We start from the raw sequence: 72,089 nt of genomic DNA, 5'->3' as shown, positions 1-72,089 counted from the left end.
TACTTTGAAATACATTGATAATAAACCACATAATTTCTTTGAACCAAGTTCTTCTTATTTTAAGTTTTATTAATTTATCAGCAGCGCATCTACTTTTCCTTTTTCCCTGATTTCAACATTGGTCACTCCAGCCAGGGGAACAGCAGTAGCTAGATATACCATTAGAGACCTACTAAAGCCTGCTTTAGACGCTGCAATGTATCTTACAATGTGTCGGCGGGGTCATGTCGTAAGTGACGCACATCCGGCATTGTAAGGTACATTGCAGTGTGTGACAGGTACGTGCGATTGCGATTGAACGTTAAAACGTTCATCGCATACACATCGCACCTTTCTCTAGAATTGCACATCAGATTGTTCATCGTACCCGGGGTAGCATACATTGCAGTGTGTGACACCCCGGGAACGATGAACAGATATTACCTACGTCCTGCGGCTCCTGGCCCACAATGCGGAAGGAAGGAGGTGGGCGGGATGTTTACGTCCCGCTCAGCTCCACCCCTCCACTTCTATTGGCCGGCTGCCGCGTGACGTCGATGTGACGCCGAACGTCCCTCCCACTCCAGGAAGTGGACGTTCGCCGCCCACATCGAGGTCGTATGGATGGTAAGTACGTGTGATGGGAGTTAATCATTTGTGCGGCACGTTCAACAAATTGAACGTGCCACACATACGATGGGGGCGTTGCAAATCGCATACGATATTGTTTGCGAAATTGCAATGTGTAAAGCATGCTTTAGAGCTGTGCTTTCTCACAATAGACCAGGTGAGCATTTGCTGCACTACAATATATTTTTATCTGCAGAACACCTTGTTTCTGATTTTTTTTTTCTTTTTGCTCCTTTTAGCTTCTCTTCAAAAATGATATTGACATAATTTTTGCTACCTTTTTGGCTTAATTTATAATGACATTTTTGGGTGCAATTGAGGAATTCCTATCTTTTCTGGGCACAAATAATTTTTCAAAAGTGTGTCAGACCTCCTCCGATCTCATATTGATGATCTATCCTATATATATAGGTCAATTATACGCTGTGGCCAGACAACTATCTTTTAGGTTTTTTTACATATTGTTATGAACATATAACACTTACACACAAGTAATGGAAAGGGGAAGATGTGGTTGCACCTAACTGGTCTTTCTAAAAACTATAAGACCCAAGCCACACAACTAGCAAAACCTACTCAAACCTGGCTCCCTGAATAGCAGTTGAGGGGAGCCTTGTGCCTCCTGAGGTATTAGAGAAGAAGCAAAGACACTGCTGAGAGACCTAGTGCAGTTGGGTCTGAGGGTTCAGAGGCTCCTTGTAGAAGGAGGGGTTCTCACATGCGATGTTCAGTTCCAGACTCATTGGGTTTCATAGCGGCATCAGGCTGTATTCACACAGCAGAGCCTGACAGGCAACCTGATGTCTCACAGCTGTTCAGCCAGAGCTGGGTGTTGACTGTTTCATGCGTGCTGGTAATAACACCGGCAGGAGTTAATTCCTGGTGACCTGGGGAACTCTGCTTGGAGCTCAGGTTGCTAATTGCTAGCCACATCAGTCTCATTCCTATATAAGATTCTGGATCCTGCTACTCAATCCCGATGATAGCTCCAGCTTGTGCAATTCTATCTATTGTGTGATCCAATTTTGGTGATCTGTGGTGTGCTTATTATGCAGTGTGGAAGTTTCCCAGTTGTCTGTTTACTTCCTCCCTTTTATGTTTTTCCCTGTGCACATACAGTTACTTCTTTGTGTTTAATTACCGTGTTTACAAGTTTGGTTTTTCCCTTGTCCATGTTTATTTGTAGAGTTTATGGCTATGGTCCCAGCGTACACTTTCGGTGGAGGAGCAGGAGGGGAGTTACACCAAGGCTTGGACAGGACTTATGGTCACGCTGGTAAGTCAGACATTGCTACCATCAAGCGTACCACTGAGCTAAGGGACAGCGCAGGGTTCCCAGTCTGAGGGTCAGCCAAGGTGTTCCTTTCCAGTCATCTCATCCTCATGACAATAATTATCTTTGTAAGAATGTATATAAATTATTATAGTAGCGTGATATCATATTGTCTTTATATACCCCTATCCCTTATGTTTTAATTTCTTTCTGTTCTCCCTCTATTTATTTTATTTTAATTATATTTCCATAACTAGTTAGATATTGACTCTATAGTTATTAAAAATTGATCATTAATTCTTGGCCCTCTGTGTGGGGATCAATAATACTAAGATTACATGTATGTTGCTTTTGTTGCATGTCATTTACAATAACATTTTATTGAAACTAAAAGCAAGACGGTGTGTTGTATTTGTAGAAACTAATTATATGAAATTTGTCAACGTATTTAAATTGTTCTTATTTGATTAGTTTATTGCAAACAGCAGAAAGTTTGCAAATTTTACTAATTTGCAATGTGAGCTGACTAATTTTGACTGCAACTATAATAATAACCTGGGTGACTTTATTAAATAAATAAGTTGCTTCCATTCTCTTTATATTATGCAATAGATGAAATGAACCATGCACTATATAGGAGGGCTCACTTCTAAATGTGCTCCACTGAATGAGAGTTTATACCTGAATCTAATAGAATAACAATTACAGAATTATTATTATTTTTATTAAACACGCTATAGGTTGTAATAAAATATATTAAAAAAAATCATGTTTTCTGGCTGTTTTGTAAGTTCTTCATAAAGTATTCAGGGGCGATTTACTCCAATCTTATAAAGTAGTTGGTTGCATAGACCATAGCTGAGACCATAGCAATCCCTTAAATAAAACAGTAGAGACAATCAGCCAAAAGTTCTTGCTTTTGAGTAAAAGTAAGTAGTATTCCATATTGACACAATCCACACAATTAAAACACAATAGCAAATGACATATCCATAGTATAGAACATAATTTCAATGTGATAACGAACCACACCAAATCATAAATCATATTACGTACATAAACTCATATTTATTCTTTATCTAAAACTAAAACACAAAAAAATAAAAAAAAATAATAGAAACAAAACTACATAAAATGGTGGTAGACATACTAGCTGTCATTTTATGTGCTTTCATATGCAACAAACAATAACATAAAAAATTCAGCAAAAATGTATAATTTAGATGATCATTATAAATTGAAAGAAGCACTTGATTTATGAAGAATTTCTGTAACTATAATGGCCAGTGCTATAAAGTGTTTGGATGCTAAAAAATTATTTCTTATATGCAAAAAGCAGAAAATAATGTTTAGAAAGAAACCCTGTATAGATTTGCTATCTCAATTTAAGCAGTCAATAATATATAGAGAACACATTTGATTTCCAAATCTTTTCCCAAAGGCAATCTATTTAACTGCCCAGTCTTTTAATACAGAATGGTTTTAAGGCTATGTTCACACATTGCATTTTTGAAGCATTTTTTTTTAACAGCCTCTTTAAATGCAAATGAAAAGCTACTTTTTACAGCAGCAAGAAAAGCTATGAAGTTTTAAAATTTCTTACACAAGCTCATTCATTTTTTTCTGACTGTATTGGAAAACTGCTGTGTTTTTGAAAACTGCGGCATATTAATTATTTCAGGGTTTTTTAAGCTTTTTTAACCCATTTTAAGCAATAAGTGTAAATGCGAAAATGCAACAAAAATGTTGCTATGAGTTATTGAATCATTTTTGGTGAAAAAAAACACAGGTACAGAAAAATGTGAAATTCATTTTTTGTGATTTTCTCAATAATAAACGATTATGTCTCGGTATCCTCATATGAGCATGGATGTTAATATTTTTTATTGTAATGTAATTTGCACTTTATTTTTTCCCAGCAATCTTTTCATTTCTCCTGACTCCAAGTACAGTTTAATTAAATTTGTGATAGCTAAATTAGAGATATGTGTTAAAGGACCGCTCCAGCGGTTTTTGTTTTTTTTTCTGTTCCCTGTAATATGCTGCCCATCTGGTGCTTTGACCTCTTACCTACACCGCTCTCCTGGGGTGCCATTTTGTGACAGTAACTTTTTACGGTCCAGAAATCAGAAGTTATGTCACAAAGTCTCAATGCATCTCTATGAGAGCCAGAATAAGGCCGAAATGAGGCTTCCGTAGAAATGCATTGAAACATGACCTTTATCGCCCTCCAAGAAATACTGAAGCGCGCTTGCAGTTCATGAATTTCCAGAGCCCAATGGAGAAGCAACGACAGAGAGTGAAGTCGCCCAAAGGTGAGTATATGACAGAATCAGGGGTTCAGATAAGTGGACCTGTTAAAGTTTGGATTTTGCAGATTCAGACAAATCTAATATAGAAAGATGAAACGAAATTTTGCACAGACACCTCATTTGACTCCCCGATTTGATTTAACCCCACACTTTACAGTTCGCCAATAGCCTGCTTAAAAGTCAATGGAGCTTGGAGCTACAGGTCATTAATAGGAGGTCTGATTGGTTGCTATAGGCAATAAAGGACATTCATAGCATAGACAGCTTATGTGTCAGTTAATATGATTTTGGTGAAGAGACAGAGAGAGAGATAGAGTTAGACGGACGCAGAGGGGCAGACAGTGAGAGAGATAAAAAGAGACAGAGGGTTAGAGACAGGAGACAGAGAGAGAGATAGAGACAGACAGAGAGACATATACTGAGAGAGGCAGAGAGAAAGAGAGACAGACAGAGAGAAACAGACAGTCAGACAGAGAGAAACAGAGAGACAGACAGAGAAAAAGACACTGAGAGAGAGATAGACAAAGTGGGAGAGAGGGAGAGTGGAGATAGACAGAGAGACACTTAAAAGCAAAATAAAGGCTCACCATGTAACTCTATTAAATTAGCAGGAGGAAATGTCCCAATCTGGTGCCGGTACCAGCTAGTGGACACTGTGATTCCAATGCAGAGTACAAAGGCAAATTCCAGCACAATCCATACAGTAAAAAAAATCTAAAGTTTATTCCAGGTATTAAAATTAAAACAGAATGCATTTTAAAGCTAACATGTTTTGGGCAAGGTGTGCACCTACTCATCGCATAAACATAAAATGAACATACACAAACCAATCATTGCATAGGATAAATTAACCAATTGCACACATTCACTATTACATAGGGTTAATCAAACAGGTGTGTTGGAAGCTATTTATATCAAACTCCTATTGTATAAAAAAGGGATCATTTAATGTTATATACATAATGCACAGTAGCTTATTTGTACAAACATTATTTGTACAGTTCAGATGTTTCATCATGTAACACACATTAAAGATGGATGCCATTTCCTGTTCTCCTCACTGTGTTTTTATATGCAAAGAATGTCCAGATAGAAAAAGAATCACCATATAAAGGAAAAGATTCACTGGCCAACCTAGAGGTCCACCCCACTGATGATCTTATGGGTCAAAACCCACTGATCAGGCCATTGTCTAGCCTATTGACCAACCCACCAGCCAATGGGCATATCCGAACATGCCTACTACAGAGCTAACCACACCCATTAATCTAGTTAATATAAGTTGCAGCTCTGAAATACAAAGCTCTCTTGGTGCCAATCTCTGATCAAGGAGAGCTTACATCCCAGTGTGTTCACCCTAAAATATATATATATATATATATATATATATATATATATATATATATATATATAATATACAGTTCAATTCAACCCCCACCATTAGGGAGTTATATGACCCAAAAAATTACAATACCACCACAATCAATATAATTACTCCAAAGCCGTTAATTAATTCATTGTAATTTTATTTAGAAAAATACAAAAACAATTTATTATGGTAAAAATTATCACAATGTGGGGGTTAGGATTTAAACACACAAGTCACAAAATTCAATTCAGTCCATAGAACGATAAGACAAAGGGAGGACAACAATTACAGCCCTATAAAAAGGACTACACCTTGATATCCGAGCCTGCACACGCACAACATCATGTACATATGGATAAAGGGTAAATATATACATGAATCTCGCTGGAGCATAAGTGGTTAAAAAGATGATATTTGCAGAATAACCACAAACAGTCACTAGGTGGCGCTCAAGTAGCATGCTAGAACCTATTCACTTTAGGCCTGTTTCACATGTCAGTGATTCAGGTAAGTTTGTGCTTTTTTTTATTTGTACCAGAATCACTAACATACGCAGACCCATTATAATCAATGGGTCTGCTCACACATCAGTGATTTTTCACTCGCAAACGTATCTCCGTGCAGCGTGCACCCTTGGCCGTGATTCTGCACGGAGACATGTCAGTTTTTGTCTGGCATCACTGATGACCCACGGACAACACTATGGTGTGATCCGTGTGTGATCAGTGAAACACGTACAAGAAAATCACGGACATATTAAATATTAAAAATTTTCAACTTACCTTGCCTGCGATTCGCTGAGCCTGCTCCGCTCTCGGCAGCTCCTGCCTGGCTCATGAATATTCATGAAAGCAGGAACTGCCGACCAGGAAGTAGCTGCTGAGAGCGGTGGACGGACGCTGCAGAGCCGAGGAGTTCAGCACCATGGACAGCAGCAGTGAAGGCAGGTGAGCAATGTCCATGTGCAATCACGGATCACGGATTGCACATGGACAACCCACGTGTGCCGTGAATCACGGAACACGGAGGGACATGTGCATGTTTTACACATCAGTGAAGAACGTCTGTGTTTTTCACTGGTGTGTGAAACGGGCCTTAATGTGTGACACTGTGTTTACTGCACTACAACCACCATCCTCCAAACTTACCCATATTATATGAGTGTGCCACACAAAAGCCGGGGTGCCTCCCAATCCCAACGCGTTTTGAAATATTCTTCCTCGGGGGCCCACTCTAGTTTATAAAAAGTTTCAGCTCTGAAATACAAAGCTCTCTTGGTGCCAATCTCTGATCAAGAAGAGCTTACATCTGACCCTTTGTCTGATGTAATTCTTTCAAGCATGCACTTGATCCACATTAATAAGGTCAGTAGCAGGCAACTTGTGAACATCCCAGAGTGTTCACCCTAACATATATAGATATTTATATATATATATATATATATATATATATAAACACAGTATATATCAGGTCATTTATGAGATTAAATCCCCTTGGCACTTTGGTATCTAATGTGAAAATCCGAAAAGCCTCTCTCAATAATAATGCCTTTTTCCAACTACCACCTCTAGCAGGATTAGAGACTTTTTCTATCGTATAAAAAACACCTGACAGGTTTGCACTGTGCGCTCCAGAATATGAACTGTTCCTATTATTTATTTTGGCTATATGTTCCGCTATTCACTTTTTAATTTTTCGAATAGTACATCTAATATATCATTTTTGGCAAATGTTACATTCAATGGAATAAATAGCGTGATGTGAGTCACAGTTTATGAAATCCTTTACTGTTACACCTCGTGGCTCTCCTGTTGCAAGAAATTACATGGTCTCCCATTCCTTGCCTGCCACGAGCCCTCCTGCTCAGCAGCACCAAAGGTCTGGGAGACTACGCAATATGCAGGAGATGCCTGCTCAGAGAGGCAGGAGGAGTGTGGCACCTTGTGGTTCTCCTGTTGCAAGGAATGAGGCAGTCTCCCATTCCTTGCCTGCTGCGGGTCCTCCTGCTCAGCAGCGCTGAATGTCCGAGAGACTACACAATGTGCAGAGATTAGCTGCTCAGGGAAGCAGCAAGACTTCCCTTATCTCTGCACATTGTGAAACCGAGAGGCGGGAAGATGAACATGTGCAGTATGTGGCATGTCCTGATTCGCCCACTGACATCACACGGCTTGATGACGAGGCTGGTGATGTGGTAAACCCTAGCTGGCCGGGCTGGGACATCGTGGATCCTGATTGGGTCAAGTCCGTCATCTCCGCCTCGTGCCCGCCCTTGGGTGGAGCTGCGCCTCCTTAAAAGCTCCTCCTGCCAATATGGCGGCACGCGACCGTCACTTATTGTTGGATGATTGGCAGCGTGCTGCTACGCTGCTGTGCAGTCATTTTGTATACTTGTGAGCTTTGCCCTTGCTGCCCCGGCAGTGGCTTGTTTGCAGGCCATGTTCCTGCCCTTGCTGCTCCAGCAGAATCTTGTTTCCAGGCCGTGTCCCTGCCCTGGGTGAGCTCCTTGAGACTCCTTCGGACTCACCTGGTTCTTGAAGCACACGTGCGTGGGCACCGTTGTGCTACCCTCGTTCCACAATTCTGTGACTTTACTCTGGCACACGTGCGTGGGCACCACTGTGCTTCCTCATGCAACAGGTACACCGAGCCGTGAGCCCGAGGCTATACAACCCTCACGGGTTAGGGCGGGCCGGTGTACGCAGATCGTCTGTGACGTAACAGACGATCGCCGGCAGCAACCCGCTCACTCTTCATCAACCATAGCAGCGGTTCCCTACACCGCACAGTGGACCTTGACCGGCGGAAGCTGTCATATACCATCTTGGCACGCTTCCCCGGGTCCCCCTCGTAACACTTTATATCCTAAATAGTGCCTTGAAATGATGAAAAATCCAACTTGTGGTACATTGTATATTTACATACATTACACCTGCAACCAGCGCATTTATGAAACCCTTTACTGAAGAGCCAAGTGGATTTACTAGAGGGGAACTGAAAAATACTAGGAGATAAAATGTTTCCCAAGGATCTACCCCCGCCTAGCAACATACAGTGGGGAAAAAAGCATTTAGTCAGCCACCAATTGTGCACATTCTCCCACTTCAAAAGATGAGAGAGGCCTGTAATTTAAATCATAGGTAGACCACAACTATGAGAGAGAAAATGAGAAAACAATTCCATAAAATTACCTTGTCTGATTGGGCAAGAGTTTTTTTGAAAATTATGGTGGAAAATAAATATTTAGTCACCTGAAAACATGCAGGATTTCTGGCTCTCACAGACCTGTAACTTCTTCTTTTAGTGGCTTCTCTGTCTTTCACTCATTACCTGTGGTAATGGCACCTGTTTTAACTTGTTATCAGTATAAAAGACCCCTGTCAACAATCTCAAACAGTCACACTTTAAACTCAAGTATGGTGAAGACCAAAGAGCTGTTGAAAAACTCCAGAAACAAAATTGTAGCCCTGCACCAGGCTGGGAAGACTGAATCTGCAATAGGCAAGCAGCTTGGTGTGATTAAATCAACTGTGAGAGCAATAATAAGAAAATGGAGGACATACAAGACCACTGATAATCTCCCTCAATTGAGGCTCCATGCAAGATGTCATCCTATTTGGTCAAAATAATCACAAGAACGGTGAGCAAAATCCCAAGGGGACCTAGAGAATGACCTGCATAAACCTGGGACCACCATAACCAAGGCTACAATCAGTAACACATTACAACGCCAGGGACACAGATCCTGCAGTGTTAGACATGTTCCCTTGCATAAGCCACTACATGTCTGGGCCCGTCTGAAGTTTGCTAGAGAGCATTTGGATTATGCAGAATAGTATTGGGAGAATGTCATATGGTTTATATTTAAGACCCTTTGTGTAAAAAGTGTGGTTTTGCATTAAACACACAGACACCTGTTTTCTCTTTCCTTTCTATAGAGACTAAAATCAGTGGGCCAAAACTGGAAAATGTAGGAGATTTTGAGTTTTAATGTTTGCAGTAATTTTAGCCTGGTATTAGCGACAGACCGTGCAAAATTCCACTCAAATCGGGAGAATACTTTAGTTTTGTATTCAACGGGCTAACGCACAGATATTCTGTGGTGATGAGCAAGCATACTTGGCATTGCTTGTTATCCGATCGAGCATCGGGCTTCTTTGAATGCTCGATACTTGACCAAATATAGGTAGTTGTTTAAGTGGAATGCCCTAGTCTCCGACTCCCTTGTTTTGTGTCTTTTTTAGCCACTAAACATGCATGTATTGCCTGCTAATCCTGGTAATGCCGTAGGCATGTTGGCTACTGGTATTATTGTTAGTGGCCAGCAGCATGCTCGTAGAAGGGATAATGTTAGAGTGATCATTGTGTTACATTTTTGCTGCTGCTCCGTTAACCTTAAAATGCTTTTCAGGGCTAATTCACAGATTTTTTAATTCTCTAATAATACTGCACTTAGCTGCAAATAGTGTAGGGAGAGAAGTTTGAGAAGATATAGTGATTTAGAGGCATTTAGGCAGGTATTATAGCCTTATATTACTTGCTGCTGCTACACAATCCCAAAATTTTTTTTTCAAGGCAAATTCAAATCTATTCTATTTTCTCATAATACTGATATTAGCTGTAAATATTGTAGGGAGAGGTGGTAGATAAGGGATAGTATATCCAGGCAGTAATTATAGCCTTACATTCCTTGCTGCTGCTATGTTAGCCTAAAAGTAATTTTCAGGGCTATTTGAAATTAATTTATTCTTTAGTAATACTACTCTTGCCTGCAGTTAGTCTGGGGTTACCTGCTATAGAAGGGATATTGTATTATAGGCTTCTAGACAGTGATTACTGCCTTACAGGTTTTGCTGTTGGGAGATTAACTGTATAGTTATTTTCAGGGCTAGTTTAAATTTCTTCTATTCTGTAATATTAACGCTCTTAGCTGCTACTAGTGTAGGGAGCATTCCGGAGAGGGGATAGTGAATTAGAAGCCTCCAGGAAGGGATTAACTCCTTAAAGTCCTAGCTGCTGCTACATTAACCCAAAAGTCATTTTCAAGGGCTAATTCAAATATGTTATACTCTGTACTAATACCGGTCCTAGCTGCAATTGCTGTAGGGAGAGAAGCTGTAGAAGGAATAGTGTATTGAGGCATCCAGAAAGGAATTATTGTCTTTCAGTCTTTGCTGCTGCTACATTATCCCAAAAGTTCTTTTCAATAGCTAAGTCAAATATATTTTATTCTCTAATAGTACAACTCTTAGCTGCAATTAGTGTAGGGAGAGCTGCTTGGATTGTGTTTTAGAGACATATAGGCAGGGTTCTAGCGTTATAGACCTTGTCACTAGAGATGAGCGAACCGGTCCCGGTTCGGCTCGAGGCGGTTCGCCGAACGGGGGGTCTGGCTCGAGTTCGGCTCGTCGAACGTTCGACGAACCGAACTCGAGCCCATAGGAAACAATGGCAGGCAATCACAAACACAGTAAAACACCTAGAAAACACCCTCAAAGGTGTCCAAAAGGTGACAAACAACTCACAACACAACACAAACACATGGGAAAGTGACAAGGACATGTACTCATGCGAAAACAAAACAGCTGGACAAGGAAAAAGAGGAGGACACACAGATATAGGCATGGCACGCCCTTCTAAAGTCATGTAAAACACCGCAAGGTGACTCCAAGCGGAGTCTCCCTTTTTTCCAAAAATTGGGCCCCACACACCCACCCCTTCAGTGGCAGCAGTTGTGCCCCAGTTGTACACTTCACAGCTAGATTTGCATCAAGCACATTCAAAAATACGCCATTCTTATCCGTCCCCAGGATGACACCGGGGTAGGTAGCAAAGTCTTTCCTGATCCCAGCTCTGTTCATCTTGGCTTCTTTTAAAAACACAGCAAGCAAGGGTTACTCCAAGCGGAGTCTCCCTTTTTTCCAAAAATTGGGCCCCACACACACCCACCCCTTCAGTGGCAGCAGTTGTGCCCCAGTTGTACACTTCACAGCTAGATTTGCATCAAGCACATTCAAAAATACGCTATTCTTAACCGTCAACAGGATGACACCGGGGTAGGTAGCAAAGTCTTTCCTGATCCCAGCTCTGTTCATCTTGGCTTCTTTTAAAAACACAGCAAGCAAGGGTTACTCCAAGCGGAGTCTCCCTTTTTTCCAAAAATTGGGCCACACAGACACCCACCCCATCAGTGGCAGCACTTGGGCCCTAGTTGCAAACAGGATGTTTTGATTTGCATCAAGCACATTCAAAAATACGCTATTCTTAGCCGTCCCCAGGATGACACCGGGGTAGGTAGCAAAGTCTTTCCTGATCCCAGCTCTGTTCATCTTGGCTTCTTTTAAAAACACAGCAAGCAAGGGTTACTCCAAGCGGAGTCTCCCTTTTTTCCAAAAATTGGGCCACACAGACACCCACCCCATCAGTGGCAGCACTTGGGCCCTAGTTGCAAACAGGATGTTTTGATTTGCATCAAGCACATTCAAAAATACGCTATTCTTAGCCGTCCCCAGGATGACACTGGGGTAGGTAGCAAAGTCTTTGCTGACCCATGACTTGTTCATCTTGGCTTCTTTTAAAAACAATGTAAGCAAGGGTTACTCCAAGCGGAGTCTCCCCTTTTTTCCAAAAATTGGGCCCCACACACACCCACCCATTCAGTGGCAGCAGTTGTGCCCCAGTTGTACACTTCACAGCTAGATTTGCATCAAGCACATTCAAAAATACGCCATTCTTATCCGTCCCCAGGATGACACCGGGGTAGGTAGCAAAGTCTTTCCTGATCCCAGCTCTGTTCATCTTGGCTTCTTTTAAAAACACAGCAAGCAAGGGTTACTCCAAGCGGAGTCTCCCTTTTTTCCAAAAATTGGGCCACACAGACACCCACCACATCAGTGGCAGCACTTGGGCCCTAGTTGCAAACAGGATGTTTTGATTTGCATCAAGCACATTCAAAAATACGCTATTCTTAGCCGTCCCCAGGATGACACCGGGGTAGGTAGCAAAGTCTTTGCTGACCCATGACTTGTTCATCTTGGCTTCTTTTAAAAACAATGTAAGCAAGGGTTACTCCAAGCGGAGTCTCCCTTTTTTCCAAAAATTGGGCCACACAGACACCCACCCCATCAGTGGCAGCACTTGGGCCCTAGTTGCAAACAGGATGTTTTGATTTGCATCAAGCACATTCAAAAATACGCTATTCTTAGCCGTCCCCAGGATGACACCGGGGTAGGTAGCAAAGTCTTTCCTGATCCCAGCTCTGTTCATCTTGGCTTCTTTTAAAAACACAGCAAGCAAGGGTTACTCCAAGCGGAGTCTCCCTTTTTTCCAAAAATTGGGCCACACAGACACCCACCCCATCAGTGGCAGCACTTGGGCCCTAGTTGCAAACAGGATGTTTTGATTTGCATCAAGCACATTCAAAAATACGCTATTCTTAGCCGTCCCCAGGATGACACCGGGGTAGGTAGCAAAGTCTTTCCTGATCCCAGCTCTGTTCATCTTGGCTTCTTTTAAAAACACAGCAAGCAAGGGTTACTCCAAGCGGAGTCTCCCTTTTTTCCAAAAATTGGGCCACACAGACACCCACCCCATCAGTGGCAGCACTTGGGCCCTAGTTGCAAACAGGATGTTTTGATTTGCATCAAGCACATTCAAAAATACGCTATTCTTAGCCGTCCCCAGGATGACACCGGGGTAGGTAGCAAAGTCTTTCCTGATCCCAGCTCTGTTCATCTTGGCTTCTTTTAAAAACACAGCAAGCAAGGGTTACTCCAAGCGGAGTCTCCCTTTTTTCCAAAAATTGGGCCACACAGACACCCACCCCATCAGTGGCAGCACTTGGGCCCTAGTTGCAAACAGGATGTTTTGATTTGCATCAAGCACATTCAAAAATACGCTATTCTTAGCCGTCCACAGGATGACACCGGGGTAGGTAGCAAAGTCTTTCCTGATCCCAGCTCTGTTCATCTTGGCTTCTTTTAAAAACACAGCAAGCAAGGGTTACTCCAAGCGGAGTCTCCCTTTTTTCCAAAAATTGGGCCACACAGACACCCACCCCATCAGTGGCAGCACTTGGGCCCTAGTTGCAAACAGGATGTTTTGATTTGCATCAAGCACATTCAAAAATACGCTATTCTTAGCCGTCCCCAGGATGACACCGGGGTAGGTAGCAAAGTCTTTCCTGATCCCAGCTCTGTTCATCTTGGCTTCTTTTAAAAACACAGCAAGCAAGGGTTACTCCAAGCGGAGTCTCCCTTTTTTCCAAAAATTGGGCCACACAGACACCCACCCCATCAGTGGCAGCACTTGGGCCCTAGTTGCAAACAGGATGTTTTGATTTGCATCAAGCACATTCAAAAATACGCTATTCTTAGCCGTCCCCAGGATGACACCGGGGTAGGTAGCAAAGTCTTTCCTGATCCCAGCTCTGTTCATCTTGGCTTCTTTTAAAAACACAGCAAGCAAGGGTTACTCCAAGCGGAGTCTCCCTTTTTTCCAAAAATTGGGCCACACAGACACCCACCCCATCAGTGGCAGCACTTGGGCCCTAGTTGCAAACAGGATGTTTTGATTTGCATCAAGCACATTCAAAAATACGCTATTCTTAGCCGTCCCCAGGATGACACCGGGGTAGGTAGCAAAGTCTTTCCTGATCCCAGCTCTGTTCATCTTGGCTTCTTTTAAAAACACAGCAAGCAAGGGTTACTCCAAGCGGAGTCTCCCTTTTTTCCAAAAATTGGGCCACACAGACACCCACCCCATCAGTGGCAGCACTTGGGCCCTAGTTGCAAACAGGATGTTTTGATTTGCATCAAGCACATTCAAAAATACGCTATTCTTAGCCGTCCACAGGATGACACCGGGGTAGGTAGCAAAGTCTTTCCTGATCCCAGCTCTGTTCATCTTGGCTTCTTTTAAAAACACAGCAAGCAAGGGTTACTCCAAGCGGAGTCTCCCTTTTTTCCAAAAATTGGGCCACACAGACACCCACCCCATCAGTGGCAGCACTTGGGCCCTAGTTGCAAACAGGATGTTTTGATTTGCATCAAGCACATTCAAAAATACGCTATTCTTAGCCGTCCACAGGATGACACCGGGGTAGGTAGCAAAGTCTTTCCTGATCCCAGCTCTGTTCATCTTGGCTTCTTTTAAAAACACAGCAAGCAAGGGTTACTCCAAGCGGAGTCTCCCTTTTTTCCAAAAATTGGGCCACACAGACACCCACCCCATCAGTGGCAGCACTTGGGCCCTAGTTGCAAACAGGATGTTTTGATTTGCATCAAGCACATTCAAAAATACGCTATTCTTAGCCGTCCACAGGATGACACCGGGGTAGGTAGCAAAGTCTTTCCTGATCCCAGCTCTGTTCATCTTGGCTTCTTTTAAAAACACAGCAAGCAAGGGTTACTCCAAGCGGAGTCTCCCTTTTTTCCAAAAATTGGGCCACACAGACACCCACCCCATCAGTGGCAGCACTTGGGCCCTAGTTGCAAACAGGATGTTTTGATTTGCATCAAGCACATTCAAAAATACGCTATTCTTAGCCGTCCCCAGGATGACACCGGGGTAGGTAGCAAAGTCTTTGCTGACCCATGACTTGTTCATCTTGGCTTCTTTTAAAAACAATGTAAGCAAGGGTTACTCCAAGCGGAGTCTCCCTTTTTTCCAAAAATTGGGCCACACAGACACCCACCCCATCAGTGGCAGCACTTGGGCCCTAGTTGCAAACAGGATGTTTTGATTTGCATCAAGCACATTCAAAAATACGCTATTCTTAGCCGTCCCCAGGATGACACCGGGGTAGGTAGCAAAGTCTTTCCTGATCCCAGCTCTGTTCATCTTGGCTTCTTTTAAAAACACAGCAAGCAAGGGTTACTCCAAGCGGAGTCTCCCTTTTTTCCAAAAATTGGGCCACACAGACACCCACCCCATCAGTGGCAGCACTTGGGCCCTAGTTGCAAACAGGATGTTTTGATTTGCATCAAGCACATTCCAAATCCACAAGCATTTACTCTCCCCAGGATGACACAGGGGTAGTAAATTCCTTCTGGATCCATGACTTGTTCATTTTGATGAACGTCAGTCTGTCCACATTGTCACTGGACAGACGCGTGCGCTTATCTGTCAGCACACACCCAGCAGCACTGAATACACGTTCAGAGACAACGCTGGCAGCTGGACACGACAAAATCTCCAAGGCGTAAGTTGCGAGCTCTGGCCATTTTTGTAGGTTTGAAGCCCAAAAGGAGCAAGGCTCCAGTTGCACAGTCATGGCATCGATGTTCATTTGGAGATACTCCTGTATCATCCTCTCCAGCCGTTGACTATGTGTCAGACTTGTTGTCTCTGGTGGCCTTGCAAAAGAGGGTCTAAAAAAATTATGAAAAGATTCCATAAAATTGCTGTTACCGGCACCAGAAAAGGTCCTACTGGTACGGGTAGACTGTTGAAGATGACGAGACCGTCCCATGTTTGTCAAGTTACAACTGGGAGATTCACTCCCTGCACCTGCACGGTTGTTTGGTGGAAAAGCCGAGCTAAGATCTAGTAACAGCTTCTGCTGATACTCCTGCATACGTGCGTCCCTTTCTATGGCTGGAATTATGTCACAAAATTTGGACTTGTACCGGGGATCTAATAGTGTGGCAATCCAGTAGTCATCATCACTTCTAATTTTGACAATACGACTGTCATGTTGGAGGTAGTGCAACAAAAAGGCACTCATGTGTCTTGCGCAGCCATGCGGACCAAGTCCATGCTGTGTTTGTGGCATAGAGGTGCTACCCGTTCTTTCTTCCTCTGACATCTGACCCCAACCTCTTTCAACTGAAATTTGACCAAGGTCTCCCTCATCCGCTGAGTCTTCCATGTCCATGGACAGTTCGTCCTCCATTTCTTCATGTTCTCCTGCACCTTGCTCAACATTTCGCCTGCTACTATGCGCCCTTGTCGATCCCTGTCCCCCATGGTCCCATGCCTGCTGCGTTGGTGATGATGAACGTCTGGACCTTCGTGATGTTGTTGTCCCTTGCGCATATGAATCCTCCTGTAGTTCCTCCCCTTCATGTTGTCCCACCCCCTGACTCCGAATAGTGTTTAGCGTGTGCTCCAGCATGTAAATGACTGGAATCGTCATGCTGATAATGGCATTGTCAGAGCTAAACATATTCGTCGCCATGTCGAAACTGTGCAGAAGGGTGCATAGGTCCTTGATCTGAGACCACTCCATCAGGGTGATCTGCCCCACCTCTGCATCTCGTTGGCCCAGGCTATACGTCATGACGTATTGCACCAGGGCTCTGCGGTGCTGCCACAGTCGCTGTAACATGTGGAGAGTTGAATTCCAGCGTGTCGCCACATCGCATTTCAGGCGATGAACCGGCAGGCCGAAAGACTTCTGGAGCGATGCAAGTCGCTCTGCTGCGGCGCTTGAACGGCGGAAGTGAGCTGACAGTTTTCGTGCCCTGTTCAGAAGGCCATCTAGGCCGGGATAGTGTGTTAAAAATTGCTGCACGACAAGGTTCAACACGTGAGCCATACAAGGTACGTGTGTCACCTTGCCCAGGCGAAGTGCCGCACCCAGGTTTGCAGCATTGTCGCACACGGCCTTACCAGGCTGCAGTTTGAGTGGAGACAACCATTTATTAAACTCGGACCGCAAAGCTGACCACAACTCCTCAGCTGTGTGACTCTTATTACCAAGACATGTCAAGCTAAAGACCGCCTGATGCCGTTGCGCTCTGCTGCCAGCATAGTAATGAGGGGTGCGTGATTCCTTCTGCGCAGTGAGAACGCTGGTGGCCTGACCAGGCAGGCTTGGGGCGGAGGTGGAGGACCCAGATGAGGTGGAGGATGCAGAAGCAGTGGCGGAACTTGGACAGACAGAGGATTGACACACAAGTCGTGGGGACGGCAAGACTTGTGCAGCAGACCCTTCACCATCTATCACCATAGTTACCCAGTGCCCAGTCAGCGACATGTAACGTCCCTGTCCATGCTTACTGGTCCAAGTATCGGTGGTGAAATGCACCCGTTCACACACAGAGTTTCTCAAGGAAGCGGTGATGTTGTGTGCGACATGCTGGTGTAGCGCGGGCACACCTTTCTTAGAGAAGTAGTGGCGACTAGGCATCTGGTACTGGGGCACAGCGACAGACATAAGGTCTCTAAAATCCTGTGTGTCCACTAGGCGGAAAGGCAGCATTTCGGTAGCCAACAGCTTACAGAGGGATAGAGTCAACCTCTTAGCTTTGTCATGGGTCGGAGGAAGTGGCCTTTTATTTGACCACATCTGAGGGACAGAGATCTGGCTGCTGTGTGTAGACGGTGTTGAGTAGGGTGTCCCTGGAAAAATGCAGGTTTGTGAGGAAAGTGCAGGCGGAGACATGATGTTGCCTTCATCCAACGTTGGTGCTATCGATGTCTGAGAGAGCTGTACACACTCACTTGTTTCCCCTTCCAAACCAACTGACGACCTTACAAGCAAACTGCCTGTTGCGGTTACAGTGGTGGAAGTTTTGCGTGGAAAAACAGGTGTGGCAGCTGTCCCCACAGTCCTAGAAGATGAAGAGCGCGCGGATGCAGTGGAAGGGGCGGGCGGTGGATGGTTCGCTCCGCTAGGCCGCATTGCAGCACGGTGAGCTTCCCACCGGGACTTATGATATTTATTCATGTGACGATTCATGGAAGAAGTTGTCAAACTGCTGAGCTTTTGACCTCTACTAAGAGAATCATGACAAATGTTACATATCACATGAGTTGGGCGATCTTTTTCGATGTGAAAAAAGGACCAGGCTAGGCAAGGCTTAGAGGCCATGCGACCTGTTGATCCACCCCGAATAATGCTCATAGGCAGAGTGGTGGCTGAGGATGCAGTTGTAGACGTGCTACCAGTGCTCCGACTCTGTCCAGGAAGGCGCAAGGTAACTTCGTCGTCGGTTGCATCCTCCTCCACCGCCTCTGTTGACCTCCTCGAGTGCCTGACTGGGGGTTGACAGTAGGTGGGATCTAGAACGTCATCATCAATTGTTGTGTTTGCACTCCCCTCCCCCTCAGACCGAGCCTCTTCTTGCCCTGACGGAATATTTAAGTTGTCATCCCAATCGGGTATCTGCGTCTCATCTTCATCAGTATGTTCCTCATTGTCTATAACCACAGGTGTTACAGTTTGTGACAAAGGGTCAACATTATGCTCAGAAACTTGGTCCTCACGGCCTGAATCTGAGTCACAAAGGTTCTGGGCATCACTGCAGACCATTTCCTGTTCTGTACTCACTGTAGCTTGGGAGCAGACCTCTGATTCCCAGGCTATAGTGTGACTGAACAGCTCTGCAGACTCAGCCATCTCAGTTCCACCATACTGTGCAGGGCTGATGGAGACTTCAGAGCTGGGAGAAATCAAGTGTGATTGGGATGACAACTCAGAGGACTGGTGTTTTTTGGATGCGGTACTTGAAGTGGCTGAGAGGGCACTTGTTGGACCACTTGAGATCCATTCAAGCATTTTCCTTTTTTGCCCATCATCTACCTTTCTTCCTGTTGTTCGTGTCCGTAAAAAAGGGAGCACATCGGATTGTCCACGGTAAGTAGTAGACATCTTACTTTTGCTGGTAGATGGTCTATCTTCAGCAGATGATAATGGAGCTTTGCCACCTTCCCCACGGACAAAACCTTTTTTGCCTTTTCCACCACGCCTCTTCCCCTTTCCACCAGCATCTGTCATTTTGCCACTCATGTTGATTGCGACAAGATTGTGGACTGAAAATGTGGTAGTAAAAATTGAGAGGTGGTGAAGATTGCAGTGGTGGTCTAGCTTTATTAACAGCAGAATAATAAAGAATAAATATCCCTGACAATGCAACTTAGTTATAATTAGTTGGAGTGTGCAACGCAGGCAGACGTGCTGCAAATGTCTTTGCACTAGTGGGACTATAGCAAAGTCCAATAGCCACGTATAGGATGCCACTAGGTACACTGAGTGTTTGCTAGTATAATGGCTTGGTTAGAATGAGTTGTAGTGTGCAACGCAGGCAGACGCGCTCTGCAAATGTCTTTGCACTAGTGGGACTATAGCAAAGTCCAATAGCCACGTATAGGATGCCACTAGGTACACTGAGTGTTTGCTAGTATAATGGCTTGGTTAGAATGAGTTGTAGTGTGCAACGCAGGCAGACGCGCTCTGCAAATGTCTTTGCACTAGTGGGACTATAGCAAAGTCCAATAGCCACGTATAGGATGCCACTAGGTACACTGAGTGTTTGCTAGTATAATGGCTTGGTTAGAATGAGTTGTAGTGTGCAACGCAGGCAGACGCGCTCTGCAAATGTCTTTGCACTAGTGGGACTATAGCAAAGTCCAATAGCCACGTATAGGATGCCACTAGGTACACTGAGTGTTTGCTAGTATAATGGCTTGGTTAGAATGAGTTGTAGTGTGCAACGCAGGCAGACGCGCTCTGCAAATGTCTTTGCACTAGTGGGACTATAGCAAAGTCCAATAGCCACGTATAGGATGCCACTAGGTACACTGAGTGTTTGCTAGTATAATGGCTTGGTTAGAATGAGTTGTAGTGTGCAACGCAGGCAGACGCGCTCTGCAAATGTCTTTGCACTAGTGGGACTATAGCAAAGTCCAATAGCCACGTATAGGATGCCACTAGGTACACTGAGTGTTTGCTAGTATAATGGCTTGGTTAGAATGAGTTGTAGTGTGCAACGCAGGCAGACGCGCTCTGCAAATGTCTTTGCACTAGTGGGACTATAGCAAAGTCCAATAGCCACGTATAGGATGCCACTAGGTACACTGAGTGTTTGCTAGTATAATGGCTTGGTTAGAATGAGTTGTAGTGTGCAATGCAGGCAGACGCGCTCTGCAAATGTCTTTGCACTAGTGGGACTATAGCAAAGTCCAATAGCCACGTATAGGATGCCACTAGGTACACTGAGTGTTTGCTAGTATAATGGCTTAGTTATCAGTTGGAGTGTGCAGAGGACAAGAGGGTACAGTGGCAGGATTGTGGTGCTCTGGGTAGAGGAATGGAAGACTGCCTTTCTATTCCCTCCTAATGGTGAAATGCAGGTAGGAAATCCCTGACCTGGGCTACACAGACGCTGTTGCTGTTTGCAGGACCTGTCACCTATGGCTCTCTGACCCTGCCGGTTGGAGCCCTTAAAAGGACTGCTATAAAGTGCTCTCCCTAAGCTGTCTAACGCTGTGTATGCAGCGCATACAGCTGTATCGGCTATAGGACTCAGGAAGACGGAGCTGCGACAGTGATGTCTGACACCAAAGACGCAGAAGGCAGATAATGGCGTCCGTGAAGAAAATGTCCGGTTTTATAATGCAGGGACATGTGACATGCAGATCCTATCACACATGCCGTTGCTTCTCTGGCTCAAAGTCCACTTAGCTGTGTGTGTGTCTGGGATTGGCTGACATGCTGGCCCGCCCCACAAGACGCGCGCGCTTAGGGAAGGAAGACAAGAAAAAAAAAAAAAAAAAATGGCGATCGCCATTATAGAAACAGCAGTGATCTGAAGGCGCTGTTCACGCACACTATACACTGAAATGTGATAATAGTTTGATTCACAGAGTGACTTACACTATTACAGCAGAAACCAAGCTATGATTTAGCTGTTTTTTGGCTGCTAGAACCGTTCTCGAACGTTTCTAGAACTACCGAGCTTTTGCAAAAAGCTCGAGTTCTAGTTCGATCTAGAACATGCCCCAAAATCACTCGAGCCGCGAACTGGAGAACCACGAACCACGAACCGCGCTCAACTCTACTTGTCACTGCTATGGAAAAAATCTATTATGTTCTATAATAAAACACAAGAAAAGAAAGGGAGTTTTCAATGTGCAAATAATAACTTTTAGTTATGCATTCAGAATAAAAACATAAAAATGGAAATCAGAGATGCATGAGATGGAAAGAACATGCAAACATAATGCCTCAAGCTCACCAAGTAAAGCAAAGCCAAAAATACAGGCTAATTCTGTGCTAACCAAAGAAGCAAGATAAAGTGCAAATGTGCATAAAGTGGTTCTATAAACAAAGTGAGCAGCAATTGCCAATAATCAGAGCATAGGTACAGCACTAAAGATTTTACCAGTAATGGAGGGGTGAGTCAAAGGCACAGTAAGAGACCCAGTGATGAAACCTTGAAATCCGTTTTGTGGGTCAGCAGCCACTTCTTCTTGGAGGAGAGTATCTCCCCTTGCCCTACTATGACCTTTATGATGGTCCTGTATTCCGATCATGTGATCGGAGATATTCACAGAAATACAATACATAGAAGCGGTGCGTATCGCAGATTGCACCCCGAGTCACCATGATAACCCCACATCACCGATTGCTCATGCACAAGAAGGCAGAGGGACACGTCACATTAGCCAAAGCAATGAGTGCTCAAGGGGGTTACCATGGTGATCAGAAGTGATCTTTAGAGTTGGACTTGTGATGGTTAACAATTGCCACTTAGACTGTTTATAGATGCACTTTCTGCACATTCGCACTTTATCTTGCCCCTTTGGTTAGCCCAGAATTATCTTTTATTTACTGGTGGCAACCGGCTGGTATACTTTTATTTCTCCATCTACTATGTTATCTACTGTAGTCATTGTAGACAGGTAAATACAGTGAGAGATTGTGGCTTTTAAGGCTTTGTTCACACCTTGCATGTTTGCTGTGTTTTTTGGACCATTTTTAATGAGTCTTCTGAAAATTAAAAGCTGATTTTACAATACCCGCAAAAGCTATGAGATTTCATAAATCTAATGTACAAATTTGTTTGTTTTCTGACTAAAATAGAAAACTACTTCATTTTTGGAAGCAGCAGCATGTCAATTCTTTAATTGTTTTTGCAGAGTATTTTCAGCTTTTTTCATCTTTCAAAGCAATGAGAATGTGCATAAGCATGAAGTGTGAAAATAGGAAAAGGAGTGGAGCAGTCACGGTTTTTCTTCTTTTTTTCTTATTCCCTATATACAAATAATTATCCTGGAAAGAATATTTTTTAATATTTTTTCCGAGTAAAATCCATTTTAGCTTAGGTTTTGTAGGTTTTACTGTCAGTCTTTTAAAGTGGTGTAATACTTTGACAACATTGTTCAAGCACTGACCTAGGAGTTGGAGATGTGTCAATGACATGTTTCTCCTACTTTTCCAGTGCAATCTTGCAGTCATATGACTGCATGTGTGCACTTGCACTTTGCTTACTTATGTTCACTTCCTGAGTAGTTTAATCTTTCTTCTCCCAATTCACTTCACATTGGAGACGTGTCTAGTCAGCATGTGTCGGCAAGTATGCACATTATGCACAAGTGGTCACATAATTTCCCTCTCACACCATCAGTGTCAGTGAATTTTGTCAGCACTGTGAATACTATCATGATTTGTCAGTTTGCAGTTGGCAGATTTTTGTGCTAAGCTTAGTTAAACATGATACCAGTTAATGTGGTATAACTCAAGTCCACAATCTTCCCTTCATCTGACGTACACCAAGTGCTTTTTTCTAGGCATGAGTAAATTTATTTGAGTAGAATCAAATTCTTCTCGAATTTTAGAAAATTTAGCATATTCTAAAAGATGGATTTCCCGTAATTCCTTCAGTGTGAATTCAGCAAAATTATGTGACTGCCACCCTGGTTAACAGTAAAGGACCAGAAATGTATGATGCATTTTATAGTTATAAATAGGTTGGGTAGTGGAGTTAATGGAAGAAAGATGATGAGTTCAGTTTTTTGGACATTAAGCTTTAGTAAGTGGGAGGAGAAGAAGGAGAATATGTCTAATAGACATTATTCTAGAATTCTTGACAGCAGAGAGGTAACCTCTGGGCTAGAGAGGTAGATCTGATTGTCAGCAGTTTATAAATGGTAATTGAAGCCATTGGACTTTGTGAGTTGTCCCAGGCCAAAGGCGTGGATGGAGAAGAGTAGGGGTCCCAGATTACAGATACATACAAATCTGTTCTACATGCAACTGTTTACTACACTGTGCTGAATTATTAGGCAAGTTGTATTTTAGAGGATTTTTCTTATTATTGATCAACAACTATGTTCTCAATCAACCCAAAAGACTCATAAATATCAAAGGTTAATATTTTTGGAAGTTGGAGTGGGGTTTTTTAGATTTGGCTATCTTAGGAGGATATCTGTTCAGGTAACTATTACTGTGCAAAATTATTAGGCAACTTAATAAAAACCAAATATATTCCCTTCTCACTTGTTTATTTTCACCAGGTAAACTAATATAACTGCACAAAATTTAGAAATAGACATTTCTGACATGCAAAAACAAAACCCCAAAAAAATAATTAGTGACCAATGTAGCCACCTTTCCTTATGATGACAATCTACAGCCTACATCCATAGATTCTGTCAGTTGCTTGATCTGTTTACGATCAACATTGCGTGCAGCAGCCACCACAGCCTCCTAGACACTGTTCTGAGAGGTCTACTGTTTTCCCTCCCTGTAGATCTTACATTTTTTTAGTGACCACAAGTTCTCTATGGGGTTCAGATCAGGTGAACAAGGGGGCCATGTCATTACTTTTTCATCTTTTAGACCTTTACTGGCCAGCCATGCTGTGGAGTAGTTGGATGCATGTGATGGAACATTGTCCTGCATGAAAATCATGTTTTTTTCTTCAACGATATCGACTTCTTCCTTTACCACTGCTTGAAGAAGTTGTCTTCCAGAAACTGGCAGTGGGTCTGAGAGTTGAACTTCCCTCCATCTTCAACCCGAAAAGGTCCCACAAGTTCATCTTTGATGATACCAACCCATACCAGTACCCCACCTACACCTTGCTGGCATTTGAGTCGGAGTGGAGTTCTTTGCCCTTTACTGATCCAGCCTCTGGCCCATCCATCTGGCCCATCAAGAGTAATTCTCATTTCATCAGTCTACAAAACCTTTGAAAAATCAGTCTTAAGATATTTCTTGGCCCAGTCTTGACTTTTTATCTTATGTTTCTTGTTCAAAGGTGGTCGTTTTTCAGCCTTCCTTACCTTGGCCATGTCCCTGAGTATGGCACACCTTGTGCTTTTTGATACTCGAGTAACGTTGCAGCTCTGAAATATGGCCAAACTGGTGTCAAATGGCATCTTGGTAGCTTCATGCTTGATTTTTCTCAATTCATGGGCAGTTATTTTGTGTTTTTCTTCCCCAACATGCTTCTTGCGACCCTGTTGGCTATTTACCATGAAACGTTTGATTGTTCGGTGATCACGCTTCAAAATTTTGGCAATTTTAAGACTGCTGCATCCTTATGCAAGACATCTCAAAATTTTGAACTTTTAAAAGCTCGTCAAATCTCTCTTCTGACCCATTTTACCAAAGGAAAGGAAGTTGCCTAATAATTAAGCACACCTTATATAGGGTGTTGATAGCATTACACCACACCCCTCCTCATTACAGAGATGCACATCACCTGATTTACTTAATTGGTAATTGGCTCTCAAACCTATACAGCTTGGAGTATGACACCATGTATAAAAAAATTATCATGTGATCAAAATACTCATTTGCTTAATAATTCTGCACACAGTGTATTTAAAGTACTACAGCTGTCCAACTACAGTTCAAACCTTAGCCATTTCACTATAAAATATCTATAAGTAGACATAAAATATTCATAAAAATATGCTGAGATGTTTATTGGAGTCTACCAAATAATTATTTGGTATGAGACTAAAGGCCGCGTTATACTCAACGACATCGCTAACGAGATATCGCTGGGGTCACGGAATTCATGATGCACATCCGGCCTCATTAGCAACGTTGTTGCGTGTGACACCGACGGGCGACCGCTAACGATCCGAACAATGACAAAAATAGTTGATTGTGGCACGTCGTTCCTTTCCCAAATATCTTTGCTCATTTTGGACGCAGGTAGTTTGTCGTTCCTGAGGCAGCACACATCGCTACGTGTGACACCCCGGGAACAAAGAACAACAGCGTTCCTGCGTCCTCCAGCAACGAGATGGGAGTGACATTAATGCGGCTGCTCTCCACCCCTCCACTTCTATTGGTGGCCCGCTGTGTGATGTTGCTGTGATGCCGCATGAACCTCCCCCTTTAAAAAAGAGTTTGTTCGCCGGCCACAGCGCCGTCGTTAGGAAGATATGTGCGTGTGACATGTACTAGGAATATTGTTCACCACGTGCAGCGATTTGCCCATGACGCATGCACGACGAGGGCGGGTGCGATCACTAGCGACATTGCTAGTGATATCGCAGTGTTAAAGCGGCCTTAATAAATGGTAGCGTAAGATATAGAATGCATGTATGTGTTTTATAAAAATAACAACAAATTAATGTTTAGATGGCAATTAAAGTATAGTAGGTCAACTTCCTACAATACTAGATGTTATATCCTAATTATTATGATTCATTATTTAAAAAAAATAATGCAGAAAATAAGCTTTTTCCTCAGTTTAACTGTATTTCTGTTTACATGGATTGCGCAAATTTCATTTGTTTATAATCTCTTTTGAAAAAAAAGTGTAAATATTTAGTTTTAACTAAAAAAAATGCCAACTAAAATGCAAATATGTTTTGATATGCTGTAATAAAATGAAGCAGTTTCATTTAAAATCATACTTCTAAACTTCTATAATAAATGAAAACATTTTTGCTTTCTTTGTGGAACCAGAAACAACAGAAGATAAACGAGCATTGTTCACATTTTTCTGCACAAAGTTTATGCTTTCCTCAAGAAACAGCAAAACCATTAAAACAACATTAGGAGTCTCAATTAAGTCAGTAAGAAAAATAAGAAATATGTATACAGAATATTACAGATCTTTTTATAAATAGAATGAAATACATTTTAAAAACCAAGAGCAAGATAATCATACACTGTAATGAGTGTTTATAATTCAGTTTTAGATATAAATATAATACATACATTAGTGAGAACTATGTTTACATTGTATCCATTCATTCTACTTAATGCTTTTTACAATATTTGCTCCTTTAAACTATTCTTGTTGCAATGTACTTTTTTATGAAAACTGTGGATATTTAAAGGCATATTGGATAGGCGGTGTAATACCTCTTTATTAAATCTATACATTTATTTTAAAGTGGTAGATGTTCCACTGTGCTTACGGCCCATGGACTTATTTTCTACAAAGCCATCAGACCATTTGTTTTGACTTTAGATTACTAAACTATTTCTATCAATCAATAGATTTCTTTGAAGAAAACATGTAAAAGTAAAGAAGCATCTGCATAATATAAAACTGTTAAATTCAGTATTGTACAAAAATGCTGCAAAATAAGAACGCTTTTAAAAAAGCATCTATTAACCAAAAGCAAAGTACAATGGGTACGGAAAGTATTCAGACCCCTTTAAATTTTTCCCTTTTTATTTCATTGCAGCCATTTGGTAAAATCAAAAAAGTTAATTTTTTTCTCATTAACGTACACTCTGCACCCCATGATGACAGAAAAAAACAAATATAAAAATGTTTGCAAATTTATTAACCTCTTATCGACCGCGGGTAGTACTATTACGTCCTAGCGGTCATAGTATTACTGCCCGCGGTCTGCTGCCGGCAGCATGCCGCGAGCGGGGCACATCTCAGCTGATTTTCACAGATGAGATGTGTGCCTACTTGGCACGAGCAGAATCGTTATCTGCTCGTGCCATTAAACTCCTTAAATGGCGCTGTCAATATGTGACGGCATCGGCGGTAGACATAGTTTAGTTACCGGCCGATACCAGAAGTTGCGTGATGTGATCACGTGACTTCCGGTGATTGTCATGGTAGCACAGGGTCATGTGATGATTCCTGTAGCTGACATGAATTACTTTCGGTTTCACTCGGCCCAGAGCCGAGTGAAGCAGAAAGTGAGCATATCTGCTGTTTACAGCTGAATAGCTGTGATCAGCAGATATGGCATAACAATCATATTGTTAATCCATATAGCTCTCTAGGGAACTAGTAAAATAAAAAAAAAGTTAAAAAAGTTTTAAAAAATTAAAAAAAACCTAAAAGTTCAAAGCCCTCTCATTTTGCCCCATTGAAAGTTAAAGGGTTAAAAAAATAAAAAATATACACACATTTGGTATCGCAGCGTTCAGAAATGCCCGATCTATCAAAATATAAAATCAATTAATCTGATCAGTAAATGGCATAGCATCAAAAAAATTCCAAACACCAAAATTACGTTTTTTGGTCGCCACAAATTTTGCGCAAAATGCAATAACATCAAAACGATCAAAACGTAGCATCAGCACAAAAATGGTACCGTTAAAAATGTCAACTTGAGATGCAAAAAATAAACCATCACTGAGCCATAGATCCCAAAAAATGAAACCCGGAATATGGCATAAAATTGCGCCACTTTTTTTGGACAAACTTCCGATTTTTTTTTTAATCACTTATGTAAAAGTGAACCTATACATGTTTGGTGTCTACGAACTCGTACTGACCTGAGGCATCTCACCCACATGAGACAAAACAATCACTGATCTCGGGGAGACCAGCCAGAGAAAACACTGCCGGCAGCCAACAAAACAGTGACATTTTAGGTGCATTGCCCTAAAAATCAAAAAAGGTCCGTGGAGCCTCTGTTAGAAGTCTCGACACAGAAATAGCCAGATATCCCTCAGGGAAAGACCTAGCCAAGGAGTGGCTCTTTTTAGGAGATCACTACTAGGCATTGCTCCCACCTAGCCAGAATCCTACTCCACACTAATGAGGGGCAACACCCCGAAACAGCTGTCTGTGGATGGATACCTGTCCTTGGTATGTCCCTTGTCATATCTTTAAACTCGTCAAAGAGTTGGATATTGATTAAAAGGGCCACTTAATATTGTGGTTATGGTAGTCTCCTAAAAAAGCCACTCCTTGGCTAGGTCCTTCCTGAAGGGATATCTGGCTATTTCTGTGTCAAGACTCCTAACTGAGGCTCCAAGGACCTTTTTTGATTTGCATACTTACCAGGGGGCAATGCACCTATGATTTCACTGTTTTGAGCGCCTTTGTTGGCTGCTGGCAATGTTTTCTCTGGCTGGTCTCCCCGAGATCAGTAATTGTTTTGTTTTGCTGGTCTACTAGGCATTGCTCCCACCCAGCTAGAATGCTACTCCACACTGATGAGGGGCAACACCCTGAAACAGCTGTCTGTGGATGGATACCTGACCTTGGTAATTCCCATGTCATATCTTTAAACTCGTCAAAGAATTGGATATTGAGTAAAAGGGCCACTTAATATTGTGGTTATGGTGATCTCCTAAAAAGAGCCACTCCTTGGCTAGGTCCTTCCCGGAGGGATATCTGGCGATTTCTGTGTCGAGACTCCTAACAGAGGCTCCACGGACCTTTTTTGATTTGCATCACAACCACACAGCAGTTTTACCATATAGTGAACACAGTGAATAAAATATCTCAAAAACAATAGTGCTAGCGCACTTTTTTTGCAATTTTTCTGCATTTGGAATTTCTTTTGCCGTTTTCCAGTACACTATAGGGTAAAACGTATGGATTCATTTGAAAGTACAGCGTGTTCCGCAAAACATGAGCGCTCACATGACCATATTGACTGAAAAATAAAAAAGTTACGTCTCTTGGAAAAAGAATGGAAAAGAAAACCTGAAAGTGTAAAATTGGCCGGTCGTGAAGGGGTTAAACAAGTAAAGCTGAAATATCACATGGTCAGAAGTATTCAGACCCTTTGCTCAGTGTTGAGCAGAAGCACCCTTGTGAGTGAAAAATTTAAAGGGGTCGGAATACTTCCATACCCACTGTAAGTGAATGAAAGACAAATTTAAACTAAATCAATATTTAGTGCTTTCAAACCAGTATTAATTCTTGTAGAGACACTGTCAGTTTGTGGCGGAAACTCAGAAAGGATGTTGTTTCAAATATTTGGAAGAACTACCCACATTTGTTCTGTGGTTGTAAGCTTGCACAAACTCTTGTTTCCATGTCAAAGGTTTAGTATGTTGAGGAAAAAAAATAGCCATCTGACAGTAGCTGTATTCTGTATAACTTGCTATTTAAGGAGTGCACCAACATGCTTAAATATTATGCATACTAATGATGCCTTATCAAGTGTATCTGTAAAAAAAAAACATTTCACTTACTTGATCTCAAAGAAAATGTCCTTTATATTTTTATCTTTCCTTTTATTGAACATTTCTGATTCCCTATCCTCAATCATGCTTAAAATAACCACACATTTTATTTTACATTTGAGTCTCCAGTAGACCATTAATAACATGACTGTTCTAAATAAATACAGAATTAATAGTCCATCTACCTTTTCAGAATAGCATACCAGTATAAGGACCTAGTCACAAACTGTATGTGCCTGTTGAGGAATCGTTGGAAGGAGTTCTCTCTTCCTTAGCATTTTTAATACTCTTTTTTTCTCAATAGAAAATTTTGGCACTCTAAATAAAGTTTTTCAATAGGCATAGAAATAGGTATAGGATGCTTAAAATAAATCTCTGCCTCTATCTCATTTTATGACTGTCTTAAGAATCACATTTTTTATGCATTTTCCACATATTCATGTTGAATACCACAATGTCTATTTATCACAGTTGAAATCCAAAACTACTTATCAGCATTATTAAAAGAAAATAACTAGAGATGGGAAATCAGCAGGTTACTTGAACTTACCTAAATAGATAATAAATAGGGATGATTGAATACCCTAATATTCGCTTCGATGGATATCCGACGAATAGGTTGCTGCTATTCCACTATTGGCGAATATTTGACGCACAATATAAGTCTATGGGAAACCCGAATAATTTCACGTTGGACCTAACGGTGAGCTGTGGTGACTAATGAAAAGGCCTTAGTCTGTCTCTCTCTCTCTCCTCCGTGGAGCTGGATGCCTGAAAAGTGGGGACTATATATGTATCGTTCCCGGAAGCTGTGGCAACATGTATGCAGATGACGTTGTGAGGCCAAGCCAATCACAGTAACACCACAGCAAAGATGGCTGCGGAATTACTGTGAGAACAAGCAACAACAGATGTGTTCATTGGCTGGAAAAAAGGCGCCAGGAAGTCAGAAATGAAAATGAAAGTATCGGAGCAGATGTTGTTTTATTCGTCGGATACTGAATGGCGTGAATAGCCTGTTATCCGTCGGATACCAAATAGTGGTGAATACATTCGCTCATGCCTAATAATAAACAAACTAGGCAGGGATATTCAATTCAGAATGCAAAAAATAATACTTTGTCACTCACATGTCCCTACACCAAAGCTCAATGTTGGTCCCTTCTTTACACCTTCTTCCATTGCATGACATCTTCTTCAACCATCTTGACTCTTCACCGTGGCATCCAGGACAAAGTTGGCCTCTGTCGTCACAGTGCAGATCATTATAAATCTCCATGTAGTGACCAAGGCCTAGTCAGTGCTAAACAAAAAACCTTTACCAGGCGTAAGCTAATGCATATTCTAACAGTAATGTCAATTCATTTTAATAGTCAATAGTAAAAATTTGTAACATACTAATGCAGCCTTTATCCATAACAATATAATTTGCAAAATGTTTATGCTGTTTAAAGTTTAAAATACCTTAAAATGTGGACATTTTTCATTTTTAAATATTTAGTGGGCAGCAAATCAAATATAAAATTCAAAGCCAAAACATAAATAATAAAAATTTAATGTTCTTAAAAGCAAACTTTGTTTAAATGGAATGGTCAAAATGCCAACAGTTTTGAAAAGCTTTAAATATTTAACAGAATGTTCAATCAATTATTTTGTAATCTAAACTAGTTAAACTGTTTGAATAAAGTAAAAGTCAAAATTTCTACAATTGTGTTTAAGTCTATAGATAACAAGATGGCTAATTACAATAGATCCCAATATAAAGCTAAGCAAAATAAAGCAACAAACACAATGTTTGTTAGTAGTTTGTATAATTATCTTCCAGAGTAAAAATATTATTTTTTTATCAGTTACACTCTTGCTTTTACTTTTAATACATTTTCAATTAAACATGTATGAAATCTCTGTGAAATATTTCAGAATAAATAACATGTTATTATTACATGTCCTGACTGAATGCCATTTAATTAAGTTCATATTTACTTGCAAATTATGCAATTAATTCAAATTTGATGGTCCTTCAAATCAGTTTTTTCTAATAACTATAAACTCATGTACTCATGTATTAAGAAAGGCTGATGTTAAAAAAAGCTTAAGAAGATTCATCTTTTAAAGGAGAAAACGTTACTTTACTAATACAGGCAATTGTTCTTCTGGTAACATGTTATACCTTAAGAGAATTGCGCTATTAATTCTCAATTCGATAATGCATGACTTTGCATAAATCAAAAAGAATCACTTGATTCTTATGTTGACCTCATCTAGAAAATGTAATTTCTTCATCTTAAGCATATGACTCTATTAATAAAAGTCCACTATCTCATAATTGTGTGGCATTCAATTTCATTTTTTTAATTTAACATTTGCAGGCCTTATTTATAATCCTGAAAAAAAATGACATCTTTGTTTTAAATGTTTTTGAAGAAAGGGAATCATTTTTACTTTGCAAGCTTAGTCAGAAAATAATATACTGCATGCATGTGTAACAGTGGGATCGGGGGCGCCTCTTTTGTAGTCGTGGTACTCGCCCCTGGGGCAGCAGGCACATCCCATACCCAGTCGTCCTAGACAAATCGGGGACACATGGAGCACATGGGAGATGTATCATAGAGATATTAGGACAGTCCCATAACACAGCACCTGTAAAGTCTAGGCCTTTCCTCTGCTAGTGAAGTTCAGCGTTGTCCCTGGCAACGGGAAAAAGTCCAAGACAGCCATATAACTCAACAAGTTCTTGTTTATTACATAACAGGTCTGCAGCACATCTATCAATTGATATCATTCTCTTCTTCAGGTTAAACTTTCAGTCAAATGTAGTTACTCTCAGGGCTCTGTTACTTAGCCCTCAGCTTACACCACTGCACAGCTGTTGATCCAGACTTCCAAGAAATAGTACACTCGAGTAGAGATGAGCGAACCGGTCCCGGTTCGGCTCGAGGCCGGTTCGCCGAACGGGGGTCCCGTTCGAGTTCGGTTCGTCGAACGTTCGACGAACCGAACTCGAACGTATAGGCTATAATGGGAGGCAATCACAAACACATAAAAATGCATTATAAATGTACACAAACAGTTAATAAACATTGCCATAACACTTACCGGTCCTCGCGATCCCTTCTGCACTCTGTCTCCTGCCGCTATTCCATCCGATGATCGCTGAATCCTCCCGGTGACCTGCACTGCCAGCAGAGAAGCAGGACCTATCGTGACGTCAAAATAGCCATGTGACCAGTCACGTGGCTATTATCTCATTGGCTACAGACTGGTCACATGACTATGACACGTCATGTAGGACCTGCGAGTGCATCTCTCCGGTACACGGTGCACATATGTGTATTGCCGTGTACCGGCGACATGCTCTAGCACACGGTCGACTCCCCGTTCCGTTAGGGACCGGCTGACACAGCCGGTCATTAACGGAGATCACCGTTGCCATAGCAACGCAGTTAGCGGTGACGTCACCGCTAACCGCGGCTCCGGGAGCACCGTTGCTATGGTAACGCGTCTGTCAGCGTTACCGCTAGCAGCCAGCAGTGATCACTCACGGAGTGAAGGCTGCACGCTGCTTCCCGATTGTAGTGAGCATTGTAGTTAGGATGGAGGTTCCCCAGCCCCAAGTGATGCCCCTCACTACAATCGTCACTACTACTACACTAGAAAGAAAGAAGACAGAAGAGCAGGATCGTGGAGGGCTGACAGGGGTAATAAAGATGGAGTCTCTAATGTGTCTGTGTATTTATTTCTATTAAAGTATTTTTTCTCTGTGTGGTGTCTTTTTTTAACCCTTTATTGGAGATTCTTAATGGCCGGGTCAAACGTGCCTGACATTAAGAATCTCTGGCTTAATACTGGCTGGTAAAACAAAGCCAGTATTAACTCATGATTACCCAACAAGCCACCCGGCTCCAGGGCTGTTGGAAGAGTTGGATACAGCGCCAGATGATGGCGCTTCTATGAGAGCGCCATTTTCTGGGACGGCTGCGGACTGAAATCCGCAGCAGAGGCGCCCACAAACCTCGGGCTAACCTGTGCTGCGGATTCCAATCCCCAGCTGCCTAGTTGTACCCGGCTGGACACAAAAATAGGGCGAAGCCCACGTCATTTGTTTTTTAATTATTTCATGAAATAAGTGAAATAATTAAAAAAAACGGGCTTCCCTATATTTTTGGTTCCCAGCCGGGTACAAATAGGCAACTGGGGGTTGGAGGCAGCCCGTGGCTGCCAGCTGTACCTGGCTAGCATACAAAAATATGGCGAAGCCCACGTCATTTTTTTGGTGGGCAAAAAACTTCTGCATACAGTCCTGGATGGAGTATGCTGAGCCTTGTAGTTCTGCAGCTGCTGTCTGCTCTTCTCCATACAGACAGACAGCAGCTGCAGAACTACAAGGCTCAGCATACTCCATCCAGGACTGTATGCAGAAGTTTTTTGCCCCCTGAAAAAATTATGTGGGCTTCGCCATATTTTTGTATGCTAGCCAGGTACAGCAGGCAGGTACGGCTGCCCCCAACCCCCAGTTGCCTATTTGTACCCGGCTGGGAACCAAAAATAAAGGGAATCCCTTTTTTTATTATTTCATGAATTTCATGAAATAATTAGAAAACAAATGACGTAGGCTTTGCCCCATTTTTGTGTCCAGCCAGGTACAACTAGGCAGCTGGGATTGGAATCCGCACCACCGGTTGGCCTGAGCTTTCTGGGCCCCACTGCTGCGAATTGCAGTCTGCAGCCACCTCAGAAAATGGCATTTTCATAGAAGCGCCATCTTCTGGCGCTGTATCCAACTCTTCCAGCACCTGCCTGCTATACCTGGCTAGCATACAAAAATATGGCGAAGCTCACGTCCTTTTTTTGTAGCTTTTTGGCAAAAAAAAAAAAAAATGCTTCCCTGGATTTTCCATTGCCAGTGAAGGTAACACCAAGCAGTGGGGGTTAGCAGCCAGTAGCTGCTTGGATTACCCTTAGCTAGCAATACAAAAAATGCAGTGGGAGCTAACATATATTTTTTTTAATTATTTATTTAAATAACTAAAAATAAAATGGGCTTCCCTGTATTTTGATTGCTGGACATCACAGTGCTGTAAAAATAAATCTTTAAAAAAATGACGTAGCGCTCCACGGTATTTTTGATTCTCAGCGCAGATAAAGCAGACAGCTATGGGTTGCTACCCCCATCTGCCTGCCGTTACCTTGGTTGGCAATCAAAATACAGGGAAGCCCATTAATTTTTTCTATTTAAAAAATAGTTAAAAAAAAAAAATTACGTTGGGTCCCCCCATTTTTGATAGCCAGCTAGGGTAAAGCAGACGGCTGTAGCCTGAAAACCACAGCTGGCAGCTTTACCGTGGTTGGGGATCCAATGTGGAGGTCCCCTCAGGCTCTTTTTTATAATTATTTTATAAATATTAATAATTACACAATAAAAGTAGGGGACCCCCCAAATTGGATCACCAGCCAAGGTAAAGCGGACAGCTGTGGTCTGGTATTCTCAGGGTGGGAAGGTCCATAGTTATTGGGCCTTCACAGCCTAAAAATAGCAGGCCGCAGGCACCCCAGACGTGGCGCATCCACTAGATGCGCCAATCCTGGCGCTTCACCCCAGCTCATCCCGTGCCCTTGTGCAGTGGCAAACGGGGTAATAAATCGGGTTGATACTAGCTGTAAAGTCACCTGAGATCAAGCCCAGCAGTTTGTGATGTCATGGCGTCTATTAGATACCCAACATCATAAACTGTCAGTACTAACAAAAACAAAAAATCGACAAAAGAAATTTATTTGAAAAAACAGTCCCCAAAACATTTCCTCTTTCACCAATTTATTGTAAGAAAAAAAATAAAGGGGTCCCACGACGACTCTGGACCGTCTAGAATATGGGGGGGAGACACTCAGGGAACGTACCCCCCATTTTCTAGGAGTGCGGACCCTTCATGTGAGGAGTGTGGGTGCAATGAATCTGCACTCACTCTCCCCGGGTCCACAGCAGCAGAGTCCATGTCGTAATGTTTGCTACCAAAGCTGCAATGCCCTGCTCATGAGGTAAGGGCATGCCTAATCAGGAGAACTACTGTAGAGGAAGCTCTGCTCACTGGTATATAGGTGCTCAGAGGTAATAATAGATAAAATTAGTGAGTAACCTCGGCACTCTATATCTCCCAGACTAAGTCAGTAAGTCACAACGGATAGTAATGCAAAATCACTCTTTATTGGTCCGTATTAAGAAAATTTTTTTTTCATAAGCATATATGTTTTTGTCCAAAACAAGTTACAAATGACGTTTCGGCCTGAGCCTTCGTCAGATTGGACTTATCTGCATGTAATCATGAAAAATGACAATAATCAGTATCACATAAGAGTGAGAGAACAATAACATAAACTCGAACAATGTAGAGGTACAATTGGGATGCAGCAAAAAAATTGCAACACAGCAAGAAATGAAACACATGATACAAATGTCATAATACAGTACAAGGACAATATAGTAATGACAAATATGGGGTCAGAGTAGACTTAGACAGCTCTGGTACGAAAGAGATGTCAATCATAAAGTAACATGTGCAGTAGGTGTAGAGCTACACTATGCATGGCAGAGCTAATGGGTAGACCGACCATAGAAAAAGTAGAGAAAAAGTGGAGAAAAAGTGGAGAATAAGTGGAACATAAGAGGAGAAAAAGTGGAGAAAAAGTGGAGAAAAAAGTGGAGAAAAAGTGGAGAAAAAGTGGAGAAAAAGTGGAGAAAAAGTGGAGAAAAAGTGGAGATTAAGAGGAGAAAAAGTGGAGAAAAAAGTGGAGAAAAAGTGGAGAAAAAGTGGAGCATAAGTGGAGAAAAAGTGGAGAAAAAGTGGAGAAAAAGTGGAGCATAAGAGGAGAAAAAGTGGAGAAAAAAGTGGAGAAAAAGTGGAGAAAAAGTGGAGCATAAGAGGAGAAAAAGTGGAGAAAAAGTGGAGAAACAGTGGAGCATAAGAGGAGAAAAAGTGGAGAAAAAGTGGATAAAAAGTGGAGCATAAGAGGAGAAAAAGTGGAGATTAAGAGGAGAAAAAGTGGAGAAAAAGTGGAGCATAAGAGGAGAAAAAGTGGAGAAAAAGTGGAGAAAAAGTAGAGAAAAAGTGGAGAAAAAGTGGAGCATAAGAGGAGAAAAAGTGGAGATTAAGAGGAGAAAAAGTGGAGAAAAAGTGGAGAAAAAGTGGAGAAAAAGTGGAGAAAAAGTGGAGCATAAGAGGAGAAAAAGTGGAGAAAAAGTGGAGAAAAAGTGGAGATTAAGAGGAGAAAAAGTGGAGCATAAGAGGAGAAAAAGTGGAGAAAAAAGTGGAGAAAAAGTGGAGAAAGTGGAGAAAAAAATGGAGAAAAAGTGGAGAAAAAGTGGAGAAAAAGTGGAGAATAAGAGGAGAAAAAGTGGAGAAAAAGTGGAGCATAAGAGGAGAAAAAGTGGAGAAAAAGTGGAGAAAAAGTGGAGAAAAAGTGGAGCATAAGAGGAGAAAAAGTGGAGATTAAGAAGAGAAAAAGTGGAGAAAAAGTGGAGAAAAAGTGGAGAAAAAGTGGAGAAAAAGTGGAGCATAAGAGGAGAAAAAGTGGAGAAAAAAGTGGAGAAAAAGTGGAGAAAAAGTGGAGAAAAAGTGGAGATTAAGAGGAGAAAAAGTGGAGCATAAGAGGAGAAAAAGTGGAGAAAAAAGTGGAGAAAAAGTGGAGAAAGTGGAGAAAAAAATGGAGAAAAAGTGGAGAAAAAGTGGAAAAAAAGTGGAGAATAAGAGGAGAAAAAGTGGAGAAAAAGTGGAGCATAAGAGGAGAAAAAGTGGAGAAAAAGTGGAGAAAAAGTGGAGAAAAAGTGGAGCATAAGAGGAGAAAAAGTGGAGATTAAGAGGAGAAAAAGTGGAGAAAAAGTGGAGAAAAAGTGGAGAAAAAGTGGAGCATAAGAGGAGAAAAAGTGGAGAAAAAAGTGGAGAAAAAGTGGAGAAAAAGTGGAGAAAAAGTGGAGATTAAGAGGAGAAAAAGTGGAGCATAAGAGGAGAAAAAGTGGAGAAAAAAGTGGAGAAAAAGTGGAGAAAGTGGAGAAAAAAATGGAGAAAAAGTGGAGAAAAAGTGGAGAAAAAGTGGAGAATAAGAGGAGAAAAAGTGGAGAAAAAGTGGAGAAAAAGTGGAGAATAAGAGGAGAAAAAGTGGAGAATAAGTGGAGAAAAAAATGGAGAAAAAGTGGAGAAAAAGTGGAGAAAAAGTGGAGCATAAGAGGAGAAAAAGTGGAGAAAAAGTGGAGAAAAAGTGGAGAAAAAGTGGAGCATAAGAGGAGAAAAAGTGGAGAAAAAAGTGGAGAAAAAGTGGAGAAAAAGTGGAGCATAAGAGGAGAAAAAGTGGAGAAAAAGTGGAGAAAAAGTGGAGCATAAGAGGAGAAAAAGTGGAGAAAAAGTTGAGAAAAAGTGGAGAAAAAGTGGAGCATAAGAGGAGAAAAAGTGGAGAAAAAGTGGAGAAAAAAGTGGAGAAAAAGTGGAGAAAAAGTGGAGAAAAAGTGGAGAAAAAGTGGAGATTAAGAGGAGAAAAAGTGGAGAAAAAGTGGAGAAAAAGTGGAGCATAAGAGGAGAAAAAGTGGAGAAAAAAGTGGAGAAAACGTGGAGAAAACGTGGAGAAAAAGTGGAGAAAAAGTGGAGAAAAAGTGGAGCATAAGAGGAGAAAAAGTGGAGAAAAAAGTGGAGAAAAGAGTGGAGAAAAAGTGGAGAAAAAGTGGAGAAAAAGTGGAGAAAAAGTGGAGAAAAAGTGGAGAATAAGAGGAGAAAAAGTGGAGAATAAGTGGAGAAAAAAATGGAGAAAAAGTGGGGAAAAAGTGGAGAAAAAGTGGAGCATAAGAGGAGAAAAAGTGGAGAAAAAAGTGGAGAAAAAGTGGAGAAAAAGTGGAGATTAAGAGGAGAAAAAGTGGAGCATAGGAGGAGAAAAAGTGGAGAAAAAAGTGGAGAAAAAGTGGAGAAAGTGGAGAAAAAAATGGAGAAAAAGTGGAGAAAAAGTGGAGAAAAAGTGGAGAATAAGAGGAGAAAAAGTGGAGAAAAAGTGGAGCATAAGAGGAGAAAAAGTGGAGAAAAAGTGGAGAAAAAGTGGAGAAAAAGTGGAGAAAAAGTGGAGCATAAGAGGAGAAAAAGTGGAGATTAAGAGGAGAAAAAGTGGAGAAAAAGTGGAGAAAAAGTGGAGAAAAAGTGGAGAAAAAGTGGAGCATAAGAGGAGAAAAAGTGGAGAAAAAAGTGGAGAAAAAGTGGAGAAAAAGTGGAGAAAAAGTGGAGATTAAGAGGAGAAAAAGTGGAGCATAAGAGGAGAAAAAGTGGAGAAAAAAGTGGAGAAAAAGTGGAGAAAGTGGAGAAAAAAATGGAGAAAAAGTGGAGAAAAAGTGGAGAAAAAGTGGAGCATAAGAGGAGAAAAAGTGGAGAAAAAGTGGAGCATAAGAGGAGAAAAAGTGGAGAAAAAGTGGAGAAAAAGTGGAGAAAAAGTGGAGAAAAAGTGGAGCATAAGAGGAGAAAAAGTGGAGATTAAGAGGAGAAAAAGTGGAGAAAAAGTGGAGAAAAAGTGTAGAAAAAGTGGAGAAAAAGTGGAGCATAAGAGGAGAAAAAGTGGAGAAAAAAGTGGAGAAAAAGTGGAGAAAAAGTGGAGATTAAGAGGAGAAAAAGTGGAGCATAAGAGGAGAAAAAGTGGAGAAAAAAGTGGAGAAAGTGGAGAAAAAAATGGAGAAAAAGTGGAGAAAAAGTGGAGAAAAAGTGGAGAATAAGAGGAGAAAAAGTGGAGAAAAAGTGGAGAAAAAGTGGAGAATAAGAGGAGAAAAAGTGGAGAATAAGTGGAGAAAAAAATGGAGAAAAAGTGGAGAAAAAGTGGAGCATAAGAGGAGAAAAAGTGGAGAAAAAGTGGAGAAAAAGTGGAGAAAAAGTGGAGCATAAGAGGAGAAAAAGTGGAGAAAAAAGTGGAGAAAAAGTGGAGAAAAAGTGGAGCATAAGAGGAGAAAAAGTGGAGAAAAAGTGGAGAAAAAGTGGAGCATAAGAGGAGAAAAAGTGGAGAAAAAGTTGAGAAAAAGTGGAGAAAAAGTGGAGCATAAGAGGAGAAAAAGTGGAGAAAAAGTGGAGAAAAAAGTGGAGAAAAAGTGGAGAAAAAGTGGAGAAAAGTGGAGAAAAAGTGGAGAAAAAGTGGAGATTAAGAGGAGAAAAAGTGGAGAAAAAGTGGAGAAAAAGTGGAGCATAAGAGGAGAAAAAGTGGAGAAAAAAGTGGAGAAAACGTGGAGAAAACATGGAGAAAAAGTGGAGAAAAAGTGGAGAAAAAGTGGAGCATAAGAGGAGAAAAAGTGGAGAAAAAAGTGGAGAAAAAAGTGGAGAAAAAGTGGAGAAAAAGTGGAGAAAAAGTGGAGATTAAGAGGAGAAAAAGTGGAGAAAAAGTGGAGAAAAAGTGGAGCATAAGAGGAGAAAAAGTGGAGAAAAAAGTGGAGAAAACGTGGAGAAAACGTGGAGAAAAAGTGGAGAAAAAGTGGAGAAAAAGTGGAGCATAAGAGGACAAAAAGTGGAGAAAAAAGTGGAGAAAACGTGGAGAAAAAGTGGAGAAAAAGTGGAGAAAAAGTGGAGCATAAGAGGAGAAAAAGTGGAGATTAAGAGGAGAAAAAGTGGTGAAAGAGTGGAGAAAAAGTGGAGAAAAAGTGGAGCATAAGAGGAGAAAAAGTGGAGAAAAAAGTGGAGAAAAAGTGGAGAAAAAGTGGAGAAAAAGTGGAGATTAAGAGGAGAAAAAGTGGAGCATAAGAGGAGAAAAAGTGGAGAAAAAAGTGGAGAAAGTGGAGAAAAAAATGGAGAAAAAGTGGAGAAAAAGTGGAGAAAAAGTGGAGAATAAGAGGAGAAAAAGTGGAGAAAAAGTGGAGAAAAAGTGGAGAATAAGAGGAGAAAAAGTGGAGAAAAAGTGGAGAAAAAGTGGAGAATAAGAGGAGAAAAAGTGGAGAATAAGTGGAGAAAAAGTGGAGCATAAGAGGAGAAAAAGTGGAGAAAAAAGTGGAGAAAAAGTGGAGAAAAAGTGGAGCATAAGAGGAGAAAAAGTGGAGAAAAAGTGGAGAAAAAGTGGAGCATAAGAGGAGAAAAAGTGGAGAAAAAGTTGAGAAAAAGTGGAGAAAAAGTGGAGCATAAGAGGAGAAAAAGTGGAGAAAAAGTGGAGAAAAAGTGGAGAAAAAGTGGAGCATAAGAGGAGAAAAAGTGGAGAAAAAGTGGAGAAAAAGTGGAGAATAAGAGGAGAAAAAGTGGAGAAAAAGTGGAGAAAAAGTGGAGAATAAGAGGAGAAAAAGTGGAGAAAAAAGTGGAGAAAAAGTGGAGAAAAAGTGGAGCATAAGAGGAGAAAAAGTGGAGAAAAAGTGGAGAAAAAGTGGAGAAAAAGTGGAGCATAAGAGGAGAAAAAGTGGAGAAAAAAGTGGAGAAAAAGTGGAGAAAAAGTGGAGCATAAGAGGAGAAAAAGTGGAGAAAAAGTGGAGAAAAAGTGGAGCATAAGAGGAGAAAAAGTGGAGAAAAAGTGGAGAAAAAGTGGAGAAAAAGTGGAGCATAAGAGGAGAAAAAGTGGAGAAAAAGTGGAGAAAAAAGTGGAGAAAAAGTGGAGAAAAAGTGGAGAAAAAGTGGAGATTAAGAGGAGAAAAAGTGGAGAAAAAGTGGAGAAAAAGTGGAGCATAAGAGGAGAAAAAGTGGAGAAAAAAGTGGAGAAAACGTGGAGAAAACGTGGAGAAAAAGTGGAGAAAAAGTGGAGAAAAAGTGGAGAAAAAGTGGAGCATAAGAGGAGAAAAAGTGGAGAAAAAAGTGGAGAAAACGTGGAGAAAAAGTGGAGAAAAAGTGGAGAAAAAGTGGAGCATAAGAGGAGAAAAAGTGGAGATTAAGAGGAGAAAAAGTGGAGAAAAAGTGGAGAAAAAGTGGAGAAAAAGTGGAGAAAAAGTGGAGCATAAGAGGAGAAAAAGTGGAGAAAAAAGTGGAGAAAAAGTGGAGAAAAAGTGGAGAAAAAGTGGAGATTAAGAGGAGAAAAAGTGGAGCATAAGAGGAGAAAAAGTGGAGAAAAAAGTGGAGAAAAAGTGGAGAAAGTGGAGAAAAAAATGGAGAAAAAGTGGAGAAAAAGTGGAGAAAAAGTGGAGAATAAGAGGAGGAAAAAGTGGAGAAAAAGTGGAGAAAAAGTGGAGAATAAGAGGAGAAAAAGTGGAGAATAAGTGGAGAAAAAAATGGAGAAAAAGTGGAGAAAAAGTGGAGAGAAAGTGGAGAAAAAAATGGAGAAAAAGTGGAACACCCTTTGGTACCTTTCATGTGGCACTAAGGGGTGCTTAGCTTTGTATTTAGCCAAAAAAATGAAAAACAAAATGACATAGGGTTCCCCCTAGTTTTGTAGCCAGCTAGGGTAAAGCAGACGGCTGCAGCCTGCAGACCACAGCTGGCAACCTCACCTTGGCTGGTAATCCAAAACTGAGGGCACCCCACGCTGTTATTTTAAATTAAATAAATAATTAAAAAAAAAAACACGTAGGGGTCCCCCAAAATTGGATCACCAGCCAAGGTAAAGCAGACAGCTGGGGCCTGATATTCTCAGACTAGGGAGGTCCATGGTTATTGGAATCTCCCCAGCCTAAAAATAGCAGGCCGCAGCCGCCCCAGAAGTGGCGCATCCATTAGATGCGCCAATCCTGGTGCTTCGCCCCAGCTCATCCCGCGCCCTGGTGCGGTGGCAAACGGGGTAATATTTGGGGTTAATACCAGATGTGTAATGTCACCTGGCATCAAGCCCTGGGGTTGGTGAGGTCAGGCGTCTATCAGATACCCGACATCACCAACCCAGTCAGTAATAAAAAAAAAATACACGACAAACACATTTTTATTTGAAAAAACACTCCCCAAAACATTCCCTCTTTAACCAATTTATTAGATTGAAAAACAAATCCAGGTCTGGTGTAATCCAAGGGGTTGCCATGACGATGCACACTGTCCCAGTCAATGAAGAGCAGGATGTTCCCCATTGGCTGGGAGAGCAGTGCAGTGACCTGAGCTAACATCAATGGGTCAGCCCAGGTCACTGCAGGGGGGTGACAAGTGCTGCTGTCAGTGAGGTACATTACCTGCGCTGATCTCCAGCACACTGACAGCCCCTGTCACTGAGGTCAATGACCGGCGCCTTCACATCAAGTATCGCGAGAGGTCCGTGACGTCACCGCCAGTGTCAGTCTCGGGTCGGAAGCGATAGGTGATGTGACAAGCGGCGGCCATGGAGGACAGTGACAGCGCTGAGGTCGGGATGGCGGGACTTCATCACCGCAGGTAAGCCGAGCGAGCGAGCGAGCGGGCGGGCGGGCGGGGGGGGGGTGGATTTGTGTGTGTGTGTGTGTTTGTGTATGTGTATGTATGTGTACATGCCGCGGGCAGGAGGGGGTGGAGCGAGCTGAGCGGGAAAGTGTGGGCTTCCTGCACGTAACTAAGATAAACATCGGGTTACTAACCAAAGCGCTTTGCTTGGATACCCGATGTTTATCTTGGTTACCAGCTTGTGGCAGGCTGCCAGCGATGGCTCCTGCTCACTGTAGCTGTAAAAAGCCCTGATTTTTGCTGCTAGAACCGTTCTCGAACGTATCTAGAACTATCGAGCTTTTAGCAAAAAGCTCGAGTTCTAGTTCGATCTCGAACAGCCCAAAAATCACTCGAGCCTAGAACTGGAGAACCACGAACCACGAACCGCGCTCAACTCTACACTCGAGCACTGGTTCACCTTCCTGTAATCTAAAGGGGCTCATTAAACCTATCCTCTAGTCACTGCACTGTTCCCGGGCTTGCCAATACCTAACTCCACAGTACTTCTCAGGCCTTCCTTAGGTACCTGTGCCAGCCTCCGGCTCAGGGAAGGAACATTATTATGGAAGCTTTTATCTCTCTTCAGCTTAACTACATTACAGATGTTCCTCAGCTTTCCACCTCCGTCTCTTTCTTCTCTGCTGCTTCAACTCCCTGTCAGGTCTGTGTCCCAAACTATACAAGGATAAGGCTGCACATCAAACATAGATAATGGTATAATGCCTCAAGCATATGGAAAAATATTGGAATATACAATGAAAAATGCTACTTACTAATTTGAACATGTGAATAATGAATTGCATACCTGCCATGAATATTAGGAAAAAGGAGATATTTAGCAATCGCATTGATCAATGTAACTGAGCCCCAAGACCTCGTCAAGGTATATCTCTATATTGGGGTCCCTAGCTCTGTGACCCTAACTGTGTGTCATCTCATTGCAATTAAAAACTGCTGTGGGTGGAGAGGGGTAACTAAGGACTTTCTTATATAGGAGATGGAAAAAACATGGCCAAAAGGGGCGGAGCTGTGTTCACATTCAGAAAAAAAAAACTACATATAACTGAATAGGATAACTGAAGTGAGCACTAATATATATATATATATTATGAGTGCATGCCAAAAATTACATACTATACAAGGATAAGGCTGCACATCAAACATAGATAAGGGTATAATGCCTCAAGCATATGGAAAAATATTGGAATATGCAATGAAAAATGCTACTTGCTAATTTGAACATGTGAATAATGAATTGCATACCTGCCATGAATATTAGGAAAAAGGAGATATTTAGCAATCGCATTGATCAATGTAACTGAGCCCCAAGACCTCGTCAAGGTATATCTCTATATTGGGGTCCCTAGCTCTGTGACCCTAACTGTGTGTCATCTCATTGCAATTAAAAACTGCTGTGGGTGGAGAGGGGTAACTAAGGACTTTCTTATATAGGAGATGGAAAAAACATGGCCGAAAGGGGCGGAGCTGTGTTCACATTCAGAAAAAAAAAACTACATATAACTGAATAGGATAACTGAAGTGAGCACTAATATATATATATATTATGAGTGGAAGCCAAAAATTACATACTATACAAGGATAAGGCTGCACATCAAACATAGATAATGGTATAATGCCTCAAGCATATGGAAAAATATTGGAATATACAATGAAAAATGCTACTTGCTAATTTGAACATGTGAATAATGAATTGCATACCTGCCATGAATATTAGGAAAAAGGAGATATTTAGCAATCGCATTGATCAATGTAACAGAGCCCCAAGATCTTGTCAAGGTATATCTCTATATTGGGGTCCCTAGCTCTGTGACCCTAACTGTGTGTCATCTCATTGCAATTAAAAACTGCTGTGGGTGGAGAGGGGTAACTAAGGACTTTCTTATATAGGAGATGGAAAAAACATGGCCGAAAGGGGCGGAGCTGTGTTCACATTCAGAAAAAAAAAAACTACATATAACTGAATAGGATAACTGAAGTGAGCACTAATATATATATATTATGAGTGCAAGCCAAAAATTACATACTATACAAGGATAAGGCTGCACATCAAACATAGATAATGGTATAATGCCTCAAGCATATGGAAAAATATTGGAATATACAATGAAAAATGCTACTTGCTAATTTGAACATGTGAATAATGAATTGCATACCTGCCATGAATATTAGGAAAAAGGAGATATTTAGCAATCGCATTGATCAATGTAACTGAGCCCCAAGACCTCGTCAAGGTATATCTCTATATTGGGGTCCCTAGCTCTGTGACCCTAACTGTGTGTCATCTCATTGCAATTAAAAACTGCTGTGGGTGGAGAGGGGTAACTAAGGACTTTCTTATATAGGAGATGGAAAAAACATGGCCGAAAGGGGCGGAGCTGTGTTCACATTCAGAAAAAAAAAAACTACATATAACTGAATAGGATAACTGAAGTGAGCACTAATATATATATATTATGAGTGCAAGCCAAAAATTACATACTATACAAGGATAAGGCTGCACATCAAACATAGATAATGGTATAATGCCTCAAGCATATGGAAAAATATTGGAATATACAATGAAAAATGCTACTTGCTAATTTGAACATGTGAATAATGAATTGCATACCTGCCATGAATATTAGGAAAAAGGAGATATTTAGCAATCGCATTGATCAATGTAACAGAGCCCCAAGATCTTGTCAAGGTATATCTCTATATTGGGGTCCCTAGCTCTGTGACCCTAACTGTGTGTCATCTCATTGCAATTAAAAACTGCTGTGGGTGGAGAGGGGTAACTAAGGACTTTCTTATATAGGAGATGGAAAAAACATGGCCGAAAGGGGCGGAGCTGTGTTCACATTCAGAAAAAAAAAAACTACATATAACTGAATAGGATAACTGAAGTGAGCACTAATATATATATATTATGAGTGCAAGCCAAAAATTACATACTATACAAGGATAAGGCTGCACATCAAACATAGATAATGGTATAATGCCTCAAGCATATGGAAAAATATTGGAATATACAATGAAAATGCTACTTGCTAATTTGAACATGTGAATAATGAATTGCATACCTGCCATGAATATTAGGAAAAAGGAGATATTTAGCAATCGCATTGATCAATGTAACTGAGCCCCAAGACCTCGTCAAGGTATATCTCTATATTGGGGTCCCAACGCGGCAGTCATGGGACCATGGGGGACAGGGATCAACAAGGGCGCATGGTAGCAGGCGAAATGTTGAGGAAGGTGCAGGAGAACATGAAGAAATGGAGGACGAACTGTCCGTGGACATGGAAGACTCAGCGGATGAGGGAGACCTTGGTCAAATTTCAGTTGAAAGAGGTTTGGGGGAGATGTCAGAGGAAGAAAGAACGGTTAGCACCTCTATGCCACAAACACAGCGTGGACTTGGTCCGCATGGCTGCGCAAGACACATGAGCGCCTTCTTGCTGCACTACCTCCAACATGACCCTCGTATTGTCAAAATTAGAAGTGATGATGACTACTGGCTTGCCCCACTATTAGATTCCAGGTACAAGTCCAAATTTTGTGACATAATTCCAGCGTTTGAAAGGGACGCACGTATGCAGGAGTATCAGCAGAAGCTGTTACTCGATCTTAGCTCGGCTTTTCCACCAAACAACCGTGCAGGTGCAGGGAGTGAATCTCCCAGTTGTAACTTGACAAACATGGGACGGTCTCGTCATCTTCAACAGTCTACCCATACCAGTAGCACCGTATCTGGTGCTGGTAACAGCAATTTTATTGAATCTTTTCATAATTTTTTTAGACCGTCCTTTGCAAGGCCACCAGAGACAACAAGTCTGACACATAGTCAACGGCTGGAGAGGATGATACAGGAGTATCTCCAAATGAACATTGATGCCATGACTTTGCAAATGGAGCCTTGCTCATTTTGGGCTTCAAATCTTGAAAAATGGCCAGAGCTCTCAACTTACGCCTTGGAGATTTTGTCGTGTCCAGCTGCCAGCGTTGTCTCTGAACATGTCTTCAGTGCTGCTGGGTGTGAGCTGACAGATAAGCGCACGCGTCTGTCCAGTGACAATGTGGACAGACTAACGTTCATCAAAATGAACAAGTCATGGATCCACAAGGAATTTAACTACCCCTGTGTCATCCTGGGGAGAGTAAATGCTTGTGGATTTGGAATGTGCTTGATGCAAATCAAAACATCCTGTTTGCAACTAGGGCACAAGTGCTGCCACTGATGGGGTGTCTGTGTGGCCCAATTTTTGGAAAAAAAGGGAGACTCCGCTTGGAGTAACCCTTGCTTACATTGTTTCTTAAAAGGAGCCAAGATGAACAAGTCATGGTTCAGCAAAGACTTTGCTACCTACCCCGGGGTCATCCTGGGAACGGTTAAGTATGGCGAATTTTTGAATGTGCTTGATGCAAATCTAGCTGTGAAGTGTACAACTGGGGCACAAGTTCTGCCACTGAAGGGGTGGGTGTGTATGGGGCCCAATTTTTGAAAAAAAGGGAGACTCCGCTTGGAGTAACACTTGCTTGCTGTGTTTTTTAAAAGGAGCCAAGATGAACAAGTCATGGTTCAGCAAAGACTTTATCTACCTAACCCAGGGTCATCCTGGGAACGGTTAAGTATAGCGTATTTTTGAATGTGCTTGATGCAAATCTAGCTGTGAAGTGTACAACTGGGGCACAAGTGCTGCCACTGAAGGGGTGGGTGTGTGTGGGGCCCAATTTTTGGAAAAAAGGGAGACTCCGCTTAGAGTAACCCTTGCTTGCTGTGTTTTTTTAAAAGGAGCCAAGATGAACAAGTCATGGTTCAGCAAAGACTTTATCTACCTACCCCAGGGTCATCCTGGGAATGGTTAAGTATGGCGTATTTTTGAATGTGCTTGATGCAAATCTAGCTGTGAAGTGTACAACTGGGGCACAAGTGCTGCCACTGAATGGGTGGGTGTGTGTGGGGCCCAATTTTTGGAAAAAAGGGAGACTCCGCTTGGAGTAACCCTTGCTTACATTGTTTTTTAAAAGGAGCCAAGATGAACAAGTCATGGTTCAGCAAAGACTTTGCTACCTACCCCGGTGTCATCCTGGGAACGGTTAAGTATGGCGTATTTTTGAATGTGCTTGATGCAAATCTAGCTGTGAAGTGTACAACTGGGGCACAAGTGCTGCCACTGAAGGGGTGGGTGTGTGTGGGGCCCAATTTTTGGAAAAAAAGGAGACTCCGCTTGGAGTAACCCTTGCTTGCTGTGTTTTTTAAAAGGAGCCAAGATGAACAAGTCATGGTTCAGCAAAGACTTTGCTACCTACCCCAGGGTCATCCTGGGAACGGTTAAGTATGGCGTATTTTTGAATGTGCTTGATGCAAATCTAGCTGTGAAGTGTACAACTGGGGAACAAGTGCTGCCACTGAAGGGGTGGGTGTGTGTGTGTGTGGCCCAATTTTTGGAAAAAATGGAGAACTCCGCTTGGAGTCACCTTGTGGTGTTTTACATGATTTTAGAAGGGAGTGCCATGCCTATATCTGTGTCTCCTCCTCTTTTTTCTTGTCCTGCTTTTTTGTTTTCGCATGAGTATATGTCCTTGTCACTTTCCCATGTGTTTGTGTTGTGTTGTGAGTTGTTTGTCACCTTTTGGACATCTTTGAGGGTGTTTTCTAGGTGTTTTTATGTGTTTGTGATTGCCTGCCATTGTTTCCTATGCAGTTCGAGTTCGGTTCGTCGAACGTTCGCCGAACTGAACTCAAACGAGTCCTCCGTTCGACGAACCGAACTCGAGCCGAACCGCGGCCTTTTTCGCTCATCTCTAGCGGAGATGAGCGGGACATACACATCCCGCCCACCTCTTTCCTTCCGCATTGCAATCGGGACGCAGGTAGGAGATGTTCCTCGCTCCTGCTACTTCATACACAGCGATGTGTGCTGCCGCAGGAACGAGGAACAACATCGTACTGTAGCTGCAGCTAAAATAATGAAATTGACGGACACTACACCGATCATACGATACCGACGCTTTTGCGCTCGGTAATCATAGTTAAAACGTTTTACACACTACGATGTCGAGAGCGACGCCGGTAGTGCGTCACTTTCGATTTGACCCCACCGACATCGCACCTGCGATGTCGTAATGTGCAAAGAGCCCCTAAGAGTCTCCATTTTTTAAAAAAAAGTTAATCTTGTCGTGGCTCACAAGGAAGCAAAAAGAGGTGAAATAGAAAGAATAGTAGGTGCTTCATACATCTCTAAACATTCAATATGTGCTAGGCAGTGGGAATACTTGTTTTTTTTTAACACTACATCCAGATGGGGGTGGGGAGTAGGGGCAGATTACTGGCTAAGTTATTAAAATACGCCTCTCAGACAGCACTCTTGTTATATTTTACTGGGCACTTGCTTATACAATAATGTCTCTTCTATATCAAAATCTATTTTGAAATACAGTTGCAGTGAAAAGCACTAATATCTCATATGCATTGAAAAGCAAAAGGGTAACAATATTTTGAACTTTTGACTTTCAAGCTCCACATTTCAACGTCCACTACAGCTTGGAGCATGAGACTGCTTTCATTTTATAGACAATCAGGCTGGCTATCTCATACATAAATTTGACTTGCACGTATTTCGCATATGATTAGTTATGCAGATTTTGGTCATATTACTGCATTGTTACTGTTTTGTTCTTGATGTTGTAAAAAAAAATGTTCTTCCTGTATGCTACAAATTACAACCTGTTATCACATTACCTAAGAGCTCAGAGTTTTATTAGGTTGTTTCCAAGACGAAAGGTCACTGGTTCAAAAGGAGCAGCCATGAAGAAGATTTCCCCCAAAAATAATAAATAGCATCAATCAGTCCATCTATAGTAGACTCTAGGCCAAGAAAATTGCCAAACTGCATCATGTGAGTGCCATGACAGTTGGAAGAATAGAAACTAAATTCTATTCATCATTCAAAAGCCAAGGGGTGGCTGTCCAGGACAAATTTCAGAATCAACAAGTCAGCTCGTCATAAGGTCTATCAGTTCTGATGAAGAAACACTGCAGTGGAGGTGGCTCATATGCTTTGTAATAGTGAGAGCACAGACCAACAAGCAAGCAGTGTGCGATACACATTACAAAAGTCTGGAATGGTGGCTCCCAAAAAGGTAAATAAGCCTCGATTTCAATATCGTCAGAAGAACTATCGGATTGAGTTTGAACAAAAGTATGAAAAGTGGACAGTAGAGTATAGGAAATAGGTGATGTAGAGAGATAAGATGAATGTAAATGGACTAGGCTGGAAGAAACAATGGAAAAAGTGGCTAATAGATCAAGAAATTGAAGGAACTATCAAGTTCAGTGGAGGAAGCCTGATGCAATTGCGTTATTTAAAAGCCAAAGGAGTTGGATAATTGATAAAGTTTAATGGTGGTCTCAATGCTGAGTTATATGGGAGTATCCTACCTGAAGAGTTACTTTATACACTCGAGTACTTTAGGTATTAAAAGGACTGCATAGTGTTCCAGCAGGACAGCAATCTGAAGATTTGTGAATAACTGGGTCAATGACAATGAAGTTTTGGTGCTGGATTAGCCCCCACAGTTCCCAGACCTCAGTCCAATTGTACATTTGTAAGTAGAGTTGAAAAAAGCTGTATACATACCCAAGTGAGTAGACCAGCATGTACTAACATTGGGACTGGGATTAGATTTTGTTTTGATTGAATCTGATTGAAATGATGCCCAGAAGGATTCTATCAGTGTTGAAAGCCAAAAGAGATTTATAAAATAGTAACAAAATAATACAAATTTAAATATAGTTTTTTAGGAACAAAACGGTAACATGGAAATTACATGATAAGAATCTGCAAAGTAATCATATGCTAAATAGTTGCAAATCAAATATATGTATATAATAGCTAAGATTATTGTCTATAGAATGTAGGTAGTCTTAAAGCTCTAGTGAATAGTGAGATATGGAGCCTGAAAGTGAAACATTTAAAACATTATGATCCTTTCGCTTGTCACTGTATTTTAAGTATACACTGATGAGCAAAAGAATAACAAAGTTTTTAACTTTTGAATTTCAAACTCCATATCTTACCATCTACTACAGATTTCACCATAAGACTATCTTCATTTTCTACAGGGGCAGAAACTGACAGCTTGGGGACCCTATGCAATAAATTATGCCTGCTCCCCCTTCTTTTATGGCTACAAAACTAATATATATATATATATATATACACTGTATATACATTACATAGGTCCTTTTTTTGTTATGTACAGCACAATCCCTTAACTATTGGATTCTCTTGTTATTTTTGCTTTTTATATCACTCTATAAAATGACCTGACTTCTGATGGAACATGGTAAGGCTTATTATATAATTGAGAAGCTGATGGCCTGGTCTTCTGGTCAGATATTGCTTCATCAGCAGTCACTTTACATCTAACAAGAGAGGATTAAATAACAAAGAGGGAGCTGTGAATAACAAAAATAATGAGAATACAATGTATAAGAGACAGTGCTATACATAACAAGAGAGGACACTATAAAATAAGAAACAGCGCCATACATAACTTGGATTGGACAGTGTTATACATAACAAAAGGAGCAACTATGTAATTAAGGATGGTGCTTTACATAGTCAATACACTAAATACTAATGAACGGTGCTAAAAATAATAAGGCTACATATCTGCATCCATGTGCAGTGTCAGTTTGCTGTCTGATTTTTTTTCTTGGAGAGCACACAGACCCATTGAGTATGTCCTATTCCTCATAATCGGATCAGAACAGTACATGCTCTGAGTCTCACAGATCTCAGTCTCAGATCCATGATTTTCACGGATATATGAATGGATCTATAAAACTCTTGGTGTCTGTGTGCCATCTAAAAAAAAAATCTGGCAACATACGGAAATATTGCACGAATGTGAGAATGTGGCCTATGGGATTTAATATATAACAGCATTACTCCAAGTCATACAGTACAGAATAAATATTTTCATAAAGTTACTTACCATGGACGTCTCATCTGATAGGTATTCTGTTTCTTCTTCATCTGATCAAACCTTCATGATGACATCTTCTAGCCATGACTCTTCTTGTCACACTGAGTCCCACAGCCCTGAAAATACTAAGATCAAATATATTTTATAAATTTATCTGCCTCCTGAATAAAAAATCCCCTAGACTGCGTCCCTGAATATAAATACACCGGAGATCAAAATTAGAGAATGATACACAATTTTCTAAATGTTAAGGTCATTATGTCATCCTATGTGATTATATCCTAGCTTGTCATTCCAAGTCTGTGATTTCTACAATCTTGCATCTTGACAACATCACAAACTCTTTAAAGTCCCCCGAGAAGGCTGGTCACTCTTGAAAGAAAAATGCAAGAGAGGAAAGGATAATTGACAATGCAGCTGGAATTGCTCGCTAGTTCAGCAATTAACAGGGTAAGGATTAGTCTCGTCATACAGTGTCAAAACATGTAAGAGCATTTGGACTAAAAGCCTACTCTGCAGTGACTAAACCTCTTATTAGAAGAAAGAATCAAAAGGATAGACTCACCTTTGGTGAGGACCAGATTGTGTGGACAGAGAAATGGTCCACAGTTCATTTTAGTGATAAAAGCAAGTTTAATATTTTTGGGTCTGATGGAAACATTATAGTCATTGACAAACTGGTAAAAGACTGAATCCAACGTGTGTTAAGAAGTTAGTGAAAGGTGGTGGAGGAAGTATCATTGTTTGGGGAATGTTTTCTGCAGCAGGAGTTATCTCTCTCAAACAGCTACTTGGGAGAGTGAATGCAGGTGTGTATTAGAACGTTCTTCACAACACGTGGTACCTTACTTGCATTCCACACTCAATCAGCCAACAATTTTCATGCAGGACAATGCCCCCTGTCCCACAGCAAAATGGGTAAAGCAGTTCCTTGAAACAGGAAACATTGGAACAATGAAATGTCCAGCCCAGAATCCTAATCTAAACCCAGTAGAAAACCTCTGGAACAGTGCCACTGTTTGTTTGTACACACCATAGGTGTGGTGCAAACATTATTCTTATCCCTTCCACTGCAGGTTTATATCAATCCTTATCTCCCCTGATGAACTCTCTGATTAGAGAGGGAAACGTGTCGGGAGGGCCGTGTTTATTGGGACAGCCATTACACTTGGGTTGTGCCCTTGTCAGGGTGGAAGTATTTGCATGGGGCCCGACAGGGGTTAGTCATTATCTATATATACCCTCAGGTGTGCCAGCATATCTTCTGCCTGGATTATATGAGTGGATCAGTGTGCACGGTGCACTAACTGGTGGAGAAGGATCGGGTGAGATCGTGGATAATTATTTGCACTTTATCATTATGCACTGCACTTTGTGTATATTAATTGCTGTTTTTAGATTAATATAGTAAAAGTTAAATTTTAGTCCATGCTTTGATTTGATTACTGATTGGACTTAAGGGTGCTTTACAAGCTGCGACATCGCTAACAATACATCGTCGGGGTCACGTCGTTAGTGACGCACATCCGGCACCGTTAGCGACATTGCAGCGTGTGACACCAAGGAGCAACGATCAACAATTGCAAAGCGTCAAAAAGCGTTGATCGTTGACATGTCGCTCCATTTCATAATATGGTTGGTGGTGAATGCCGCTGGTGGTTAGTCGTTCCTGCGGCATCACACATCGCTATGTGTGAAACCGCAGGAACGACGAACATCTCCTTACCTGCGTCCACCGGCAATGAGGAAGGAAGGAGGTGGGCATGGGTGTTCCAGCCACTCATCCCCTCCCCTCCTCTGCTATTGGGCGGCCGCTTAGTGACGCCGCAGTGACGTTGCTATGATGCCGAACGCACCTCCCTCTTGAAGGAGGGATTGTTCGGCAGTCACAGCAATGTTGCTGAAAAGGTATGTGCGTGTGACGCTGCCATACCGATAATGTTTGCTACGGCAGCGATCACCAAATGTTGCACGAATGACGGGGGGCGGGTGCTATCGCGTACGACATCGCTAGATATCGCTAGCGATGTCCAAGCGTGTAAAGCACCCTTTAGGGGCACCATTTGTTTCTGTTTAGCAGAGAATTGGCTTTCTTATTGTTATTTCATACACAACCACCAAAGATAATTTGTCCAAAAAGGAAATACTCATAGAGGTGGTATTTTAAATATGCGTGCTGCACATATTCAAGTGATGTTTACAGCCTTTAGATGTAAACAATACTATTTCTTTTTACTGACATCAAGCAAAATAATTTTATTGCTGGATATGTTATAGCAATTATTATTAAGAATTGTAATAAGTCATGTATTAGTTTAGGTTCAGTTTATGAATTCTGTTGTTTATTTATGAAGTGAAAAACATACACAGTAATTTTGCATAATTATATCCCTAATCAAGTATACAAGGAATTGTGTTTAATAAAAAGTTCTCTGAAATAAAAAGAAATTGTTGAACACATTTTTAAAAACAAAACATATTAATTAATTAAATGGATCAAACAAAAGCATATGATAATGACAATGACACAGTGCAATTAAAGCCTCTTTATATATAAGTGATGTAACAGCAGTTGCTGTTTTGTTCACGGAAAAGTTATTTTGTGCCCGGGAAACACTTTTAAGGACAATGTATGTAACCAAGCATAGAAAGACCTATAAGTGGATCCCCAACCTGAGTAAAACATGCTAGCTATGTCTCTGATTGTTTTATTATAATATTTATAATTTACTCAAACTCTTTGCCCTATACAGTACAATACAATTGCAGTCAAAGGTAAACCTAATTATTCCACATCTTTATCTTCCAAATATAGCGGTAGCATGGCAGCGGAGCAATGATTTTTAAAGTGAACCTGTCAGGTGCAATATGCACCCAGCACTACAAGCAGTTCTGGGTGAATATTGCTAATCCCTGACTAACCGTCCCTGTATACACTAGGATAGATAAAGAGTAGTGATGAGCGAGTATGCTTGTTACTACTCGGTACTCGCACGAGTATCAATGTACTCGGGCTACTCGGCGGGGACCGAGTAATCTCGCGATACTCGTGCTGTACTCGGGGTCTTCATGTTGGCGCTCTTTTTACAGCCATCCCTTATGCAGGGATTGGCTGGCAGACCACTGCAATGCCACAGCCCTGTTGTGGAATTGCAGTGATTGGCCAGCCCGCACAGCGTGACCGTGCCTTTAGCCCGACACTTCCCCGCTCGGCTACGGCCCCTCCCGCACTCCACTCCGCGTGTATATATATATGCACGCTTACACACACACGCACGTTTTTTTTTTAATTTACAGTTTTCTGGTTTCTACATGCTGCCGGGGGTGATTTCACAAAAATACTCGGGTCTCCCATAGGATAACATTGGGCTCGGTGCTCGGGCCGAGTACACGAGTATCTTGGGATGCTCGGCCCGAGCCTCGAGCACCCGAGCTTTTTGGTACTCGCTCATCACTAATAAAGAGATCTTTAGAAAAAGTATTTCTAAGATCTTTACAGTATCCTAATGAGTGAGGGAACTAGCCCCCAGGGCGTTAGTTTCCCGGCCAGTCACCACCATTACCATGTTAGCTAATACTAACATGCTAATGAATACGCAGTATCACAGGATGATCTCACTCACATCTTTGCTGCCATCGTGTCCGACGTGGGATTTCGGCTAGTGTATGCTAGTGTATACAGGGACAATTGGGCAGGGATTAGCAATATGCTCCCAGCACTGCTTGTGGTTCTGGGTGCATATTAGACCTGACAGGTTCCCTTTAAGCTTAATGTTTATAAAAAGCCATATTCTGTACTGGTGCATGACTTTGTTTTTGAGCTTTAGTCAATAGCTGCAGGGCAGTAAACACATATGAAAGGAGAAAGATGCAACTTTACTAACCTTCAGCATATATGCTATGGTACTAGGAGCTTTAGAAACAAAACAAGAAACATTAAAAAATGTTTTACAAAAATCAATCATAAGCACATAGGGAAATAAGTATATTAAGAGCTCCTGATCCACCATTTTAGCTAATTTTGTTTCCCATTTATGGAAAATTTAAATTGTCATAATAATGCTTTACAATGTGGACTATAAATTTTAACCTTTTAGTAACCAGGCCAAATTTTTCAAATCAGAAGTATTACTTTATGTGGTAATAACTCTGCAATGTTTCAATGTATCACAGTGGTTTTCATGTTGAGTTTTCCTGACACATTATGTTTTAAGACAATAGTAATTTTGATTGTTATGTTTTGTGTGTATAAATGTGTTTAAAATTTGACAATTTCTAAAAATTTGCAGTTTTCAAAGTGAGTGATTATGCTTTTATTCCAGATAGTCACACCATACAAAATATTTCATAAATAAAATGAACCTCGTGTCTGCCTTACATCAGCATCAGCTGCAAAATGTTCCTCTTTGTTAGAATCTTAAAGGCTTTTAAAAGTGTAGCAGTAATTTTTCATTTTTTTTTCAAGGAAATTTAAAAAAACTGTTTTTTAGGGACCTACTCAGTTATCAAATGATTTTGGGGACCTATATTTTGGAAGACCCCACAAAAGTGGTATCATTTTAAAAACTGCCCCTAAACATATTCAAAACTGCTCTCAGGTAACTTAATAACCCTTCAGCTACTTTTCAGGAATTAATGCAAAAAGGCATTACAGGAAAGAAAAATGTTATTTTTACCACTATAGCTGGCAGACTCCAAGGGCTTTAATTGGTTATGAATTGTCATGGCAACCATCAGGACCACACAATCATGATCTCAGGATGCCGATGGGTTTAAAGAGGAAGCCCCCATATTCCAATCATCTAGATGTTGTAGTCACTATTGACAGTAGCATCTAAGAGGTTAAATGGCCATGGTTGGTGCCAATGCCAATTGTGACTTATGCAAAAGGGTGTTAGCTACAGTGTACAGCTGACTGCTGGTGCATTTTCAACCGTCAGAGAACGCTATTTACCTATATCACTTATATCTCAGGTCAATTTTAAATTTTATTGGTGGTCACTAAGGAGTTAAAATGTCCAAGAATCAAGAAGAGTTGGAAAATCTAATAAATTATTTAATGGTTGTAAATATAGATAAGTTAATAGATCAGTGAAGTATCGATTTTTCAGCTCAATTTCCCTAAATTTGAAGGTCTTGTGAATTTTAACAGATTAAATTTAATTTATGAGAATTCAAACATTTCACATTCTAATTTAGACTCTGAAGAGCTGGGAAATTACTTGGGCGCAGCCGTGTAAGCTGCCCCAAAATGCCTTGCTGCTTTCACATCACATGGTCAAGTAAAGTCAATCAGGGTGGACTATAAAATATAACCAAGCATCGCCTTTTTAGGCTTTTACAGTGTACGGATTCCACATAGTGATAGAAAAATGCCTAATCTCATTTTCAGGTACTACATTGTTGAGACACATTGAAAATGAAAATGGTAGTCTCAGTATGTCAGGTATAATGCAAAGATTCAATTAGTATACGAAGATTCAGTACCTGCATAGTAACCAATGTTGGACTGGGAAACATGAAAATATGGAAAATACTGGAGTGAACTTAATACTGTATATAAGGGCTTGTGTTGCAATATATACTGCATATAGATGGACCTGTGCTGTATATATGAAGCTGTAGAGCCATCATACTGTACATAGAGCTGTAGGAGCCTTCATACTGTACATAGAGAGATATTCAGTCCCAATCCATCTCTGATAGCTACTCAGTGTGACATTGAATTTATTTATCTGTAATATATTGCAATAACAGAACAGTTATGACAGTCTATTATTAATAATATTTATTCATTTATTTAGTGCTGTTAATTCCACAGCGCTTTACATACAATGGCAACACTGTCCCCATTGAGGCTCAATTTAGAGTCCATATCTGTATGTCATTGGAGTGTGAAAGGAAACCGGAGAACCTGGAGGAAACCCACGCAAACACGGGGAGAACATACAAATTCCTTGCAGATGGTGTCCTTAGTGGGATTTGAACCCAGGACCCCAGCGCTGCAAGACTGCAGTGCTAACCACTGAGCCATCATGCTGATTATTATTATTATTATTATTATTATTATTCCCAGAAGGAGGGCAGTTTAGTACCCTAATTTTGATACTCATTTAATTTTGCTACTCACTAAAAATCCCAAAACCAAACCTTGTCGGTCACAGAAAGTGTGCGTTCTGGCTTGTGAATCAGGCATGCCATGTTTTTTTTATGCTAAAAATATCCACTATTCAGAAATTGAAACACAACTGTGGACCTTACAAACTTTGTATATTGTAAAGCAATATTTGTTTTCCCTTTTCTACACTTCTTTGTTATAATATTTCATTATTGAACCCATATATCCCACCTTAATGTAGCTGTTGGTTTTTATCGCTTACCATCCTTTTTAACATCCAAATATGATAAGGTCACGTTGACATTAAGAAGGTTCTGCTTGCATTAATGAACCCTAAAGGGGTTCAAAACAGCCCTAGAAGATCCTTGAGTGTTAAACATTTATTTGAGAAACAATTAGGGGCTTTGCAGAATAGCGTTATGAATACAATTTGGGGGTGAAATTCAATGAAGCTGACAAATTCAAATTTCCATCGATCCCCAAATCTCTTCATGTAATTCTAAACTGGAAACAAAGTTTTCATTATTTCATCAAGAAAGATTATCTCATTTGTAATCCAGAGGAAACTCTTCATTGATGTTTATATTATATTTACACTGTTTTCCACATTAATATGTTAGGTCTTTGCTTTAAAATAAAACTAATTTGTGTTAAATTGTTTTAAAATGGGCTTACAGTTTTACATTCTGACAAATATCAGCTTTATTAAATTGAGTTTGCTTGATCGCAAATGATTTTGCTTAAATGTTTTATATATGTGAAAATAAATCTTACGATTCAATCATCTAGGTGCGCTTATGCTTGAAATTAAATGTTTCATAAAAGCAAATGAAGAATGAATGGCAACTATTTTATTAAATGTGAAAGAGTGAGCTTCAAAGATGAATGAGAGAAGTTTACAATTATTTTATTGTTCAATAATGGTGCGGCTCTAAGCTCTAATAATATTTCATGTCCTCAAAACAGTTAATAAAAAGTGACAAGGTATTTTATTAAAAATACAACATATAGAAATTCAATTACCACACATCTACCATAAAATGTAATTTTGCATAACTGTTATAATCAAAGAATGGAATATTAATGACTAATAATAAGACATTTTTTTTTGTATTGGTCATTAGACTTTGCCATATATTATGCTGTAATAAGTTATAATGCTTAAAGGGATTCTGTCAACTTGGTTCTACTGTCAAGTCTGAGGACAGCACAAATCACCTGTAATGGTGATACCTATTTTTCACATTGCAGAATAGTAGGATCATATTATCTTGGGCAGAGTTTCACATAATGCCTTTGTGCTATCACACCACAGTCAATTAGGAAGGACTAGAAATGCACACATACAGTGTTACAGCACAGCATGGGAAAAGATTAGTGTTTGATGAAATCAGAATAATGCTGTCATGATTCGTCTGTACAGAGCATCTTGCACACAGGTGATGCTCTGTTGTGCCTTCCTGAATTACAGAGCTGGCAGTGACATTATTCCTCTGTGAATCAAAAAGGTCCTGGCCCAGGAGTGGCTCTTTTTAGGAGACCACCATTACCACCATATTAAATGGCCCTTTTAGTCTAAGGGGCACTTTGCACACTACGACATTGCAGGTGCGATGTTGGTGGGGTCAAATTGAAAGTGACGCACATCCGGCGTCGCAGGCAATATTGTAGTGTGTAAAGCCTTTTTGATACGATTAACGAGCGCAAAATCGTCATAATCGTGTCATCGGTGTAGCATCGGTCATTTTCATAATTTGGAAATGATCGATGTTACGATGTTGTTCCTCGTTCCTGCGGCAGCACACATCGCTGTGTGTGAAGCCTCAGGAGCGAGGAACATCTCCTACCTGCGTCCTGCGGCTCACGTCAGCTATGCAGAAGGAAGGAGGTGGGATGTTTATGTCCCGCTCATCTCCGCCCCTCCGCTTCTATTGGCCGCCTGCCATGTGACGTCGCTATGATGCCACACACCCCACCCCCTTAATAAGGAGGCGGGTCACCGGCCAGAGCGACGTCGCAGGGCAGGTGAGTGCATGTGAAGCTGGCGTAGCGATAATGTTCACTATGCCAGCTATCACCATGATACCGCAGCTGCGACGGGGGTGGGGACTATCGTGCTCGGCATAGCAGCATCAGCTTGCAATGTCGTAGTGTGCAAAGTGCCCCATAAGTCTAGGTCCTTCCCGGAGGGAAATCTGGCTATTTTCTGTGTCGAGACTCTTAACCCCTTCAGCCCCCAGCCTGTTTTCACCTTAAAGACCCGGCCATTTTTTGCAATTTTGACCAGTGTCACTTTGACAGGTTATAACTCTGGAACACTTCAACGGATCCTGGAGATTCTGAGATTGTTTTTTCGTGACATATTGTACTTTATGTCAGTGGTAAATTTAGGCCGATATGTTTTGCGTTTATTTGTGAAAATTTCGGAAATTTGGCGAAAATTTTGAAAATTTTGCAATTTTCAAAATTTGAAATTTTATGCCCATAAATCTGAGAGATATGTCACACAAAAAAGTTACTAAATAACATTTCCCACATGTCTACTTTACACCAGCGCAATTTTTGAAAAAAAAAAAATTCCGTTAGGAAGTTAGAAGGGTTCAAAGTTCATCACCAATTTCTCATTTTTCCAACAAAATTTACAAAAAAAAATTTTTTAGGTAACACATCACATTTGGAGTGATTTGAGAAACCTAGGCGACAGAAAAAACCCAAAAGTGACCCAATTCTAAAATCTGCACCCCTCACTCTGCTCAAAACCACATCCAAGAAGTTTATTAACCCTTTAGGAGCTTCACAGCAACCAAAGCAATGTAGACGAAAAAATGAAAATTTTACTTTTTTAACACAAAAATGTTACTTTAGCCATAAAAATTAGTATTTTCACAAGGGTATCAGGAAAAATGCATCATAAAATGTATCGTGCATTTTCTCCTGAGTACGCAGATACCCCATATGTGGTGGTAATCAAATGTTTGGGCACACAGCAGGACTCGGAAGGCAAGGAGCGCCATTTGAATTTTTGAGTGCAAAATTAGCTGCACTCATTAGCGGACACCATGTCGGGTTTGAAGACTCCCTGAGGTGCCTAAACAATGGAGCTCCCCCACAAATGACCCCATTTTGGAAACTAGAGCCCTCAAATATTTTTTCTAGATGTTTGATGTGCACTTTGAACCCCTGGGGGCTTCACAGAAGTTTATAACGTTGAGACGTGAAAAGAAAAAATTTTTTTTTTACCACAAAACTGTTGCTTCAACCAGGTAGCTTTTTTATCACAAGGGTATCAGGAAAAAATGCACCATAAAATGTATTGTGCATTTTCTCCTGAGTACGCAGATACCCCATATGTGGTGGAAATCAAATGTTTGGGCACACAGCAGAACTCGGAAGGCAAGGAGCGCCATTTGAATTTTTGAGTGCAAAATTAGCTGCACTCATTAGCGGACGCAATGTCGGGTTTGAAGACTCCCCGCGGTGCCTAAACAATGGAGCTCCCCCATAAGTGACCCCATTTTGGAAACTAGAGCCCTCAAATATTTTTTCTAGATGTTTGATGTGCACTTTGAACCCCTGGGGGCTTCACAGAAGTTTATAACGTTGAGCTGTGAAAAGAAAAAAAAAATGTTTTACCACAAAACTGTTGCTTCAACCAGGTAGCTTTTTTTTATCACAAGGGTATCAGGAAAAAATGCACCATAAAATGTATTGTGCATTTTCTCCTGAGTACGCAGATACCCCATATGTGGTGGAAATCAAATGTTTGGGCACACAGCAGGACTCGGATGGCAAGGAGCGCCATTTGAATTTTCGAGTGCAAAATTAGCTGCACTCATTAGCGGACGCCATGTCGGGTTTGAAGACTCCCCGAGGTGCCTAAACAATGGAGCTCCCCCATAAGTGACCCCATTTTGGAAACTAGAGCCCTCAGATATTTTTTCTAGATGTTTGATGTGCACTTTGACCCCTGGGGGCTTCACAGAAGTTTATAACGTTGAGCCGTGAAAAGAAAAAAAATTTTTTTTACCACAAAACTGTTGCTTCAACCAGGTAGCTTTTTTTATCACAAGGGTATCAGGAAAAAATGCACCATAAAATGTATTGTGCATTTTCTCCTGAGTACGCAGATACCCCATATGTGGTGGAAATCAAATGTTTGGGCACACGGCAGGACTCGGAAGGCAAGGAGCGCCATTTCACAGCAAAATTGGTTGGAATTATTAGCGGACGCCATGTTGCGTTTGGAGACCCCCCTGAAGTGCCTAAACAATGGAGCTCCCCCACAATTGACCCCATTTTGGAAACTAGACCCCTCATGGAATTTATCTAGCTGTTTAGGGAGCACTTTGAACCCCTGGAGGCTTCACAAACGTTTGTAATGTTCAGCCGTGAAAATATTTTATTTTTTTACCACAAAATTGTTTTTTCAAACAGGTAGCTTTTTTTTCCACAAGGGTATCAGGAAAAAATGCACCATAAAATGTATTGTGCAAATTCTCCTGAGTACGACGATACCTCATATGTGGTGGAAATCAATTGTTTGGGCGTACGGCGGGGCTCAGAAGAGAAAAAGCGCCATTTCACAGTAAAATTGATTGGAATTATTAGCAGACGCCATGTTCCATTTGGAGACCCCCTGAGGTGCCTAAACAATGGAGCTCCCCCACATGTGATCCCATTTTGGAAACTAGACCCCCCCATACAAAAAAAATTAGTTTGGCGAAATAAAAAATACAGACATCAGTAGGAAAAAAAAAAAAAAATGAGCGCCTGCCAAGACCAGTGCCAAACGTGAGAGCAATGCACGAGTCTCGCATCGCATCATCCACTGCAGTCTGGAAGCGAGCAACTGCGCTGGATAATGCGATGCGAGAGGGCGGGGCGGCAGATGAGAAAGGGCGCAGCGGATGGAAGATGGGAAAGGGCGCAGCGGGTGGAGGAGCGGCAGAGGATGGGAAAGGGCGCAGCGGATGGATGATGGGAAATGGCGCAGCGGATGGATGGGAAATGGCGCAGCGGATGGAGGAGCGGCAGAGGATGGGGGGAGGTGAGATGGGGATACCTACCTTACAGGATGGATCTAGGCAGCAGGATCACAGCAGACAGAAGAGGCAGCAGATGAAGGAGGCAACAGATCGAGGAGGGTGAGAGGGGGCAGTAGATGGAAAATGGGAGAGAGCAGGCAGCAGATCGGGGAGGTAGGCAGAGTCTGATGGGAGAGAGAGATGGCACATGGAGGAGGGGGGCCCCCCGGGGGGAGGGTGGCTTGCAGCACATGTAGGGGGAGGGTGGCTTGCAGCACATGTAGGGGGAGGGTGGCTGGCTTGCAGCACATGTGGGGGGAGGGTGGCTGGCTTGCAGCACATGTGGGGGGAGGGTGGCTTGCAGCACATGTGCTGCAAGCCAGCCACCCTCCCCCCACATGTGCTGCAAGCCAGCCACCCTCCCCCCACATGTGCTGCAAGCCAGCCACCCTCCCCCCACATGTGCTGCAAGCCAGCCACCCTCCCCCCACATGTGCTGCAAGCCACCCTCCCCCCACATGTGCTGCAAGCCACCCTCCCCCCACATGTGCTGCAAGCCACCCTCCCCCCACATGTGCTGCAAGCCACCCTCCCCCCACATCGGGGGAAGGTGGCTTGCAGCACATGGAGGGATAGGAGGTGTGGCGATGGAGAAGGGGCAGCCGATGAAGGAGGCGGCGGCGGCCGCCGATCGGGAACAGTCGGGGCCGATTCGGGGGCAGCAGCGGCTGAAAAAGGTGGGTGCGACGGCGGCGGGGACAGTGGCGAGCATGGCGGCGGGGACAGCGGTGGATCGGGAGCGGCGGCGGGGACAGCGGTGGAGCAGGAGCATGGCGCCGGGGCGATCGGAGACAGCGGCGGGGACAGCGGTGGAGCGGGAGCATAACGGGGCGATCGGAGACAGCGGCGGAGACAGCGGTGGAGCGGGAGCATGGCGCCGGGGCGATCGGAGACAGCGGCGGGTACAGCGGTGGAGCGGGAGCATGGCAGGGCGATCGGAGACAGCGGCGGGGACAGCGGTGGAGCGGGAGCATGGCGCCGGGGCGATCGGAGACAGCGGCGGGGACAGCGGGAGCATGGCGGGGCGATCGGAGACAGCGGCGGGGACAGCGGTGGAGCGGGAGCATGGCGCCGGGGCGATCGGAGACAGCGGCGGGGACAGCGGTGGAGCAGAAGCATGGCGGGGCAATCGGAGACAGCGGCGGGGACAGCGGTGGAGCGGGAGCATGGCGCCGGGGCGATCGGAGACAGCGGCGGGGACAGCGGTGGAGCGGGAGCATGGCGGGGCGATCGGAGACAGCGGCGGGGACAGCGGTGGAGCGGGAGCATGGCGCCGGGGCGATCGGAGACAGCGGCGGGGACAGCGGTGGAGCGGGAGCATGGCGGGGCGATCGGAGACAGAGGCGGGGACAGCGGTGGAGCGGGAGCATGGCGCCGGGGACAGCGGTGGATCAGGAGCGTGGCGCCGGGGACAGCGGTGCATCGGGAGCAGCGGCGGGGTGATCGGAGACAGCAGCGGGGACAGCGGTGGATCGGGAGCAGCGGCGGGGCGATCGGGGACAGGGGCGGGCGGCGGGGACAGGGGCGGGCGGGCGGCGGGGACAGCAACTTACCGCTCTCCTCGGCTTCCAGGGACGGTCACAGGCCGCAGCTCCACATTGATTGGAGAGAGTGGTCACAAGACCGGTCTCTCCAATCAGAGCTGGGTGCGGGTGAAGCATCGATCACCCAGCTCCAGCCAATGGCCAGTGCTACAGCAGCACTGATCAGGGCTGGATTTCAATGTTCCAGCCATTTTCAATGGCTGGAACATTACAGTGGCTGTAATTGGCTGAGCGGCGTTCGTCAGCCAATCACAGCCTCTGTAGGTTCGGGAAGGAGGCACCACCCCTCCTGAGGTCAGGCAGAGGTCCCCTCCTTCCCGAATCTACCGTTTAAGTAAATAAATTTCACTCCCCGGGGCTCCGGGACCGCGATTTCACCATGACGTACTGAGTACGTCATGGGTCGTTTAGCACCATGTCACCATGACGTACTCAGTACGTCCAAGGTCGTTAAGGGGTTAACAGAGGCTCCATAGACCTTTTTGATTTGCATATTTTCCAGGGGGCAATGCACCTAGGATTTCACTGTGTTGAGCGACTTTGTTGGCTGCCGGCAGTGTTTTCTCTGGCTGGTCTCCCCAAGATCAGTGATTGTTTTGTCTTATTTTTCCTCTGTGCAGAAAATCTTGCACACTGGTAATGGTCTACTGTGCCTTCCTGAACTACAGAGCTGGCAGGGACGTGTTTCCTTTGTGCAGAGCATCATGCATTTGGAGATGCTCTGCTGTGTTTCTTTGAGCCCTAACTGACAGGTTGTTTGACATGCAGGTTCTGGGATGTGCTTTTACATAGGTGTTCCACCTTCCTGATAAATGCTCTGTTTCATTACTGAGCATGCTCTCCCAGAATTTTACCACTCCTACTCTCTGGTTCTGCAATTGTGCTCTTGGCTTGTGTTTGTGCTTGTGTTTTGATTTACGTTTTTTGACCCCGGACCGTTGTTTGACTCCTCTCTGCCTGTTCTTGTTGTTACCTCCTGGATTCTGACCTCGGACCTTTACCTGACCACATCTTTGTCTGCTCCCTGAATCTAATACGCACTCTCCTGGAATTTTGACTCTCAGCCTATGACTTTACTGCGTTTCTGCTTACTCCCTGTGTCTTGTCTTGTCCTCCTATTTCCTGACCTTTGCTTGTCTGGCTTTCCTTCTGTCTATACTATTCGTAAGTAGTGACTAGCATCACAAGTGCCTTTTCAGGGCAATTGGAAGTTTTGAGGTACTTATAATTTGCCATGAACTGATTTTGCATCTATCAATTTTTATGGAAAAACAAAAAAAGGGAGCTAAGTCCCCATTTTCTGTGATGTAGCAGCAACGTCCCTTCGCTGTCACTGTGTGTGACATCCAGCAACGACCTGGCCTCTGCTGTGAGGTCGCCGGTCATTGCTGAATGTCCTGCTTCATTTTCTGGACGTTGCTCTCCCTCTGGGAAGCACACATCACTGTGTGTGACAGCGAGAAAGTGACAAACTGAAGCGAGCAGGGAGCCGGTGTAAGGGGTGGGCAGACCCCTTACAAAGAGGTAGTGTCCCCTGAATGTAGTTAATACAGATGTTATTTAATAAAAATGTTTTATTGTATTGCACTGTTTAGTGGGTTCCCCTAGTGGCCGGGTGGGACGGCTGTCCCCATGGGAACAGGGTAGAGGAAAGGAGGAGCCGGCAGAAGAAAGGGGAGGGAGGAAAAAAAGAGTTGTTAAGAAAAAGTTAGAACCAGAGGCAGTTGGGTCCGGGACGGGAGAGAAGAAGCAGAAGGGGCAGAGTGTGTGAGCTGGGTGAACAGGAAAGCGAGAGAAAAGAAGAGAAGGAGTAGCCTCAAGTGTGAAGCAGTATTGGTGTGGGTCCAGTCTGTGTTAGCCGAAGTGGGAGCCAGGTGAAGTGGAGTAGCCGGGCACATCCCCACTGGAGGAGACGTCCGGAACAGTTTTTCCCTAGCAAAAAGTGTGAAGTCATCTGATGTGTTTTGCCTCTATGATGAAGAAGTGTTCAATAAACAAGTCTGCTGGTTCAATTGATCCACGTTCACAGAGTCTTTGTACAACTGACGGCGGCATCTACACCACCACACTCTGCCCCACCAAGTCATCTCCCGTCCCAATAGTGACGGCGGAGCTGGGGGTAAGCCTGAGCGAAACCGGGGCCACGACTACAACCCCCGAGGCACCCCCGTCACCCCGTTACACCGGCATCTGGCAGCCTGCGGTAAGCTGTAACCATGGTAAACATTGGATAACCAAGAAGCCTTTTCCTTGGTTACCCGATATTTACCTTAGTTACTAGCGTCTGCCGCTCTCACACTGCCAGTGCCAGCTTCCTGCATACGTAGCTGGAGTACACATCGGGTAATTAACCCAATGTGTACTCTGGCTAGGAGTGCAGGGAGCCAGCGCTAAGCGGTGTGCTCTCCCGCTGCCAGTGCTGGCTCCCTGCTCCCTGCACACGTAGCTGGAGTACACATTGGGTAATTAACCCGATGTGTACTCTGGCTAGGAGTGCAGGGAACAGGGAGCCGGCACTGGCAGCGTGAGAGCGGTAGAGGCTAGTTACTAAGGTAAATATCGGGTAACCAAGAGAAGTGCTTTCCTTGGTTACCCGATATTTACCTTAGTTATGCTTCCATGTGTCGCTGCTGGCTGGGGGCTGGTCACTGGTTGCTGGTGAGATCTGCCTGTTTGACAGCTCACCAGCGACCATGTAATGACGCAGCGGCGAACCTGATAAGGTCAGATCACTGGTCGTGATTGCTGCTGCGTCGCTATGTGTGACACCACCTTTATGCATTTGCCAATTACATAGAGATCAAAAATTGAACTTAATTTAAATCCTAAATCCCTATCTCTTTAATGCCATAAGCTAAAGTATTTTCTAATATACTGTACCTTAATTACAAATTCCTTATCTTTCCCTAACTTCACTATCTAACTGCTGTTCTACTTTTTTAACAACTTCTTTTTTATGACACTTTGCTTGAGAATCCTGGGATTATCAAATGAAGAGTCATCAGCGAGCAGAGGCAGCAGTTACTGTCGCAGCCTCTGTTCCCTCCGTGAAGCAAAGCATCATCAGTGACAGTTATTTGAGGGGCTGGGCTAGTCTCTGGGTGCTGCATACTGTGTGATGTCCATAATGACAGTGAGCTCTCTGTTGCTGGCTAAGATCACCTGTAATAGGCCGGCACCAGAGCAGTTAGTGTGTGTTGCAATAGTGATACTCAGTATGCAAATACCATTGACTATATGGAGCCTGAAAGTCAAAAGTTCAAAACATTGTTACTCTTTTTCTCATCAGTGTATTCTTATGGTTAGTTATTTACATGCATCTATGATAATTGTTACTTTTATTTAGTATAACATTAGCATATCTGTTTTCCATAATAATTTTTTTAGTGGAATTTATTTCGTTTTTACAATTTTATGCACTCACATGCAACCTCTTGTGTGTTAATTACTTCTCTGCTGGAGTTCTATTCTTCTGTAAGACTAATAGAACCCTGCACTTTATTTATAATTTGTTTTGACAGGAAATTAAGTCTTATTCATTTTACAAGGAAATGATCATGTTGACATGATGGCCCCACAGAGATTGCTGACACTGCGGACAGCAAGGTTAATGATAAGATAAATCTCATGGCAATTGTCTTAACTCTTGATATTGGACTAAATGTGCATATTTATATCCGGTATTCCAATCTTATTATGTTGGTTCATAATACTTTACTGTACTTCCAATTCAAAATGAGATACACACATCAGGAGCCCACTCAGTTGCCTAGAATAATTAATCTCTTGTGCATAATTTTTAATCAGCAACAGATTTTAGGACTTTACATCAGAACTTAATACATATAATACTGCATAGAAATGACGACATTTTAACTTTATATGATGTATTTAAAGTAAATATAACAGAAATCTCCTATAAAAATCATTGAGTTTAAAGAGATTAACATTAGAATTTCAATGGATTATCCAATTATTAAATATTAATTTACTGTTTAGATCAAACAAACAATTGTAATTATTCGAAAATATTTCTTTTTCTTGATATTGCTGTGATATATTTGTTATGACAGCGCATGCTGTTCTTTTAAATCCCTTGTTAATGTGTTAAATACTGGTGGACACAAGTGCTTGTACAGTTAGCCAAACTGGCTGGATGCACTTGAATATGAGTGTTGTAATAATTTCTGCTTTGTCTAGGTCAACAATAAGAATCCCAACACATACATTTTAAAGAAAGAGAACAAGAAATATATATTTCATACATCAATAAGAGATTAAAGGGGTACTCTGAGAAATGTAATAAAAATAAATAACTGAAATAAAGTATGTTTAGATAATATACATTTTACTAAACACTTTTATTTATTAAAATGTATCAAAAAGGTAATCTTTTGTTAATGCACTCTTAGGATTTAAAATGTCAGCTCCCAGCAGTTTCCCAGCCATCCCACATTTTAGGACGGGCTGCGTAAATACAAATACCGGAGAAAGACATCGGGTGACTAAAGCCCCACTGTCAGGTATTTGACCTGTTCACAGTTCCTGACAGGACATGTATAGTTTATTCCAATGGCTCCATGTCGTCCTCCTGTCTTCCAATAAAGATATCTGCCTGATATGAGTCAATCTTAGTCAGCTAGAAAGGGTATATTCTGCTTTAGGCCTGCACCACACATCCGTGCCTCCGGCACGTGTTTGTCATTTTTTACACGTACCGGCGGCACGGAGACACTTTAACCAATGCTACCCTATTGTAGCAGGCACACACACGTAAAACCACACGGAACGTGTGTCCGTGTGCGTTTGTACGTGTGTGCGTTTTTGAAAGCGCTGACATGTCCGTTTTTTCACCGGCAGCACGGGTGTCACACGGCCCGCACCCGCACCACACGGGTGTAGTGTGGATGCGGTCCCGTGTGACACGCGCCGGAGAAAACACACATGTCATTGAAAAAAAAACAAAACATTAACTCACCTTCTCCAGCCCTCCTGTCTCTGCCGCTGCTGCCTCTTGCTGCCGACCGCCGCTCATTATTCTCATTGAATATTCACTTCACTGCCTGGCAGCAGCAGCAGCGGGGAGACGGGAGGGCTGGAGACCGAGGATCAGCACCACGGACAGCAGCGCGGACATCAGGAAGGACCAGGTGAGTATAATAATTACCGGTTCTACGTGTGCTATCGCGGATAGCACACGTAGAACACACGTGGCCCGCACTTACCAGAGACACGTACTTACCTGCACGCAACACGCAGGGAAAATACGTGTCTCTCGGCACGTGCGTGAATTTCACGTGAGTGTGGCAGAGGCCTTAGTCTGCACTCTTCTCCTCCACTTGTCCTGTCAGTTTGGTGAACTGAAGAATGTGCATTCATGATACCTGACAAGATGCTCACCATCTCAAGCAGATGTCTATAAGCAGCCCATGTGCTTGGGGCTGACATATTTCAAATTTTGAGAGTGCACTCACTAAAGATTACCTTTTTTATACTATATTTGTTAACTAAAGGTATTTAGTGAAATTTGTAATTTTTATATGTACTTTATTTTAGTTATTTATTTCTATTTCATTTCTCGGAGTACTCCTTTGACTAGTTTACTAAAAGTCATTAGGTCTTTGAAAAAAAAAAAATTAGCGTCCAATAACACTGGTCAACAACAAAATAGCATTTGGTTTGTAGTATACCAAATCACAAGTATTTTTGCCTCCAAATTCCAAATATACCTTTAGAAATGGGGTATCACGTAAGATTTTTTTAGATATTGCGGATATTGCAGATTTTTGAAATGTATTTTGTGTACTTGCTTTGTCACCGCAATCCCTCTATTGTTTTTCAGTTTGAAATGATTGAATCACTGACTAAGCATGTGATAGTATTCATTTTGGTGTAATATCCAGTGTAAAAAGCTAAAACAGTCACCAGAGGGAGGGCAGGCGTCCTATATGATTGATATTGCATAATTTGATTTAGCGGGCTTCTGTGGTATTGTTCAATGAAATGGTATTGGGCAATGATATGTAAAGCTTGGGAATGAGTGAAATGTCTGAATGTTATGTGCAATCATAGAGTTCTGGTGAATTTCTTAGCGTTGGTGAGACCCTTTTATAATTCTTGTCATATTTAGTTGCAGAGATGACCATGACAGTACCCCCCTTAACGAGAGGCTTCCAGACTCTCATGACTGGTAACATCATCCACTTCAAATATAAACACATACTTCCGGTTACCAGTAGGTGGCAACACAGATTTCTGGACCTGAGAACTACATCATAGGTTCTAAGTGCTGGGGAAAGCTCCAGCCATACACCCGTAGGATTAAGAATGTTAGCAACCCTAAAGGGACTGGCAAACCTCGAGCCTAGAGCCCCAGACCCACACTTTCACCTGGTGTTCTTGGTGGATACCCACAGGTATTCATTCTAGCACAGGTCTGGATGTGGACATTTATTCCCGTACACGCATCTAGTGATAGAGGGGAAAACTCCTAACCGAACCAACCACAGAGGAGTCTTTCTGTCCATTCCACACCTTATGTTCTTGTACCGCACCCTTAGTGGGAACAACTACCCTGCTTAGATTGCCTCTACACTGAGGCCTACAATGGGCAATATTTGCCTATTATACGGTCAAGCTGCTCCCACAACAGTTCAATAGGGTTGAGATCTATTGACTGGGCTGGCTACTCCATTACAGATAGAATACCAGCTGCTTGCTTCTTCCCTTAATAGTTCACGCATAATTTAGAGATGTGCTTTGGGTCATTGCCCTGTTGTAGGATGAAATTGGCTCCAATTAAGCACTGTCCAAAGGGTATGGCATGGAATTGCAAAATGGAGTGATAGCCTTTCTTATTCAAAATCCCTTTTACCTTGTACAAATCTCCCACTTTACCAACACCAAAGCAATCCTAGACCATCAAATTACCTCCATCATGCTTGACAGATGGCATCAGGCACTCTTCCAGGATCTTTTTAGTTTTTCTGCATCTCACAAATGTTCTTCTGTATGATCCAAACACCTCAAACTTCGATTCGTCTGTCCATAACACTTTTTCCAATCTTCCTCTGTTCAATGTCTGTTTTCTTTTACCCATATTATTCTTTTCCTTTTATTAGCCAATCTCCGATATGGCTTTTTCTTTGCCATTCTGCCCTGAAGGTAAGCATCCCGGAGTTGCCTCTTCAATGTAAACATTGACACTGGTGTTTTGCGGGTACTATTCAATGAAGCTGCCAGTTGAGGACCTGTAAGGTGTTGATTTCTCAAACTAGAGACTCTAATGTACTTGTCTTGTTGCTCAGTTGTGCAGTGCAGCCTCCCACTTCTCTTTCAACTCTGGTTCGGGCTCTCCTCTGAAGGGAGTAGTATACACCGTTGTAGAAAATCTTCAGTTT

The sequence above is a fragment of the Anomaloglossus baeobatrachus genome, chromosome 1, assembly GCF_048569485.1.
Source record: "Anomaloglossus baeobatrachus isolate aAnoBae1 chromosome 1, aAnoBae1.hap1, whole genome shotgun sequence".
Taxonomy (NCBI): Eukaryota; Metazoa; Chordata; class Amphibia; order Anura; family Aromobatidae; genus Anomaloglossus; species Anomaloglossus baeobatrachus.
The sequence above is the reverse complement of the archived record's forward strand: the minus strand, read 5'-3'. Positions refer to the sequence as shown.